Here is a 72,089-nt window from a genome sequence, read left to right as displayed (position 1 = left end):
TTCAGGAATTGTTGCATTTCGGCTTGGACAGCCTGACCGTCCAGAAGAGAATCTAGAGGATTCGAGTTTAAACACCAACAACTGTTGGTGTTTAGGGTTCCAGGAAGAGAACCACCGTTTAGGGTTCCAGGGAGAGAGCCACCGTGTAGGGTTCCAGCGAGGATCAAGTTTACGGTTCCAGAGAGGACCAGAAGTTGGGAAGCCAACGACCAGAAAGGCTACTTCAGGCAGGGCATCGTCGACAGCCTAGAGCAACCAAGCAAGGAATCTTCTAGAATAAACCAACGAGCAGAGCAACCAAGCTCAAGATCAAGTGGAATTGGATATTTGTATTCAAGTTTGTACTATATGTTATCATTGTAAACTATCACAACTTCGAACCAGTATAATAAATCTCATTGATTGTTATATGGTAAGAATACTGTGTGATTGGCTACTTATTTCGAGGCACATTAGTTGCACAAGTCGAAAGAGTTGATTGAATGAATGGTCTGCTAACAATCTGCTGCATTTGAGAGAGAGTCAACCTTTGACTATTTAGAAAAGATCCCAGTCGCAGGGAGGACTTTCGTTCCCCACATTCAGAGGAAAGTCCCCTGTGACACTTATATCACACAAGTCGCAAAAATCATTACACTATTGAGTTTAGTTCTCGCGTAAATTCCCCGTTCGCACAGTATTAGTCGGCTAATTTCAGTTCTAGATTGTGCCTCTTGCGTTCGCCAAGATCTCTCGCGAAGAGTGAGTTGTTTTTTGTTTTTTTTTTAAAGAGTGACGACTTGAAAGTCGGCGTCAATATTGATACTTCTCGATTACTGATTTCGTTCAAATATAAGAGAATACTTTGAAATATGCTTAGAAGTATATCCTGTAATTTTGGTGCGATTTGGTTTAGTGAAATTTGAGATATCTACATGGATAGAACAGTACACAAGCGCCGCCTGCTAGCTAAATTAGGCCTAAGCGTTATCTGCTACTCGATACGAATTAACGCACGCGTATGCGAGCGCTTGTAATCAGTAATAGTGAGAGCACCTGTGACATCATAACATCCGGGCTCGTCAGCTCATTAGCATAATTCTCACCTAAAAAGTTCCATTTTTAACATTAAATTACGGACTTAATCGTTATGAAATTTTGATTCTGTTTGCACCGCTGGGTCTTTTAGAATTAAAAGAACAACATATAAGAAAAAAAAAACGGTACAATGCCCATTTAAGGGATGGCATAGTTTTGGGTGAGATCGGGATTCACACTTCAACTTTTTGCGAGATAATTAGAAATCACGACATATTAAAGAGCATGCAATTCTTTGAGAAAATGAAAGTCTAGTTGCTGAAAATTGGTCTTAAAATGACTAAGATATCCGAAAGCAAAGAGATCCCAATGAGAGGCAGGTCCACTTTTCGTTGGAAAGACTTTGTCACTTCGCCATTTCAAAATAGTTTTCCATTATAGTTACTTTTCATTCCTCAAAAGATTGTATGCTCCATAATATTTTATAATATTATGTGTGGTGTCCAATTATCTTGCCCGAAAAAAAAAGGAGAAAGAAGTTAGCGTATGAATCCGTATCTCAACTAAAACTGCACCATCCCTTCAATGTACTATACCTTCCAAATGGTCTGAACAGAGAAAAAGAAAAGTGAAAAAGAAGTGTAACTATGCTATAACGTAAGATGTGTATTCTATCTTATCCTGTTTCTACAGCGGGAAAAAAAAGTTAAAACGTGAATCCCAATCTCAACGAAAACTATATCATCCATTTTAGAATGCAGTTCAGCAATCACAAAGATTAAATTCGTTTGCAGATGCTAAAAGTCATGTTATGCATACACTGTATTAATGTACAGCTATAACAGTTCTATAACTGCCTTGACACAAACTGACAATACGTTTACTTTATTGTTTATGTATCTCTCATTGACCACCATTGTAGAGTGAGACTGCAGGATCAAAACATTGAGTTTGTGTGTCAATCCATCCGTCGTCAACCGATATGTTATATACTGTATATGTTAAAAAATTGCTATGTTGATTGGAAATTTCGTTCAGCACATGTGTCGGCCATTCGATAAGGGGATTCACAGTTCCACTTTACACATTGGTAGAAAATGTCACTTTGTGGAGAAGATACTTGACTACCAGTGCCAATTGACGGCCAATTCTAGTCAGCTAATCTAAACGCATCAAGTTCATTATTCATTAAAACAAAACATATTATGAGTGGCTCTGAAATCGAATGAAATGCCTAACAGAAAAAAAGAACATTTCATATAATTTGCATACCAATGATGTCATGACCTCAGTGGACGATAAATGACGAGCTCATTTGGGCATGTGGCTATAAGATGAGATAACAAGGCTTGTTATTCCGAAGTTTCATTAATTTGGAAATGTAATAAAGTTTCTAAATTACAAAATTAAAAGAAGATGTGAACGAACGAGCCTTCGGAATAACGAGCCTTCGATATGATTAACGTTCGGAATAACAAACTGAAGCAGATACAATTACCAAAAAATTTTTGTCAAAAAATTAATCATCCTGATCGTTCGACCGTACGCAACCAGCCCCTCTGGGGTCAGATGGACTCCATCTTTGATATACCGTGGGTGGTTTAACCCCCGGTGCTCCCAAAACCACCAGTTATCCCGGATAAATGTTTCGGTCTGAAGTAACCCACTGAGGAATTCAACTCTGGAGTTGAATTCCTCAAGGGTTACATCGGATCCGGGATACACTGATGTTCGTGGGAGAACCGGGAGTATGACCACAGCTGCGGGAGGACAGAGAGAAGATAGTTCCTCGACAAATGACACATATTCATGGAACACAAATTCCGAATCTCTGAAACACAAGTCGTTAGTGCCCATGTCCAAAATAATGATTGAAGGTTTTTTTGGCATGAACAAAGATAAATTAAACACATAATGCGAATTCCGTCCCATTCTTTTGAAAGAAAGACCCCCTTCTCCACAACAGAGCAAATTAACACACTTGTTTTTCAACTGAATCGTTTTAATTTTTTCGTGACAATAACGGCGAACAAAAGAATTGCCAAATACAAGGAACTGTACCATTGTTACGGGATTAAGAGAGGATGTGAGAGAGGGAGGGAGAGAGAGAGGGAGACAGAAATGGAAAGAGTACGGCTTGGATCTGTTTCTTGAGTCGTGAAACCTAATATGAATGTAAACATAAAGAACAGAGAACACATGTAAATTTCAAATAATAAGTGAACTAGATTCGCTTTTCGCGTAGCTATTCACCAGTTTGTTTGTTTGTTTTTGTGTGTGAGTGGGTTTTTTTTTTTTCAGCTCGACGAAACTGCGAAACACTTTGCTTTGACAGAAGCATATCATCTTTACGCTCATTTGTACTCAAAAACAAAACAAAATAGATTCCCAAAAATAAGACAATTTCATTGAAGGTGACTCTTTATGATGAAATAACAGTTGTTCAAAACACCCACAAAATACCAACAAAACTATTGAAAGACCGATAGTGATTTCTGATGATACAGTGCACTCCCGTTATGACGAACAGGGTTATCATGGTTATAACGAAATTTCGGTTATAACGAAATAAAAATCCAGGTCGCAAAATTACCAGCTCTTTGTTTTATAATGTCTATTTGCTCGGTTATAAAGAAGTTTCGATATATATGTATAACGAATGAAAAATGCCGGTCCCGACGACTTCGTTATAACGGAATACACTGTATAGGCAATCCCCCTCCCACCCACCCCCACCCCGAACTCGGGCAGTCAACAGATTTTTGGAGACACCCTTGCCCCTTAAAGGATGGAAATGAACCATAATTTTGACCCTCTATCTCGGGCTCTTGGAAGGGAAGACAGCAAACTTACCCCCGTAAAACAATTTTCCTCCTGACTTGAACCCCTTGAAATAATCCCTTTCAGGAGAAATCGGGAATGCGCATGCAGTACAGATGACCACGGGGGAGCAGGGGTTATGAACACGCGTAATTCGGTGACACATGGCCTAAATAAAGAACTCCTACATGCTACATTTTTCTTTCCTGCTTGAGGAAAAAAACGAGATATTGACAGAGACAACATCTAGAAAGAGGCTAACAGCGCAAGATATATTGTGTTCCAGTGCATGTAGGCGTATACAGAAACTGGATGCCCCAAGACTTTCCGTATACAGCAACTGGCCCCCACAACATACCGAACACTGATGACTATCTCTTCCGAGTCTTAGCATTGGGAAACAAACACATTTTAAGAATACAAACACGGAACTATCAGAAAAAAAAAAATCATCGTTGTGATTTCTTTTCCTATTTTTTTTTTTGGCGTTTTTTTTTTTTTTGGCGTGTTTTGTTTTTTTTGTTTTGTTTTTTGTTTTGTTTGTTTTTTTTAATGGCTGCACCTCCCCACCCTCGTTACAAGCACTAAGTTTGTGCCTTGTCTAATACTCCGACAAAATAACTAATGGGATCAGATTTTTTTTGTTTGTTTTTCGTATTTGTTTTGTTTCTTTGTTTTTGTTTTGTTTTGTTTGTTTGGGTTTTTTTTTGGGGGGGGTTATGTGTTACACATCATGTGAATACATGACGCAAGTTGATATAATTTTGTGCTTTGAGAAACAAGGAAATTTGAAGAAGGCACGGACGGAACTTTTTGAAGATCATGTATGGGTTATGATTTTCTTTTCTTTCTCTTTTTTTTTTTGAACAAAATAATGAGGGGTCGGTTGTGACTCCCCTTACAAGGACCAAGTTTGATGCAGCGTCTAACACACCAACAGAATATGTGGTAATTTTGTTTTAACCACACTTGTGATTCGCAAACATAGATTCCGTGTGCATGCTGGAATAAGTATAATTCTAATTTGTGATTTGAATGTGTTTCGTTACAAGCCAGATAAGGAGATCACGAGTGCAAGGCATATTGTGTTCCAGTGCATGTATACAGAAACTGGACGCCCCAAGTCTTTCCATATACGGCAATTACTGGCGCCCACAACACACCGAACACAAATGATTCCTTTCTAGCCCTGGAGAACAATGAAACACGCGGAGATCCATTATAATCTCCGTTACTTTATGATCAAAAGATGCTTGATATCGTGAACTCGCTCAAAGAGCTCGTGTCGATTATGGAATGTGGCGAAATGCATGCACACAGAATCATATGCCTGGTGGACCGATTTTGACAAAACTGCTGGCATGGAATGACAATTTTTTGGACATCAACTTTGAATTCTTAAACGACAGTTTTGGATATTGATTGCTGCAAAAGAGAAAGAACCATGACAACATTAAGAATCACAAATGCTGCTTTATGATTATAACATAAAGATATGATAATACACTAATTTGCATTGTATTTGTAGCGACTCCTTACATTTTTTCAATTAACTTAACATCTCCATGCCAATAGTCTTCCAGAAGCGGCCCCTCCCAGGTTTCTAACTCATCATCATCACCTTCCCCTTCTAAGTACTCGTACTCTACTTTACATGTTTTTGTTATCCCCTCCCCTTCTTCTGCTTCAATAACATACCCTGAAAACCAGGCATTCTTTCCATCTACATCGAATTTGTGCCTTATTATGAAACCTTTCAAATCACTAGCAGTAATTTCTTTGACGTACAGGTCAGCCTTCTCCATGTCTGTTGTGATTTCTTCTTTGGAGAAGAAATACACAATTTCCAAATCATCTAGATAAACAACATTCATCCCTGAATTTGATTTTGACTTGACAAATGCAGTGTACCAATTGCAGTGTACCTTCCTGAATCAGGTGTGTGATCACTTTACCAACAAGATCAGTGTAAGGCACTTGTCTGCCTATCTTTGCGCGCTTTCTAGCCCTATCTGTTTCTGCCTCTCTTTTTCGCTTCATTGTGTTTTTGCACTCCTCCACTTTTTCCTCGGGCGCACACATTGCTTCCAAAATTTCTCTATCCTCGTTTTCTACTAACCTAGCACGCTCCTTGCTTCTTACAATTAATGACAACAATTGTTCTCGGAGTTCTTCCCAGGTTTTCACCCTCCCCTTCTCAGAGTAGTTGAGAATCCCGTTTTCGTTTTTTTCGCCAAACACAAACTTCCGCGCTTTCAGCTGAACTTTCAACTTTTCTAGTTTGGATTTATCACTGCATTTGTCTAGCCCTTTTGTTACATAGTTTTCAGTCATCCAGATACCCCCACATGACACCCTAGCCTCGTCGTAAACATTCTCTCTGCGAACATTGTCCCTCTCAGTTTTTTTTTTTCAATTTTGTTTTGTTTTCTCTGACGGATTGCTTCCTCCCTTCTTTCCCAAATTTGTTTTGCTCGCAATGCATACTTTTGTTTTTGTACTTGCTTTTGTTTTCGAGCTGCTTCCATGAATTTAGCCTTTTTTTCTTCACTGAGGGAAGAGAGCCATTGACCTGTTTTGTTTTTTGTGTATTTATAATTATCACGCTCTCTAGACGCGGGGTTTTTGCCGAAGGCTTGCACTTCATGGTGCGATCTAGCATGCCAAAGCTTCGCTCCACAGAAACATTTGTTTTGGGGACACTTTTAACTTCGTTTTCCCTACCTTTGTGTCTCCCTTCTAAGTGATCGTGAACTAGCCTACCTGTAACAGTCACAAAGCCACTGAAGATAAGTTCCAAAATTTGTTTCGACAGCTCTGTGTCTTTTTCGTGCTCTATGAGCTTGTCCAGAATGGCGTCGTTTGTGACGTCGACATCATCGAAAATCCTATAATTACCTTTCACAAACTCAGCACAGTCATTGGCAAGCTCCTGAAATTTGTCGAACAACGTTTTGTACCTGTCATCCATTTCATTTATGTTTTCTTGTCTTTCCAGTACTTTCCACAATGGCTTTGTGACAAATTTGTCAATCAATCCAAGAGCTCGACATGCCGGCAGATACTGTGGAACCTGGAGATCTACATTTACCGCTTTCATTAGCAGATTGTGGTCTTTGAAATCATCGAAAAAGTCTTGCAGATCTTGGGCCAAATAGAATACCCCAGCCCCAAGGTGAAACAGAATGTTAAACCTGTTGCCCTTGAATGTTGCCAAGGGAACAAAATTACGTCCCTTCTCCCTTCGGAAAGCCCGGAAGTAAACCGGTTTCCCTGATTTTTCGCAACCCCTGTCCTGAACAGCCTTACAAACGGTCCTAATGAGTCTCTCTGTCCCTCCCTCGTTACCTTTTGATGTCACCCCAACCTTTTTTGCACCCACGCAAGCATCCCCGAAAATCATCTTTTCCCAAGCAGTAATTGTTTGTGCTGCTTGGTCAGCTAATCCAACAAGATAGTGTAAGCCGCAGAAAAAAATTATTCATACTTGCGATTTTCTCTTTTTGGATGTCGCTGAGATCTCCCCATCCTCTTTCAATCTTTGGCAGTAGTTCCCTTCGATATTGCTGCAAAATTTCATGAACTTTTTCTGGCCAACATGTCGATCATTGATTTTGTGGATGATTTTGTTTACGTGTTCTGACCCATCGCCCAAAACACTGCTCATATCGTCAAGTACGTTTTTCATAAGGTCAAGGCTCTCTTCCGCGCTCCCGCCTACACTTTCCTTTACACCCATTACATAACACGCACCATCTTCGGTGTGTATGTCAAATGAGCCGAAATGGTGACCCCCCTTTGTCGTCCCATCGCCCCCAATTGTTAGGTTTGCTTGGGAGTCAATAGGAGGGTATCTAATACTTGAATTTGGCTTAAAACCCTCCCTTCAGAAAACATATCTGCCGCGAAATCCTTCTTCGTAAGTTTGCTTCGGAGTCATATAGGAGGGTGTCTAATACTTGAATTTGGCTTAAAACCCTCCCTTCAGAAAACATTATCTGCCGCGAAATCCTTCTTCGGAAGTTTGCCAGGATCTACCTGAGCAAGACCTTTTACTACAGCCCTAACCACTCCCTCACAATTCCTAACGCTAACCCCATACCTACACACTAATTCCTGGTAGACGCTCCTTACCTCATCGGTGTATCTACCTTTATCAAGTACGTTTAGGACAGGAGATGCGAATTCTTCTGTTTAATCTTACGTGACAATTTCACGATTTTGTTTTTGAGTGCCTTGTTCGCTCGCAATGTTCTACTTAGTGATTCGTTTCGCCTTTGAAGGTAACGCAAACGGTTTTTTCTTTGTCTGAATTTGGTCTGAAATGTCCGCACCTCCTGTTTCTTGAAAGTTTCTTTTTTTTTTTTTAGCACTGCTAACCCACACTCAAGTTTTGAAATTTTTCGTTTTTGTGCTAGCAGCTCCGTTTGCATGTTTTTCAGTGTTTTTTTGTTGTCGAGTGCATTATTTTTTCTTTCTCTTTTCCGTTTTAGATTTTGCACCTGTACGATAGCTTCGGCTAGTTTTAGGCTGCACTCGTTCATTTTTTCCTCTGTGTTTGCAAGTTTAGTCTTTACCTGTTTCAAATTCGAGTTGAGTTGTTTCGTAGATTTTATCTTTTTTGATTTTCGGTTTTGAAACCTATATCTAGGCCTACATCTAGATTTTGCTGAACTCTTGCTCACTCTCTCACCTACCACTTTGGTACAAGCAGCAAAAGACGCACTCTCTCGTTCCTTTTCACTCTTGCTCTCAACCATTTGCGTCTCATCATGAGCCTGCACGCCCTCGTGTTCGTCTTTTTCACTTCTCTGGTCCACTCTTCTAGTAACATTTTCATGCACGCTTTCATCAGACACATTCTCGCGTTCCTTTTCACTTCTCACCCGCACCATCAACAGACATCGCCATCGGTTCAGGCACTCCTTCCCTTTCCTGCTCTCGTCCGCCCCGCGTCTTTCGCCCACCACACGCATAGCCAGGAACCACTGAGAACACATCTCTGAGCAATCTGTCTCTCTCTCTCGGTTCGACTTCGAATTATGTAGCTTCCTCCTCTCATCTCTCACCATCACAATCTTATTGTACAACTTCTTGTCGCTTACACCATCCATGTCAACAGCAAACAACGTGCTCATCAACATTTTCACATGCCCCGTTCGGAGTTTCCGCTGTCTTCCCCATGCATACAACTCATGCACCACGCCATTCGTCATATCCTCCCACCCCACTCTCTCACGGTCATTCACCACACAACACAGCCTGCACATCACCCTCCATTATTCCTAACTCGGAACAATTTGGCCCCACCTCAGCTACCTTCAAAATTGCATTAACATGCTCGTTCCCCCTGCCCCATTTGAGCATGTATTGTTTGCAGTTTGTCTCCTTAGCTTTGAAACGTTATGTCATCAGCGATGGGTCTGATGCAAATTGATTTTGTGTATGCCAAAAGACAGTCCCTTTCAGATAAAACCAAATTTGTTAGGATTCGTTTATGGCTTGCCATGGGGAAAATTCGATAAAGGCAAAATCTCATGTCAAAATCGGCACTTCCGTTGCGCCCTATGGGAGTTGCGTGTTATGAGATACGGCGCACAGGTGCGGCAAGCTTGGCAGCGCACGATCCGACACCCTGTCCCTACTTCTAACGTTAGTCATGGTCTAGAATGTTAAGTCTAACGCTAGCTTCTAACCTAGGGCCTATATCTAGAACTACTAACAATTAGGTCCTAGGCCTATAGGTCAGGTAGACTCAATGCGAGGTAGATTTTTTAGGTCATGATTATTAGAAATGTTAGACACCCTTGCTGGAGTTCTAGTCTAACGTTAATAGGCCTACCGTTAGTCAGTGTCTATCATTGCAAATCAACTTTGGGCAGACCGTAGCATATAGACATCTTAATAGAGGCTTTAGGCCTATATTAGTATATGATAACGTGTTAGGGCCTACCTAGAGCTAACGTTAGGCCTAACGTTAGATTCTAACATTCTTGTCGTTAGGCCCTACACTGCGTCTAAATTTCTAATGTTACAAAGAAAATAGGCAACGTTAGAGTATGATAGAACTTAGAAGTAGGGCCTAGAAAGGCCTAAGAGTAAGGTTAGAAACTCTAGCGGTCTAGACCTACCTAACTATTAACGTTAACACTATAGGACAGTAGGATACCTAGGCCTAAGCCCCAACGTAGCTACGCCAACGGGTACATACGATACACGCACACACGTTTCTTCTGCCACTGGCTAGTACAATGTTCAAAACAGTACAAACAACTTTCCATTTTTCTTAATTTGTCGGAGAAAAAAAATACATTGAAGCACTTCAAATGGAACAATATACTTACAAAACAACATAAATCCACTTAGATTGGTTATTTACTTGCGATTTCCGCTTGAAAACTAGCAAAAAACCGGAGCTTAAATCCGCACATCGCTGCACATGTCGTTGTTTACAGCGCGACACGGTAACATAATTATGGCATGCTTTGGAGCTACTTCCGGGTTGCAGGGGTCAGAGAATTTGGTCGATTTATCGCGGGCATTTTAATCTACGATCGATCGCGAACGATGGCTTCCAACGAAGGTGAGAAATTTCTGAGCTTGTTTCGTCTAAGATGTGAAATTTTTCGTGAATTATTTTTGAAATTGTATGCATTCAAATATGGTGCTTCAAAATGTTACCCCATTTTTGCTTTGAATTCATGAGTGATTTGGTGAAAAATGAGTGATGTTGAACTATACGAGAACCTGTTGTCTGTGTTCAGTAGATAGTGTTGGTCTTAAATACACCGGCATCAGGGGGAATCCCGCTGCCGGGCATTGCCAGGAATGATGAAAATGAGACCTTTTCAAAATTTTCGTCCACCTTTTTTTTTTCTCTTTTTCGCGGAATTGCGCCCTCATTGTTGAGAAAATGCCCAGTCTAGCTGAAAGCCTAAAACAAAAGGCTTGAAAGCCTTGAGAAAATCCCCTCATGCCCCTTTTAAAAGTCACTTTGAGGTTTCTATATTTTATAACTTGTTTTTAGACCTGTTAGTCTGTATTCTGATTAAAGTCTGACCATTGGCATGCATGCCATATGCATAAGTAACGGAGCATGGGGGTACATTGCCCCCTCCCCCATCGCCGCATCGGATTTCTAATTAAAAAAAAAAAAAAAAAAACAGTTTAATGAAGCAGAACTTATCGGGGGGGGGGTCCCTATACAGCCAACCCTGGCATGCCACTGCACTGTCTCTAAACTACGTCTAGATCTACTCTGTTAGTGTTAGTGTTGGGGGTGGGGGGAATCGGGGCGAATTCCCCCCCCCCCAAAAAAAAAAAAAAAAAGTTAAAAATTTTTTTTGAAAAGGTCTCAGTTTCATGATTCCCGGCAAAAAAAAAAAAAAAAAAAAAAGTTATTAAATGAAGAAGGACCCCGGGGGGGGGGGGGTTGCCCTCAACCTGCTTACCCACGTCATTAGGGTCTACCTTAAGTAATGGGGTACATGTGATGTGCCCCCGCCCCCCCCCCCAAAAAAAAAAAACAACAACAACAACAACAACAAAATCTGATCTGACGGAAAAAAATTTTGTTTAGCTCTACATCCAGCGTGAACTGGGACCCAGAACCGGGGGGGGGGGGGAGGGGGTGGGCGCCGCACAATCCACTGACCTTGGCATGCCACTGTCTCTATCTAACTTAACTACGTCTATTCTCCTACTAGACCCAATCGGGGGGGGGGGCTCAAGCATCCCCCCCCCCCCGAAAAAAACATGTGGACAAAAATTGTGTAAAGGTCGAGCATTTTCATGATTCCCGACAAAAAAACATAGTTATTAATGCAGCAGACCCAGTGGGGTGGAGGGGGGGGGGTGCAGCCCCGAATCTGCTTACCCACATTATCCTAATGACTGTATGGGGTACGTGTGATATCCCCCCCCCCAAAAAAAAAAAAATCTGATCTGATTAAAAAAAAAAAAAAACAAAAAAAAAACAAAAAACTTTGTTTACATCCGGCGAGAACTAGGACTTAGGACCGGGGAGGGGGGGGGGGGGGGGTTACGCCTCACTGAATTATAAATTAAATGAAATTACTTTCAGGTCTCGAAGAATGGGGGGTCTGCTTAATACCCACATTACCCTAATGACTCTATGGGGTACGTGTGATATGCCCCCCCCCCCTCCCCGAAAAAAAAAAAAATCTGATCTGATTAAAAAAACAAACAAAAAAAAAATTGTTTACATCCGGCCAGAACTAGCACCCAGGATTGGGGGGGGGGGGGTTACACCTCGCTGAATTATAATTAAAATTAAAATTACTTTCAGGTCTCGAAAAAACTTCAGATTCACTTAACCGTGTTAATACGCTATTTACACACGGTCACTTCAAACACACGTTCAGGAGAAGTGGAAAATAGGGGGAAATATCCCCAAAGTGTTTCCCCCATTTTCCACTTTTCTTGAATGTTTGTTTTAAGTGACCCTGTGTAAATAGCGTAATAGCACAGTTACGTGAATCTATGGGGGGGGGGTTACACCTCACTGAATTATAATTAAAATGAAATTACTTTCAGGTCTCGAAAAAAACTTCAGATTCACGTAACCGTAATAATACGCTATTTACACAGGGTCACTTCAAACACACGTTCAGGAAAAGTGGAAAATAGGGGAAATATCCCCAAAGTGTTTCCCCCATTTTCCACTTTTCTTGAATGTTTGTTTTAAGTGACCCTGTGTAAACAGCGTAATAGCACAGTTACGTGAATCTGAATCTAATGATTGTTTACTGGGATTGATACCCCTTCAAGTTAGAGAACTGTCAATACTGGCCTTAGTCCACAATTTAGACACCATGTACCCATTATTATTCTACTGATTTACAGTTTCTGCTAAGTATTTTTAGGAACTTAAGATTGAATTGGGGTCAAAAGTTTACATACACCTGGTAGATAATGAGTTTTTCTCCAGTTTTTATTACTTTAAGCATACCAGCCAGTTTTGTTTCATTCCTAATTCTATCAAGAGAACTGTATACTTCATGTTCATGGTGTGTATTTCAAATAAAAATACCCATGCACATATATATCATGGTTACTGCCGTGTCCATAAAAGTGTCTAAAACGTGTTTATAAAAGTATAAAGGATAACACCAATTGCAACGTGAGTTGATCAACCAATATGTGGAAGTCAAAGGAGTACTGCAAAGAGAGAGGCTTCAGGAAGCAAGGTATCTCCCTGTACCATCAAGTGAGTCCTCCATTATCATTGACTGAAAGGCTACAGAGCAAGAAAGGAACCCCCAAATCACAAAACCAACTGTAACGCAAGGTGGTGGCAGCATCATGGTGTGGAGGTGCTTTTGCTGTAAGTGGTACTGGCTCACTCCAGAAGATTAATGGCATTATGAAGAAAGAAGACTATCTAGAAATTCTTCAGGAAAACATCAAGCATTCAGTCCAAAACATGAATCTTGGTAGGAATTGGTGTCCCAACATGACAATTACCCTCAAAACTTGTCAGAGGTACATGTAGTATCAGAGTTGCTTAAGAACTTGAGCAAGTGAGGTTGGAGTGGCCATCACAGAATCCAGATCTTAACCCCATCGAGAACCAGTGGATAGAACTGAAGCAGGTTCGCTCCAGGAAGCCAAAGAATGTGACTCAACTCTAATGCCATCCGCCAAGGGGAGTGATCTAAAATCCTGGGTCGGTCTGCAAGAAGCATACAGCTGTCCAAAGTGTCACAAATGTATACACTAGTAGTTATGTGGTATGTATGATGTACTGAATGCATGGTTGTTTTAATGTGTATGTACATAGGGTGACCAGATTAATGGAGAACATTCTATATGATATAGATATAGTACATGCAGGCTGACCAGATCAGTGGAGAATTTTCTAGGTGGTATACAATGTAACTACAGTACATGCATGTGACAGGAAATACATTATAGCTCGCTCAATCTAGAATGATTTCACCCATTCCAGAATGTTCTAGGAAGTGCTAACATACTTGGCTGAGTGAGGCACTGTTCCTGTAGCCCAATGTGATTGGGCTAGTTATTTTTGGTAGGCTGTTATGCACATAGTTAGGCGGTGAGTCAGCTAGGATTTCTGGAACAGTCTTGGACTTGCTTGTATAAACAAGGGTGTGGCCCCAGGTTGGAGAAAATTATAGAATGTACTAGAAAGGGGTGAATGGATATAAAAGCCGGAGAAATTCTGCAGTAGGCAGAGTACCTAACACCACTGCTCTGAGAGTTACGTCACTTCTGGCTCTGAAGTGACTTGTTATAGTCAGTCCTGTGTTACCTGCTAACCTGTTATGTTTGTGGAGATAAGCCTGGGGACATTTTGCCTGCAGAGAATTAATTTGCCTTCATTGGAGATAGACTCCATATTTTAATGTCAACGGACATTGCTATGGCAAAGCTGTGACGGGCTGGATTCCTAGCTGAACATCATTAAGTGAATCAGCATTCAACGCATCAACTGGACGTGGTCGTCATATCGTTTGGATTCTACACGTTTCGCCGTGGACATAATTATATCGTGGATTTTACCCCGGATCTATACCGTGGACTATCGAAACCTGCACCTCTGGATTTACGTCGAAGGTATCATTCATCGGTGCATCGTGGATCATTCATTTGTGCATCGAGCATCGATTTTGGACATTTCCAGGGATATTGCATGTAATACATGTAAGTGGTTCCATTACCGATTTGTAATTGTTTCTATTGATCATCATTGTACTGATGTGAAAACCGATTACGAGTCTGTATCCACAATATCACTGTTAATAAACCGCCTGGACATTAGTTGATTGTTTCTTTTGTGCGATCATTCTCAGAGTGATTTTGGTCTTAACGAAAGTGACTGCGAAACCTGAAGACTGAGGCAGTGCCACAAAGTACTAGAGCTGGTGTATAACAGGTAAACATTTGACTCTCTGATCACCTGGAAATATTATTATTTTTTACTATATGTATGTTTCTGAGTGCTTTCTTTGAAGTATATACCATGAACATTAAGTAGAGATCAAACTTGTATGCTTCCATGCTATATGTTGGCAAGAATGAGAGAAGTTGTGAAATCTTTGAGAAACTATTTTTTGCCAGGTCTATAAACTTTTGGCCCCAACTGTTCCCTGTAATGTCTAATTGTCTTTTTACTTGAATTGTCTAGTATGTAAAAACCTATAAAATAAAAAAGATGAATAATAGGATGATTTCAGATTCCGCTCTTACATGTACCATGGAATTGCCCATTTGGAATAATTAACATATATATGTTTTTTTTTCTATATTTTCTTTTATTGGGTCAATTTCAAATTTAAGGAACTATGACTTCAGCAACTGTAACCAACCGACAGGTTTTCGAGCTTCTTAAAAGTCAAACTCAAACTGCGGTTGCAATCCATCTGAAATCAATCTTTCCAAATAGTCCTCCACATACAACTTTCCTCAAGACCATCCAAGCTCTAAAGAACAAGAGACGACTCCAAAAGGATCATCCTCGACTCCCTCATTTCGAGCTATTTTTGTCAGCCCCATTTGAACCACCATGCAGTAAACCCAACTTGCAAAAGCCCAAAGCTGTATCCGGTATTTGTGATGAACACAAACGATGTCCATTTGAGAATGCCGCCAAGGTTGCTGTGAAAGAATGTAAACAAAAGACAAGTTTTCTGGAAAATCAAGAAAAAAATCATCAGTCATAAGACAAAACAAAATGAAGATTTAAACTATGAAGTGCAGAAAATCAAGCAACAAGTAAAGTACCACAAAAAGCGTAATAGTGAGTTTGACACTAGACATGAAGAAAAACGTGAAAAAAGGATTGTTGAACTTGAGGAGGAGGTAGACAGACTGAAAACGGTCATTGTGGAACTGAGGCATGAAAACAAGGAACTCCGCGATGAGCTAGGACAGAGAAAATCTGGTAAAATAGAGACTTATGATTATGAAAACAATTGTTACAATGATGCTACAAATAAGTGTGTATTTGACCCCTCAGATAACCATGTTGCCACATCCAAAGTTTCCCCTGTCATAAATGCAGTGATTGAAAATCTTACAGAGCAAAAATGCACCCGACTTCCTTCGAAATCAACCATTGAAAACATGAACATCCAGCGACTTGCTATATAGCACAAGAGCAATTATCTTCTACAGTCTCACAACAACCAAATACTACACTGTACTCTGATGAAACTTCGAAGTTTGGCGAGAAAGTTATGGGATACCACATATCGGATGAAGACCAACTGTATTATGTCCTGGGCCTTCGTGATATACCAACAAAATCAGCCAGTGACACCCTCACCACCTTCAAGGAACTGTTGCAGGATCTAGATGAAGCCACATTGCTTAAAATGCAGGTTTAAAAAAAATCCTTGCAAACATACGAAATACTATGTCTGACAGAGCAGCCACCGAGCTAAAATAGCACGAGCTTCTTCAAAAAAAAATACCGTTCTGATGTACTACCAACAATACAGGAAAACTGGCAAAACTTGTCTGATGAGGAGAAGCAGCCCCTGGAAAACATAACATCGTGGCCTGCACTCCCTTGTTCAGTATGCGGAAGTTTGTGAAAAGACGCTGGACTCTGCAAAAACAAGCCTCTTCGATGGAAAAGGAGCAGGAGCACTTGTGAAAGGCTTGGCCTTCAAAACAGAGGGAAATGGTGTACTGCGCCTTGTGAAGAATGCAAGTAAGGCCTTCGCCCGTGGAGGAAATGAACAATCAGGTGTGTATGGACCATTCAAACTCTTCACCAAGGAGTTTCTACAGGAGAACGGATTCAGCAAAGTCCCAATAGTCCCATTCCGAGGGAACCGATTTAATATAATGTTTTTCAATGCAGGCTTCATTTTCTTCTTGCACAAGCAAATGACATCTTTCCTCGACAGCTATAGGGCATCAAACAAGTTGCTGAAATGTGTAGAGGCAGATCTGAAGGAGCCCTTCTACCTCGCTGGGTGCAGAGCCTTAGGACTCATCAGCAAACATGTAACGGCTCCCTTATGGAGGATTCTGGAGGATAAGGCTGTGCACATCCTCGACTTGCCCCAAGTTTATAGTCGCATCCAGGAAACCTTAGGTAAGGGCACCGACAATCCCCAACAGTTCATCGATGGTCAGCTAAGTTCCTTCCAGGTAAGCAGTGATGCCGTTCTGGACAGCCTGACCAACGCTTCCGAGCATGATGGACTCACTTGCTCCATCTTGAAGAACCTCTTGCCTGCTTTGGCACAAGTCATGAAGTCCCATGCAGCCCATCTTGAAGTTGAGACAACAGATGATCAGCGGGCAAGTACGAAGAGTGTCGCCAAACATAACAAGTTTGCAGAAAGGGTATTTGCTTACTGGACCATCTCATGAGAGTAAGACCGAATGCTACTCTCCTTGGATTGGAAGCGACACTTATGTTCTCTCTCAACAAGACCAGTGAGTGGCTGAAGTCCTTGCCTGACCAAGAAGCCAAGAAGCTTATCAGCACAGCCAGAAAGCACTCGCGAAATCTTAAGGCTCAATTCAAGGAGAGAGTTGAATCCATCCGGCAACAAAAAAGAGAGGCAATGAAAGAGAAAGAGAGAGAAAAGCAGAGGAGAGAGGAAAAAAGGCAAGCAGACTTGGAATTCTACACCCAGGAAATCCAATATTATGGCTTGTGGCAATCTGAGCGGGAGGTAGAGGAAATGGTCAACTCTTTTAGGTCTGACAACGACAAGGTGAAAGCTCTCAAATCCCAACTGAGGTTTCGTCAGCATGTATTGAGGCAGACAGCATCCAGGCCAGAAGTATATAACTTCAGCAGCAAAGGCTCGGCACACTCCTGGCAAACTCTGCAACCCAATGTGAAGGAACTCGTACAAGCCTTTACCCTCCCTCCACCATCAGTTGTCGATGAAGGAGTCCCGCTTCTTGTAGGTAGAAGGGTAAGCCTGGTGAAAGTTCCACTCCACTCCATTCCTGAAAAAAAAGAAAGACTGAAAAGGAAATATGTTATTAATAAATGCAATGTACATATTTCATTCATTTATATGACAATATGCATGCAACATGATTGAATGTAATGTCATTGTACAAGTAATATTAAATGCGATATGAATTAACAACCTATTTCATATAGGTAAATTACTTTTTGCAGCTGACCGGCATTTTGTCATTTTCTGTTTCTATGATTTGAGGCATGTACTGTATGCTTTATTTATCTATTAAGTAGTTTGAGATGAATATTTTTTGTGTGATGTGTAGTGTGTAATATTACTTGATTTAGATTATTTTTTCTTGACACTGACACCCTTCCACTCTTTACCCAAGGGTTCACTCGCAACCTACTTTGACCATAGCCGAAATTATGACATGACTCTAAGTTGCATGTATATGTTTTTTTATTGTATCATGTTACTTACTTCAAAATATGTTTTGTTTTTGTTTTTATTTTACTTTGTTTGCATGATCATAACGTAACAGATACCATTTTCAACTTCAATAAACTTTTCTGACTTTCTTGGAAGACTGTTTGTGTTTTATTACATCAATGAAATCAACATATTTACGGGTAATTGTTACAGTGATTGAAAAGACATGAACAACATAGCAAATTCAATAAATACAAATAAATGAAAAAAAAAGATAACAATGAACTTTATTTTGTCAATTTTCTGTTTGTTTAGTTACACATGTATTTTAGTTATGGAATATTGGGCTGTGTGTGTTGGTGTGTATGACTTTTGAGCACAGGTGGTCCTTTATAGAAGTTCTTGTCTTCCTTTTTCTAATTATCCACACATGTCATCTCATGCAATGATACCATCTGCATTCAGTGACTCTTCGACTAAAACTTGTCCTCAATTAATTGGTACTAATTTTTACAATACATGGCTGCCTGAAATGAAATTTATATCGGTGTATATGTGCACAGGCAAATAGACAAAATGTCTAAAGCTATACTAGGTGAAATTATTTCCATGTCTTGTCATGCCTCATAATATCATTTTGACCATTTATGATTTATGACTTAGCATTTGGTTTGTTTTTAGTTACCTTTACTTTATATTTGTTTTTATCATAATTTGCCTGGTATCAGCATAATAAATATATGTAGTGTGGAATAAGCATATTTAGCCAGTGAGCCAATTTAATTTTTTGTATCCAGTATCTCATTTTATCCGGTTGGGAAAAAAAATAAAGAAAAACAAAAAACTACAAACAACAATTTTCTACATTTTGTAACAATCTTTTATATCCAATTTAATAGTACAATTCAATATAATAGTACAATCAATGGCCCACTGTATTTGAATGCAAAAAATATAATATATCTCATAAGAACAGAAGACTCAGCATTGTTCTCTGTTAAAATTCTGTCAATAACAGATTAACCACAAGTTCCAGGAAGGTGACTACAATGGCAAGGTGTTGAGCTGTGTGCCAGGGTACCCAGAATGGTTCAACATAAAGTATGACAACGATGACGCCATCTACTCCAGTAAACTAAATGAGGACTACAAGAACGGAGACATCAAAATTTTGTGCTAGTCTTTGGACTTTGTAAAGCTAAAGGATTCTCAGCGAGAACTACCTACACAAAAAGTAGGTCATTTCATACATGAATCATTCATTCCATATAAGTTTTGAGCAAATTTTCATGATAATATGCCTATGATTCAATAATGATGCATTTTTAGAACTTTGCAACAAACATGATACAATATATATATTTTCTCGTTAGTATGGGGGGGGGGAAGGAGGTTGAATTCACTGCCAGCGATATGCCGATTTAAGCTCCGTTTTTTTTTGCTAGTTTTCAAGCAGAAATCGCAAGTAAATAACCAATTTAAGTGGATTTATGTTGTTCTGTAAGTATATTGTTCCATTTGAAGTGTTTCAAAGTAATTTTTTTCTCCGACAAATTAAGAAAAATGAAAATTTTATTTGTACTGTTTTGAACATTGTAGCCATTGGAAAAAACGTGTGTGCGTGTATCGTATGTACCCGTTGGCGTAGCTAACTGATGTCTACACTTCATTGATTTTGTTATCATGTCTTGTGCATGTAATTTGATTACTTCCATACTTTGTAGTTTTAATTAATATGCATATATATGCATATTCACATAAATAAGGGGTAAAAACTTTACATTCACCAGGAAAGATTGTTTGGTAATGTTGTACTTTAAGTTCATTTACAATGATTAACGCAGCTACACGAAGCTTTGCTGTGTTCATTCGATTTGTCAAATCCAGTCCATGAATATGAAGGCTCAATATGTATTGAAATTTATGCATATTCACATAAATAAGTGGTAAAAAAGCTTTACATACACCTGACAAGATTATAAGGTAACTTTGTTACCATAAGTGAAATTCACAATTATTTGGCAAGCTTTGCTGTGGTCGTTTGATTTTTTTGTCTAATCTTGCCATGAATATTGATAAGGCTCATTATTCATGGAAATTTATGCGCATTTGTACTCATTAAAATATTGTTGACAATCTTAATGTGATTGAAATGACAAAACATAGCTTGTTTGATGTAAATTAAAAGTAATTGACAATTGTTTTCAACACTTTAGAGATTATGGTTGATCCTAGATCCAAGATCATGAAGATGAGATGTCCTCTTTCCAAATGTCTAAGCCAACTTCCTTGGTAACACTTGACTCGCCCTCAGTAAGCTCTTCCTCTGTCTACTCAGCCCCCTCTGGCAGGCCAGTCAGGCAGAGATTGTCCCTCCTTAGCTCATGTTGGACCTCATCCTGCTGGAACTGAATCCTCAAGAGATGACATGTGGATTCTCATACAAGCTTCTTTCGCTCCTTGTATCACATGCGGTAGTGCAGCTTTAATGACTGTAACTACAGCTTGGACAATTATTTGGGAGAGGCTGTCTCCTGCCTCTCTCTAACATTATAGCACCCCACGGCCACACAGTTCATGTACACTGAAACTTCTGGACGGTTTGTCCTTGCCTCCTTCATCTACCATTCCCCTTTTCTTCTCCACTGCCTGATCAACTCACATGATAATCAAGCTTTTGACATTATAGGATAACATTAACAGAGAAGTTTTTTATGAACTATTACAGTTTTTGCATTCTTTTCCCTACTACTTGGAATAAAAATCACTGGACCTGCTTGAACATCCCTTGCTCTTGCTAATCTAATTAAGATATATGCATATTAACTGATCTTGTTTTATGCAATGCCAGAATATGACATGAACCTCCTGCAAAAGCCCAAATGTCATTCATATTGCAATAGTCTTTGTTAAGCACTTAACAGTAGTGCAAGATTATTCTTATTAATGCACTGGCTGTCAACACCATTCAATTTTATTTCATCCAAGTTCATGGTAACTCTGATTGCTGCTTTGTAGAATAGCATGATGATTATTACAGCATTATAATTCTAATGCTTGGCCTTACAAGTTTGGCTCTACTCATCCACAATTACTTGCCCGTCTTGGTAGTAAATACCGTTGTCAGAATCAGTCCCTCATTCAAAATGTGCAGTATTTTCTACAATACCCTCCAAACAACTTTAAAACAGCCCCCCCCCCCCACAGTTAGTAATCCTGGTTGCAATCAAGTACAATATAAGTACATAAGCTAGCATCTGAATATGAGCTGATACTTGTCAGCATTTTTCTTTATCAGCCTTGATTGTGTTAATATTTCTAAAGGGTACCGTATATTTGTACTTATCATTCAAAATACTCCCCCTGTGTCATACATTTTGCTCCACAGAGGAAAAAGAGACGCTTGCATTCAGCATGCTGCCGCTAGTTTGCCGAGGCTGGACTGCCAGGGTGTGGGGCAAGTGCTCCTTTCAGGAGTCGTTGGAGTTATTCTACGACTATCAACCTGTAAGTACCTAACTGTTCGGAGGCTAATCTTCTAAAACAAGTGATGTGTTGCCCTCTTATCAAAATGATGAGATGGACTTTGACATTGCAATACAAAATATAAAAATCATCAAGCTGTGGTCCATAGTTACAGAAATTCCAAGTTTATGCTGTTTCATTTGTTAGTTTAGTCCATGGATTCTACATATTTATGCAAATTTACTATGTTGCTAATGTATGCTGTCAATCACAATAATTTTTTTTAATAAAAAAAAATCTTATACATGTATTACATAGTCGACATATTATTTACTTTATTTTGTGCCTGACTGCTCAATCACACACTTGTCCAATATTAATATGTCCTTTTCATTTTGATAAAAAAGGGAAAAAATCGCATGAAATGCAAAATTGGTCCCAAATGTCGCCAATAAGGAATATTCCATTCATCAATAAATATTGCACTTGACCTATGGTATCATTATATTCAGCAAGATGCTGGAAATATATCACATACCACTCACATACATCCAATGTGATACAGGGTGTCTCTCCCCCCCCCCCCCCCATACCAAAAAGAAAAAAGACCTCGCATACTCCTTAATGTTCCTACAGTGTAAGTGGACAAAATTGTTATACTACTAGTATTGGAAAGAGTGACTTACCCAAAATAATGAAATGCAATTCAGAAGTAGTTTTTGTTTGATAATACTTTTTGCCTGGGCTTGCCAGCAATAAAATTAATTGCCTTTCAGAAGTTCCCATAGGCCACACAGTTGAAAATTCATTCAGCCAGGTCATGGTTAGCCCTTGCGAGAATAGAAAATCTAATACATGGATGGATATACTACATAAAATACCCAATTTAGAGTATATGTTTGCAAATGAAATGTTGCAGAATTTGGCCAGGCACTTTATTATGAACTCTACCTTGAACATTAGAGGGGTGTGGGGAATATATCTGCTCTGATGGCCTTCATTATACCAATGCCTCAACCCAACACTTCTGCGTAGATTATTTCTAGATTTTATCTAGATGTATATGCATGTTTCTTTTCCACTTCCATTTCATTTTACAGGAGGGCACAGACCTGGCTTTCTACATTGGACAAATTGACAGGAAGCAGAGACCACAGCCCTTCATCTTGCTGATGGGAGGATCCTGGAAGAAGCCACTGCAAACCTTTGTCATTAGGAAGTTTTCGCTGCACGACGCGAAGACCGAGAATACGAGGAAGCGATCACTTGTGACAGTCCCCGTACTCTGACTCCCGTCCCCATATCTATGCAGTTTCGCTTTCCTGTACAGGACGGAGGCGTGGGGACAAGATCGCTGATTGGTTGGCTGACTGGCTGGCTCACTCCTGCCCAGCATCGGGACCAAACGCTATTTTGGTCAAGTACCGTACTCGTTTTCCCCCGGACGGGACGATCCTCGGATTTGATCATGTACAGAAGCAAATTTCGCACACGACGCGCTTAACTCCCGGCCGCGTTGTGCTTGCGAAAACTCCCTATTTTAGAGAGACAGGGATTCTTGTTTAAAACTTTGACAAAGGCTGTGGACTGTGCATTCAAAGTGCATTATGTCCTAGATGTAGAGTACCAGGCTCAAAGTTTTGCTGCCTGGCAGTTCTTGGAGACAGTTGTGTACAAAATGCCTGGTAAAGTGACGTCCACTTCTGTGAGAGAGATCAGGACATACCTGAACTCTTCAAATCAGGAAGATTAGATGCGTAGAATGAGATTTTCATGGTCATCAGAAGTTTAATTGACAAAGTTGATTTTTAGGTCATTCGTCAAAGCAAAGGTTTGGTATCTATGTTTTATTTGTTTATAACTCAATAAGTAATGGATACATGTCACATGGAAAGATCAAAGGTCATGAGAAGATTGTTCTATTAGTGGGTAATGTTGGCCCTTGAAAACTTGTGATAAGGATGGGCTAGAAATTAATTAAAAAGGGTATTTTGCATAGAAGTGACTTAATGAAATATTGGGCAAGATCTTCACAGGTTTATACTGAAGCATGACAGTCAATTTTCAGAAATATAGCAATTGTGAAATTAAAACCTCATATCTGTTGAGCATAATGGAGGTGACACTCTGTACTGAATGTGGCCTTCATAAAATTCAAGATGAACTGTTTCGTAGAATGTATATTTCCATCATGAATTTATTTCATTGTATATAGAGTAATCTTCATTACTGCCATCTCTATCAAAGGAGTAACAGAGATGATCTTTGCTGGACAGATGTGCTGTACTTGGCACATCTCAGTTATGAAAAAAAAAAAGAACTGTATGTGTTGGTAGCAGGTATGACTTCTCAAATTACACCAGTAAACAGGAGTAAGTTTCATTATGATTACAATGTATATGTTACTTGGTCTGTTCAGATATGCTGAATATAGGTATGGAGTAGAATTTTCACACGAGATAAAACTTATTTCTTAATGTGAATGGTTTCTCCATCTGCAGTATAGATCTACAGTCATCATTGTACTGTCAAGGAAATATAATCTAATAACCCCTGACTTACTATTGCAGATGTTCCCCAAAAGCATTGCAACTGAAATGATTCAAAATGTTGTTCCATCAAATTGAACATTGTTAAAATGATCTAGTTAATAAAGAAGCTGTGTAGTGCAATACCTTCAGTAATATTTTCTTAGTGGGGCAACGAAGTACAGTATTGGGACAGAAAAGCAAATCCTTAGAGGGCCATTCCCTTATGCTTCGCTTATGAGATTTCCAAGCGCATGTAATAGTGGTAAACACTTCAAGAACAAAGTCAGTGGTTCTAAGAAAATCAGATAATTATTCCAGGAAATAAGACTCTTTCAGGATTTATCTTGTCTTGTCAGGGTATGATCACTATAAAATTGGATAATGTGTCTGTAAGGTGTGCATGGGACTGTAAAAGCATTCTGAAAAATTACATTCTCTGTGTACTGGTCATTCAGTTAGCCCTTTTAGACCCATCTGAGGGCAACTGATGGTACCCATGCACCCACACAATATGAGAAATGAAGCAACAAAACATCCAATGTGGCACATAGCAGGTATAGATAATCTCAAGCTGAACACATCCATGTTATGCATAATAATTAATTCTTTAGTTATTGCATGTTTCAAATTCAATTTGCCATTGCAGTTTATAGTTGAAATATTGTGAAATGTGATTTTTACGGCGTTAAGCGCCCCATTTGTATGTAAGTGGAATCAAAATGTACATTTGACAATACACCATAAGCTTTAGATGAGTCGAGGTCAATTCAGCTGGAAATCACTTAACTCAAGCATAACAAAAGCTCGTGATTTTTCTTCTGCAGTCAAACTGCATATTTTTACTAAATCCGCGCAAGTCGACACATTTATCTCGGTTCCCGAGAACTTCGACTTATCAAAGGTTAACTGTATAAGAAGAATTGTTACTCTGTGTATATTCTGAAAATGGATGAGACAATTCTTGATTGGCTCAATTTGTTATTTGTAATAGGTTTGCACATCGATGGACAGATTGACCGATTGTAGGTTTTCTAATGATACGCTGTCAGTGATATAGACAGTGAAAATGTGCTGAAATATATAATTGGCCAAAAAAATAAACATTTGTGTTATTGTGCTTTTATACCAGAGAGTTGTACAGTAATATCGGATTAAGAACTGTTTAAATTCTAAACATGAATATTTAATATTTGCTTTAAACAACCCAGTTGTATAAAATTACTTTTAAACAACTCAGTTGTATAAAATTACATTTAAACAACAGTTGTTTAGACTTTTAAACAACTTTTTTTTAAACAACCCAGTTGTATAAAATGACTTTTAAACAACAGTTGTTTAAATTTTTAAACACCTTTTTTTAAACAACCCAGTTCTTTAAATTTCTTTTAAACAACAGTTGTTTAGAATTTTTAAACAACAAAGGGTTAAAAGTTTAAACAACTACGTGTTGTTTAATTTTTAAACAACAGTTGAGCGATTCACCGGTTAACTTGTGGTTGTTTAAAATTTTAAACAACCTTGTTGATTTTTTTCTAACAGTGAAACGGTTATATCCAAATGAAAGAGTTCATGGGTTTTACGTAAAGAGTTTTCTGTGCATGAAGGAGTGATAACTGAGGGAAATGGACATGGTTAGAGCTGTGATGGAAGGAGTAAGTCTTTGGAATAACCCAAAGAGCAAGTATTTAGAGTTGATCACGCAACGTTCGGTTGAAGATGAAGATCGCGAAATTAGTGAACTACTCTACTATGCACAGGGATACAATTCGAATGAATACAGCTAAACTATGAACAACGAAAGGAAATTTGAGACGATCACAGCTGCAAAGCGGGTCGAATAAGTACACAGGTTCATTCAATACGTCGATTAAGTCGGCAAAATGGTAGAATATTGATAAAGGAGGAAGAAGGAGAATCCTGGTATGTTGCTTCTGTCAGTTCGAAAGCAAGCCAGCAATTCAAGCTCGTATATTGTAAATTCGATACTGACAATGTGTACTTCTCTTCAAAAGAATGAACTCATGACAGCCATGCATCTCTATCTGAAAGAAATGAAGGCTACTACCACAGTAGGATGCAACACACAGCAAAAGCTCGATCTAGAGGGGAGAATGTCTAGTTCAAAGGGTGTGTAATCAACGATTGGGAAGTTGATTCTGTGAACACCGGGGGTTAAGCCACCCTTGTTTTATTTTGGACGGTGTCTATTTGACCACAGAGGGTATGGGTGTATGCAATCGCACAAGAAATGACACTGTTAAATATTTCGAGAAAAACACGCACAATTTTCAAAGACCTGAGATTTATACGTGACGATGCGACGCAGCATAGGGAAATAGACGGCGAACTGGTTTACGACGGAAAGAGGATTAGATAAAAGGTGTGCTTAAAACAAACACCTCTGTTGTACGAGATTTTGGAATGATCGAGCGGCTGATGCAATGCAAACCCAGGGCAAACTGAAACTGCTGAGAGGGCATGATTTTATAGACAAGGAAAGAGCAAGATCAGGAACGAAGAAAAAGACAACGTTCGCAAAGTGCACAGTACAAATGTGTATATAACCATTGATAACGAAGTTGAAGAAACTGCGGAGGCGTTTGAATGAATGAAAGTGACGTCACATTTGGTAGATAAGACAAATAGAAATAAATTCGAAATGCTGAAAATACAACTGAAAGCTCAAAATTTTTTATTCAATTAAAGAGTAGAATGCATGATATAATAAATGCTTTAGAAAAGGGTAGGTGCAAGTCTTTGGAAGATCTCAAAGATCAGGTACTATATGGTTTATCACTCAAAGTGAAACGGGCACTTTTGGTTGAAGGCGAAGATCGCGAAATCACTGAAGCACTGTATGCACCGGACGAAAAAATGTTACAAATTAATGAATTCTGAAAAGGACACGGAAAATAGAGGCGGTCAGAACTGCAAAGCTGTCCAAATAGCTAGACAGGTTCAATACGTGGAATAAATCGGTGAAATGAGAAAAAAAAAACAGTTAAATGAGGAAGATGGGAAGTCCTGGTATACTGCTTTTGTCAATAAAACAAAAAGAAAAAAAAAGGCATTCTTTTCAACTAATGTTAATATCGTCTTATTTTAACAAGATGACATGACAGGCACGCAGGCTAATATTAAAGAAATGACGGCTCCTGACTTCCCTTAGAACTCAAAATAAGGCACACATTTGACGTACAGGGGGAAACGTTTAGTTGACAGGGGGTGTAATCCGCGCTTAGGAAGTAATTCTGAGAACTCCAGGGGTTATGGAAAAAGCTACTCTCGTTTCAACTTTGACGGTGTCTATCAGACCACAGAGGGTATACTTTTTAAAATACTTCTTAAAGGGACCGTACAGTTTTGGTTGAGACCTAATTTCAGGTTTCTAACATTTTTTGGTGAGATAATGAGAAACCTCTTATGAAATATGAAAGAGCATGTAATTCTATGAGGAATTCAACGTTTATTTGATGAAAATTGGTTTTGAAATGGCTGAGATATCCAAAAAAGAGCGATTCTAATAAAGTGTGGGACCCACACTTTATTACGATCGCTTTGCTTTACTTTGTTTTTGGATGTTTCAATCATTCCAAAACCGATTTTCATTAAATAAACTTTGAATTCCTCTTAAAATGGTATGCTCTGTACTATATCATAAGTGTTTTCTTGGTATCTCGCAAAAAGTTAAAAGCCCAATTCTCATCTCCACCAATACTGTACCATCCCTTTAATAGTCCATGGGCCAACACCCGAAAAATGGGTTGTTGGTACCACCTGAGGTGGCACAACCTTTTTGGTGTCAGTTTGTTTGTCGGGCATAGATATGCTTATCAAGCTATGATAGCATTTCCAAATGAGTAGCTTAGTCATAATAAATGATTTTTTAACCAATTTGGTCTCGTTTTTATATCCCTATACTTCTGAATCGAAACTAACCGCTATACAAAGAAGAGCACTGTCTTCCGTATGTCCACAGGTGTTCTGTTGTTAACGCGGTGCGCTTAGTCTTTATTCAAGGCAGCGAAGGGAATATCCAAAGGGTTATGATGTCCACAGCTGTCACGCGGTGCGCTTAGTCTTTATCTAGACCAATGTACCGTTATCATATCAAAAGTTCCTCATAAAAGGGATTATCTATACTGTTTTTGTACTACCCTATCAACAAATACATCAGTTTTAAACAAAAATCACTCTGTTCAATTACAATATTATTCATTATAATGTATTGTAGTGTACCGGTACATTGTTTTTGCATTATCTTATATTATTGGATGGAAATAAAGCGACATTGGCGTGGTATTAGCGTTTTCACAGTAGCGTTTTCGCCGGAAAATGATAAATAATTGAAAAATACGGTAAAATTCACGAGGAATTGCTTTGTTGTTGTTGTTGTTGTTTTTAGATAAAAGGATATACACTGTATCATACGCTATGGATATTCCCTTCACCGTCTAGAATAAAGACTAAGCGCTGTGGACATCATAACCTTTGGATATTCCCTTCGCTGCCTTGAATAAAGACTAAGCGCACCGCGTTTACAACAGAACACCTGTGAACATACCATAGAGCTGCATTTTACAGCTCTATGGAACATACAGAAGACAGTGCTCTTCTTTGCATAGCGGTTAGTTTCGATTCAGAAGTATAGGGATATAACAACGAGACCAAATTGGTTAAAAATTCATTTATTAAGACTAAGCTACTCATTTAGAAATGCTATCATAGCTTGATAAGCATATCTATGCCCGACAAACGAAATGACACTAAGAAGGTTTTGCCACCTTAGATGGTACCAGTATCTGGCCTGGCCCATGGACTATAATGACTGATCTTACTCTTCACCTCATCTTTGGTGGTATTTCAGTAAACACTTTTGAGAAACTTTATAGTACTAGTCAATGATGGAAATTGACATAATGATTCTAGAATATTATGTTGCTCTTATGTTTTTACTAGGTTTATTTCGAAAACAAGTTAACTTGGCAGTGGAAGGATTTTACAGTTCTGAAATATTATGTTCTTGTTATATGTGATGTATATTTCTATCAAGTATTTTTTTTACGTGATTACAGTTCAGTTATTATATTCCATATCATGTGTTCTGCAATGGTGTTTTCCAATGATTGAAGTTTTAATTAATTCCTCAGATAAAGATTTCATGAGGCTGGTCCAAAGAGCAGACATTTCGCAAATTCTATGACAAGCCTCTGCAAGACGAGGGAAAGTGTCTGTCGCAGCTGATTATGAGGAAATGATGGCCTCAAACCCAGGTAATTTTAGCCTACATTTTGCTTGCCATTGTGCATGCCTAAGATTGTTCAGTTGGAACAGTGGAACAAATGTGACTTCTGTGCTACAAAATCTCACTGTGAGTTCTTGCGTAAACTCACGAAATGAAATAGACAGATTAAACGAGAACTTACCAGTTTGAAGTTTGATCTTTATTTTATGAGGGAGTTGGAGAAAGAATTCACAGTCCCTCCTCTCCCTACTTTTCCTAAATATTATCCCAAAATGTATAGATCAACTTCAAGTAAGTTCTCAATCTTTCCACTCTTGCAGAAGTCACATCTTGTTGGTACGAAGTATGACTGCGCGCGCGAAATTTCCGGAATTATTGAAAGGATTCTTTTTGTGATGATCTATCAACTGTGCAATGGAAAGTAATTTATGAATGTACTGATCCTGATGAAGCTTATTAATTATTTTATACTATATTCAACAGTTCAACAGATATCTTTTAATTCAAAGAAAAGGTCAAATCCATGGATAACAAAATCTATTAAAAATCCATACAAAAAAAAAACATGTTTTATATTAAAAAAACAAGTCTGGGTTTGATGCAGCACATGTTGACAAATTTAAAAAATATAGAAACACATCGACGTCAGTAATTACAACAGCTAAAAAGCTCTACTATGGAAAATTATTTCAAAAAGAAAAAAAACGGCAAAAAAAAAACTGGAACCTTATAAATGAACTTCTGAAAAAGACACCTTCGCAAAATAACACAAGAATTGATGAATTTGTCAGGAAAGAAAATGATGGGTCAGATGTAAAAGTTACTTCATCGACAGATATAGCAAGCACTTTCAACGATTTTTTTGTAAACGTAGGTGAAAATTTAGCAAGTAAAATTCAGATTAATAATGACACCTTTGCAAATTATCTCGGTCCACATCAACAAGAAACATTCTTCTTCTTGCCAGTTGTAAGTTCACATGTAAACGAAATTATTTGTACTATTGATCAGTCTAAAGCAAGCGGGTATGATGACTTACCTGCTAGAATGTTCGTGGATGCGAAGGAATTCGTCAGTGAACCTTTAGCATTTATTCTAAATTTATCATTTTCGAGAGGTATTTTCCGAATAAGCTCAAAATAGCTACGGTAGTGCCAATTTTTAAGAAAGGAGATAAAAGTAATCCAGGTAATTATAGACCAATTTCGATTTTACCGATAATAAGTAAATTATTTGAAAAGTTAATCAATAGACGTGTTGTAGATTTTTTGGAAAAATATGAAATTTTATGTAAACATCAATACGGATTCAGACATGGATGCAGTACCAAACTTTCACTTATAAATCTAATTAAGCTAATTACAAATAGTACTGATGAAGGGCGGTCAACGAGCGTAGTTTTTATTGATTTTGCAAAAGCTTTTGATACGATAAATCATACAATTCTTCTTAAAGAGCTTGAACATATACGCAATCCGAGGTTTAGCTTAACAATTATTTAGGAATTATTTAAAAGACAGGCAACAATTTGTATGTTATAATGACTGCATATCTTCAAATAAATTGATCTCGTGTGGTCTTCTTCAAGGATCTGTTTTGGGTCCGACACTTTTTTTCATCTATATCAATAAATTGCCCAATTCAACTTCATATTTTAATTTTTGATTATTTGCCGATGTTTCTAATCTCTTTCATACTTTTAATACAAATGAATATAATATACACTTAGCAGATGTTTGTAATAGTATAAAAGATGTGATTGCATGGTGTAATTCAAACAAGCTTACAGTTAATATTAATAAATCTAAGTATCATGATTTTTCAAAGCTGGCGTAGAAAGATTGAAATATTTGGTCAATTGTCAATTAAAGCATCCGTTTTAGAGTCAGATGATTCAATATCTTTTCTCGGAATCTGTATTGATGAAAAATTTAATTTTAAAGAAACACATCATTAATGTATGCACTGTTTTAAGCCAAAAAATAGGACTTTCGCACAGAATACGACACTTCGTCTCTAAACAAATACTGCTACTGTTATACAATGCTTTTATTCTACCTCACATAACCTACGGTTTGGAGGTCTGCAAAAGATCTGCAAAAGGTCTGAAAAAAAAAATCTACAAAACAGAATGTCGAGAGTGATAACATTCCAAAGTTTCAGGCATCACTCAGCACCTTTATTGTATGAACTAAAATTATTGGATGTATTTAAGGAATATAGATACCTAATTGAAATATCTATCAATGATCTATTGAATATGTTGGGATATGAATCAGTATGATGTGTCCTTAGTACATGTATACATACTTATTTATTTATTTATGTGTTTTATTTTCACAGGGCGGCTCGGTCAGTGGGTCAAACACTGTTGTTCTTGGAGGCTCTGCATATTAACAATGAATACATGTCTTTGACATGTGTAGGCCTAGAGGATGTATGTTTTATTTCATGTCCTGTTTTTTTTTTTTTGTTTTTTTTTTTTTGCCAGGTTCCTCTGTCACAAAGGAACCAGACTTCAGAACCACTGATATGTCAGGATGTCATGCATGGTGGCTTTCATCTACACCTAACAATTTCCTGTCCACAAGGATCATCCTGATGAAGAATTGATAAACATTGCATCTATTGTGTACTCTTGACAGGTGGGGTGTGAATTTGTTGCTTATTTTTTATCAATTTTCTTTCTTTAAAGTGGTTAACTGATCAAAAATTATTCACAGCTTGTGGGCTGAATTGCAGATTTTTTGCAAAATGACATAATCACAACAGACACAATAAGATAGATCCCTACTGCCCTGATAGCAAGGACTGGTAAAAATCACGCCAAATTTATTTATTTATTTTTTTTTTTGTATGTCACTACGGATGTCATATTCACGTCATAATAGTCGACAGTTTGCACCAGCACAAGACGTGAAATAAGACGTCATATTTGGACGTCTTTATGATGTCTTCATGGACGTCATATTCACGTAATAAATTTACGTCTTATAGTCTACAGTACATGGACGCAAAGATGGGTGCGCCAAAGAAACTTTCTGAGGATCTGGAGAGAGATTTCAAATGTAATCGTCTACATGGCTGCGAAAGCAATCACAATGACAATCAATCAGGTCCTGATGTATACATGGGTACTCGACCAGAAGTGTGGAGAGTAGAAGTTCGGCCCGAAAGGACCAAGTTATCATTGGTGGGTCCGTTTCAGTACATCATACCCAGAGACCGCGCTGAACTCAGAAAACCTGTTCGTCTGGATAGGACGAGGATTGTCTGTTCCACTTACAGCTGTTAATAACATTCGGGAATACTTCAAACTGCTGAAAGGTTTGATGGAGCCGTATGGACTGATGACCACACCGGAACGCATCTTTAACTGCGACGAGCCTGAGAAAATGATTGATTTGAAAGTCGACGAAGAAAGTGGTGATACTTGTGCGACAGCGTCATGCACACTCCTCGACAGTGGCTGGAAGTCAACATGTTTCCATAATGTGTTGTGTTTCGGCTGCTGGGTTGGTTATGCCACCCAACATCATTTTCAAGGATGCTTTTCCCGGAGGGGACTACATTCGAGATGGGCCACACGGCTGTCTTTACTCAAAGTCGGGGACCAGCTTCATCGATGGTGAGCTCATGAGAGGTTGGTTCCAGAAAGTCTTCTTGACATACTGCCCACAAGACAGGAGTAGAAAAGACCCAGTCCTGCTCTTTCAAGATGGACACGCATCGCACCATGACCCACTCCTCGTTCTGAAGGCAATTGAAGAGCATGATCTTCCTGGAACTGCGGTACTACACACAACGCATCTGTGGCAACCTCTAGATGTCTTTGTGTACAAATCCCTCAAGAGCCACATCGGGCGTTTCATCAAGCTCGGCCTGACGCTTCGTGGGTCTCTCTGGATTCCCACGAAGGAGTTAGAAGTGTGGGATCTACCTTTATAATCCTAATGCAATTGGGAACTTGTGCGATCGCGACTGATTCCTCCCACAGATGCTGACATTCCTGCTCCTCCTGGGTACAGGTAGGGCCTATGCCGATGCTGCAACCCAAGTGGCGGATGCCACAGTGCCGGAAGAACGAGATCACGGAGCTGCAGAGTTGTGGCAGCAGAAGTGCAGAATCGATTGAAGATATCCCGTTAGATGAAGCTACCCAACCTGCGGCCGGACAGGAGCCACACAGACAGGACCGTCAAATGGTTATGGATAAACCCCTCGTGAAGGTCGGTTTGGTGTCACCCGAAGTTGCAGAAGCCTTCTTCCCAGAATTCATGCCACCTGGCAGGAAATTACCTGTTTGAGGGAGAAGTACGGCCAGAATCCTTACAACACAAGAAGCCAAGAATGACTACCTCAAACCGAAAGAAAGATTGAAGAGGCAGAAAAAAAGAAGGAAAAGAAGAAAGGAAAGGCACAAAAAAAAAGCCACCAAAAAAAAAAAAAAAAGCAGAGAAGAAAACGCAAAGTAAGAAGAAGGGGATAAGTCCGCCAGCAATCCAGACTGAAGAGACCCAGCATGAAGATACCATTGCAGAAATAAAGGCATGGATGTGGATCTGACAGTCGAGGAAGACGTTTATCAGCCCGAGGAGAAGAGGAGCGAAGAAGATGGTGCACGTTACGCCAATGGGTGATACGCCTGGTAAAAATTTCCTGATAAAATTTGGAGTGGTTTACACTGAATATTTTTACCAAGCATATCCTCCATTGGCACTGGCGTAACGTAGATCCCCTACACCATTTAAAACTACCAGTCAACAGGGTAACACCAGATTTCAAACAATTGCAGTAACTGAAGTTTGAAAGTGCACGATAAATCGAGGAAAACTCGAGAAAGCCGTAAGTTTAAGGACTAAATAGTGGTTGGGGAGGAAGAAATTACTATAATGATGTATTTTACAAGGGCAATGATTATTATACTTTGGTAAAAATGATAATCACACATAATCTAACGGCATCGGTGCGTACTACGTCTACGTTACGCCACTGCGCCGATGAGCGTCTTTTAAGAACTTTGCTCCAATCAGATTCTGTTTACTTAACGGCACAATAGACTATCAGCAAAAAGTAGATTATCCGCAGTTTTTAGAAAAGAAGGACCTTATTATACATGTATTTCACCTTTTATTTTTTCTTCCAATGGTGAGCGCAACTTGTTTTTCTTTCATGTCAAACGTAAGCATATTGGCCACTGATATAACTTAACTACCGGACACTATTTGCAACATGATTTCAAACATCTGCTTCATGAATTCATGTGAAACAATATATTTTTTTTTAGTATGGATTATATCAAACACATTAATATAAAAAAGGAACAATACCATCGTGATAAAATCGGCAGTTGAAGTGAACCCTTAAACATTTTCGTTAATCTCGCGGCGATGAATTTAATCGTCTTGTATTACCGGACGAGTGTTCAGTCTGCAAAACAAATCGCTACGGAAAAGACAGCAAACTTTGAAGACAAAACACCGCTTATTTCTTGTCAACTGGCACTAAGAAAATGGATTATTTGATAAAACATGAATGTTTTTGTCATCGTCAAAGATTTCTATAGTATCGATATTTGGGGGGATGCATAAATTACTCTTTCATTCCATTCAACCGCGAGTATACGCGTAGTATCGCTCGTACAGCATTCGTCAGGCAATACGATGACTAATAAGAGTAAAAATCGTCACTAGAAGACAGTCAGTGCTGTACAACTTTTACAGTCAAGTGCACACTAAAAGCAATAACATATAAATGAAGGGAAACTTACTTTGGGTGGTAATGTGAAGTGTTTATTCAGGACTACAGTTTAAGTTTCAATTTTAAAATAAACAAATAATGGGTTAAGGACGGATTTCTTGTATTGAATGTCTGAATAACCCGTCTTTCACGTGCTAATCACGGACGACATTAGAGTGTGGACCCTGGTAAAATTATTCAAATCTACAGTGTTTTGGTTTTGCTTTTGTGGTTAAATATGCATCAGACATCAAACCAAGTTGTCAGACAAATCAAAGTGTTACTACAAACCACAATCAATAATTCTAATCAAAATTGGGAGTATCCGTTTCAGTTCAAGAGATGTATGAAGAGTGTGTGCACCCCTGTTTTAAGAATTGATCTTGCAGTTTTCTTTTCCTCTTCATACTAATTTTAACAGAATTTTCATTATTTGAGAAAGGCATATCACTATGTGAGCATTAACTGTTCATACCCATTAACAAAATGATGTTGAGCTATATACTAGGCCTATGGTCCCTATGGCACACTTACTGTTTTCATAATTGTATTACACATGATGATTGCAATATGAATGTGGAAAATTAAAACTACGTCATAAGAGAAACAAAAATAATGACAACGGCATGTTGAATGCACTCTTTACACAAATTGATAACATTAACATGATACGAAAATAACAAACAAACAGCGCTCTCCTGTTCCCGAACACATTCTAACAGTTCAGATATCCTATACCCAGGGTGGATTTTTTTTTTTTCGTGAGGGGGGGGGGGGAGGGTTCCTATAATTTTGTTACAGCCCAGCCTCATTATAATTAAGGTTTAGCTTACAATTTTCCAGATATTCTTCTCTGCTTCAATAATCTTATGCATTCATAGCAACCTACATGTAATGAAAATTACACATTATTCCCATTATTTGACAGTATGGATTGCATCCAACATCCAAAACAGCAGCGGAGGAGGAGGAAATGCCCCCGCTGCAAGAAGTACGTACAACAACTGCCCCGGCATCTACGTGAGGTCCATTACATGGGGCACGAAGATGCCACCACTATGTCTCGCTGCCTTAGTCGTGAAGACGGGGTGGTCACCCTAAACCCAATTTACCAACTTGCCCATTTCCTTCCTGCGAAGCAGCAATGGTCGATTTAAATCGCCACCTGAAGAAAGTTCACAAAAGACACCCAATTGGTAAGTAATAACCAATGATTTGTGATTTGATACACCAGTTCAAAAGATTTTTTTTTTTTTTTTGGGGGGGGAGGTGTTATCTTTGCAATATAAAGACGACCTTCTTGGCAGCAATACCTATATTAAAACTTATAACATTTATAACGTGATATGTTTCCAAAGTGGCACAGAATAACACAGGTAACTATTACTGACTTTTGTATAGGCAAGTTCAATGACTCATAACTGGATTCATAACGTATTTCAGATACAAGAATAAATGTTTAAGTACCTTGTATTGAGTTGTGACAAGGTTGTACTACTCCATTACTGTATACAAAAATGTACATGAACAGACCTTTTACAATATGTCATTAATTTTTGGTTTCTTTTTACAGTGGCCAGGAAGATTGTGCACATGCGAAAGTATAAGGAAGAAATTCCAGAAGAAAAATCACAAGAAATCATATAACAAGAATTTCATGGTGGCTGTCATGAGCATGTTATAAACATATGTCGGATGAATGATGTCATGCATGAGCGTATTTTGTTGAAAACACAATACGCCGTGTGTACACATTGCAATGACACAGAAAAAACGTTTGATGTCATTATATTAATTGAACAAAGAAATTTGTATTCTTTTAAAGACTTTTTAATTTGCACGCTGTCGAAAGGGTACATTAAAGAAATAAGCTAAAAATAATTTTAATGTGAACATTAATGTAATTCTTTACCTCCCACCAAGTTCTAGAAAAGGAGACTGCATTTCATTAGAAATATTGATCGTCAAAATACAAGTTATTAAATCATGTTCTTTTTTATAGTTTAAGTGGAATAGCCGTTATTATTGCACATATTTCATGTTTTACACAGACAAGAGTTTTGTTGGGTGCAGACAACTTCATCAGATGAGATTTGTTGATTAGAATGCAATTTAAATTTGACACTGATGACCTACGAGGAGTTATATATCATTTTCGATTTTCATGAGATTAAATGGACCCCATTAATTGGGAAATAAATATAATTGCTCGCAATAGTTTGTAACAGTTAGTTGGATGAGCATGAAATCAACTGTAGTTATGTTGTAAGTTCCTTGCTACCTTTTGACACCCGACCTAATGTTCTCCTCACTTTTGCAAATCAAGAACACTGCCTTTAAACAACTTAATATCATGTATTGTAAAAGACACATTCAAACAGAGGTGGTCAACCATGATGCCACTTATCTGGGTCTATAAGTATCAACGGTGACCTCCACCAGTACCTGTTGGTGTTCCACAGGTGTTTATTCATGTATGGAGTGTCCAATAATGTGTAAGTCTGAGACTTTTCCTACAATTTGGAGAGAGAGCATATATATGTCAGGTATTTTTGTATGACAATATGATTACGAAAATATGACGCTATCCGTAAAGTTTTTTGTCTTAATTCAATTTACATAAAAGGACTGGAGGGATCTTTGTGAATGTATGTTCGCACGGTGCCCCAACACGAGGTGATCCCACCGGAAGTTCAAATGGCGACAGATGAGGATGAAGAAAGTGATCAGGACAATGAGACATCATACCAGGACAACAGCAGAGAGACCCACAAAATGGACCTGCAAAATGAAATCTTCCCTCTCACAGACAAATCTAGTAAGACAAGCACATCAATACACAAAAAACGGCATTTCAAGTTTTCATGAAAATTTGGTAGAAATGCAATTCCACGTAATGCAATTTATATATAAATATAAACTCTACACGTGCCATTAGGGTAAGTTCTTTTGTTCACTTATATTATACTTCTCTACTTTAGCACCATCTCAGTTTGCCCCAATGCTCGGTTTTTATTACGACGAAATAAACTGCATTATTGTGCTTTGCACTAGTTAGGCTTCCAGTAAAACATATACATATATATATATATATATATATATATAATTGTGTATTCTTATTTCTTTCTCTCTTTTATGTTATACTCCCTCTATATATATATATATATATATATGTATATGTAAAGTTTAGCACTTTGCAGAACAAGGTCTGACTGATTGAAATAAGTACAGCCAAGAAAAAAACAAAACAAAACCCAAAAACCCTGCAAGAATAGCAACCTCATCAGTTCTCATATGATTTTAAAATAAGTGATGTAATGCTCAATATAAACAGCACATACACTTTGTTTACCTTAGAAGATCTGTATCAATTTATCCAAACTATCTAAATTAACCACTGGGTGTGGGTGCAAAATGGCACATCAATTTTGTTAAGTTCTTACAAGATTATATTAATCTGTGTAATGCTCCAGAGAAGGATATTTTTTCCCGTTATTCCTCAGAACACTACATAGAGATATTCAAGAAATTCCTGTCTTCTCGACTGGGCTCCATGAAGAGCCATAAAAACACCCAACAACATGGAGCCCAAGTTACAAAGATACTGATGTCTGGACTCTGCAAGGGGGAGAGCGACAGCCTCCTGGACTATGAAAGGGCGTCGACGTTCTGGGTGGATTCTGAGAAGAGGTCGAAGGCTGAGGGCACTCTGGCAAGTTATTTATTTATTTATTTATATGTTTTGTTTTCACAGGTTGGCTTCGTCAGTGGGTTAAATACTGACATTGTTCTTGGAGGCCCTACATGAACACATACATACAAATACACACATAATAGCAATACAATACCAACATCAAGTTTGCAGTATCAAATCTGTATATAACTTAACATACTATATACTAATATATATTTGTCAGACAGAGAGGGAAGAGAGAGGGTTACGTAAGTCATCTCTCCATAAAGAAAGTACATGTGATTATACCTTTTCTAATACATAGCACACCTAATAACTTTGTAATTATTCATTTTCCATCAATAACATTCTTTTGTCTACTTGTTATCCCTATATTCAAATGTGGTGGGGGTTTCAGTAGCCTTACCATACCAGGTTGCATACTGGTAAAACCACAAATAGGATATGGGCCTTTGTAAGATGTCTCAGAAAGTAGCGTCCCTGAACTAGTTTTTCACATTTCTTAAAAATTGTGTTCGAGGCCTCACAGTCTAGAAACTGTGTTTAAGGGTAAGCAAGGGCATGGTCCCCATAGAAAACCAAGGTCCAATAAATCCTCCTGACAGCTTGCTGTAAGAGTGAGATAATCCGGTCACCTCTGATATCGGGGACAAACCCAGATTAAAACTGGATTACTACACACCTAATGTTCTAATATAGACTGCTTAAAGGTTGGATGGAGCCGTATGGACTGATGACCACACCGGAACGCATCTTTAATTGCGACGAGAAAATGATTGATTTGAAAGTCGACGCAGAAAGTGGTGATAATTGTGCGACAGCATCATGCACACTCCTCGACAGTGGCTGGAAGTCAACATGTTTCCATAATGTGTTGTGTTTCGGCTGCTGGGTTGGTAATGCCACCCAACATCATTTTCAAGGATGCTTTTCCCGGAGGGAACCACACTCGAGATGGGCCACACGGCTGTGCTTACTCAAAGTCGGAGACCGGCTTCATCGATGGTAAGCTCATGAGAGGTTGGTTCCAGAAAGTCTTCTTGACATACTGCCCACAAGACAGGAGTAGAAAAGACCCAGTCCTGCTCTTTCAAGATGGACACGCATCGCACCATGACCCACTCCTCGTTCTGAAGGCAATTGAAGAGCATGATCTTTCTGGAACTGCGGTACTACACACAACGCATGTGCCAACCTCTAGATGTCTTTGTGTATAAATCCCTCAAGAGTCACATCGGGCGTTTCATCAAACTTCATGGGTGATTCTGGATTCCGAAGAAGGAGTTTCCGAGGATCCTCAAGACGCAATTTGAGCAATTCATGACCCTTCCTATCATCAAGAGAGGATTCAAGAAGTGTGGGATCTACCTTTACAATCCCAATGCAATTGGGAACAACTTGTAAGATCACGACTGATTCCTTCAACAGATGTTGACATTGCTGCTCCTCCTGCGTACATGATGCAACCCAAGTGGCGGATGCCACAGTACCGGAAGAACGAGACGGTGAAGCCACAGCGCTGATGTGTCAGCAGAAGTACATCGAGAACAAGACCGTGAAAAACACGGCGCTCGCAGAGTTGTGGCAGCAGAAGTGCATCGAGATGCCATCGATCCCCGATGATGAATCGATTGAAGATGGCCCGTTACATGAAGCTATTGGACCTGCGGCAGGACAGGAGCCACACAGAAAGCACCGTCAAATGGTTATGGATAAACACCTCGTGAGGTTCGGTGAGGTGTCACCCGTGAAGTTACAGAGGCATTCTTCCCACAAGAAGAATTCATACCACCTGGCAGGAAATTACCTATTGAGGGAGAAGTACGACCAGAATCATAACAACACAAGATCAAGAATGACTACCTCGAACAAATGAGAAAGATTCGACCTGGCAAGGTGCCCGCGTTGCCGAGCCCTAGCTGGTAAGTCGTTTCCCTTGGATGAGAGGCCATAATAATGGTTGACCCCCAGCTATGCAAGAACGTACCTTCCCGACAAGAAAGTGAAAATAGACATTTTCAGATTATTTTTTTAAGTGAAAATTGTACACTGAAAAATTACCGTGGTAAATTCCGCCAAGACCGAAGTTGCGTAGAGATCAACACAACTGGTGTTAATCTAACCCGTTGCCTGGTTAATGGTGCACGTTACGCCGATGGGTGGTACGCCTGGCTAAAAAAAAATAATAAAAAATAAAAAAAATAAAAAAAAATCCTGGTAAAATTTACACGGAATATTTTACTAGCCATATCACCCATTGGCGTAACGTACACCATTTAGAAACTACCAGTCAACGGGGTAAAAGTAAAACCAGCTGTATTGATCTCCATGCAACTGCGGTCTTGGTAAAATTGACCACAGTTTTTATTCAATGTACGTTAGGTTTCCTATGTCCTATTTTTTTTTTTTTTGATAATCGTTTAGGCAGCAAACGGGTTTGATAGATTTTCTGGGATAAAGGTATGACTGATGTTTTATGTCACAAACACATAATGCTACACACAGTATGACTACATGGAAATATATCAGATGGCATATTCTTAATTGGTCTCGTCTTTTTCGTTTCTTTTTGTAGGTGATCCACCTTGCTACTGATATGGCCGATAAGCTCGGACGAAGATCAGCCGATGTGAAGGGCAAACTACTGTCCGACATTTGATGCAGCCTTTTCATGCGCAGGTGGCTGACTGGTGGCAAAATATTCATGATTTTCCTCATCTCCCATAGACATAATGACCAGACCAGACATCTTTGAAGAAAAAATGATCACTGGATTTTTTATTGTATGGAATAGAATGTATACCATTCAAAAGATAATGAAATAAACTTTCAGAAAACGCATGCCTTTTTGGAAAATATCCACGCAATGGGGAGATATGAATAAATCAATACAAAGATGTACCTGATTCTACTTGCATTTCCTGTGTAATAGCGAGTGTGTGAGTACACACACAATGCTAATGGCTGCGCGGAAGTTGTCATTATGCTTTCATGATCTTTAGAATTTGTTTCCAAGGCAACTTACATGCTCAGTGGGTACCTTAACGTTAGCGTACATTAGGCCTTAGAGGCTGCCTTAAAAGAGTGAAGATGAAATGAATTGCCTTAACTAAGTGGTCGAGTCATGGGTATGTTACGCTAATCAATGTGCTGCTCTCTCGATCGGGCTGAGTTCCCATGTTCCTTCGCACAGGGTCGACATTTATGAATTTTAAATATAAATGTGTTGATAGATGTGAGCTGATTAATTCACTGCTTCCGTTTGTGATTGTTTTTATTGTCTGCTTTGTTTTGTCTTTTCCTCGTTACAGGATAATAATGCCAAAATCGTGTATTGCCTTCGGCTGCCGGAACCGTTTCACAAAGGGAAATGGCATAATCTTTCACAAGTTCCTTGAAATAGATCTAGATACCTCACTGTCAGAATGTTGTACACAGTTCAAGTTGGCTGCCATTTTTTTTTTTTTATTTCAACCATGAGGCTGCTGAACATTAAGCATGATTTCTATTTAATTTCAGTCATGCTTACCTTCTGATCGCTACCAGTCCAGAGCATGGCACTTTTCCTTATTCACTCTCGGACCCAGAAATCACCTTCCACAGACTAGTAACAGAGTGGTAACAGAGGTATAAGTACGTAAATGTAAAACCCTGTTTTATAATATGGTAATTTCATTGGTCCTAATCTGTTGTGTATTAGTACATGTACACTAAACTTCTACACTTAATTTAAGATTTTGTGTGTCGTATTTTCTTAATTCATGCAAAATTAATATTTCAAAAAATCACAAAATTTAAAATTGCGTGAATTTTGATGGTGGATATCATAACATCACATCATTGATGTGCTGGTTAAAAATCAGATTGGTATTTCTTGACCTAAAAACTATCCAAATTTTAACTAGCAGGAAAAAGGAGTCTAAAACAAATTTCTTTATCTCTAGCAGGTAGATCTGCTACATTAAATTATTCCATAACTTTTCCTCTGAGGATTGTTTCCCCTGTTTTCTTCCTCTTAGATTCTACCTGTTCATATTTGTATTTTTTTATTTGTTACTTCTTGCTTTCTTCAGATTAGTTTTCTGTTATCAAATTTGAATATTTCAGTGATTTGAGAGAAAATTGTATTGCTAGTATTTCATTTACTTTTGCAGAAATTAAATTTCATGTTTGCTGTTGCAGGGCATAGAAGAAATATATCCTGTCTGGGAGCATTAACTCTGTTACTTAAAATTTTCAGTGAGATTTGTGACGGAAGTGTGCATTGCGAGTGTCTTAGCGCCAGAGGCGAAGTCCTGGCAGGGGTTTAAAGGGGTATAATATTGCCCACAGAAGCTCCTAGATTTTAGGCCTTTGAGAATAAGAAATCATCATTCTGAGGCTTATTATCTGTAGAATTTTGTAATTATTTTTTGAATTATTATTTTCAGATTTTTTTAGGAGACTTAATTTGTTTTCTGGGAACGACGTACCTGTGGATTTCTAGGCCCTGTTAAGTCGTTTATAAGCAATATTTCAAGTGTCCTTTTTGCTTCTCTTTCATACTATGCAGGAAGGCCTTGGTAAGCCATGGACCTTTGAAAACATTAAAAACAAGAATTATTGATGAGGTCCAAGGAGAGGTTATGTCTTCAGTTAGAGACCAGGTGTTTATGGACCTTGCAGACCATTTCTTTGAGCAGAACCTGGAAAGTGAAGACGATCACGGAAATCAACTTGTCAAGAATATTTCTGGACTTTTCATCAAAACTCTCCTGTATCACCATGGTCGGCTTTTCACCGACCGCTTTGTAAAGCACAACGAAGCCTCTTCACGACACTTGCTCACCAAGAAAGTGCTGTTTCTGGGTGAATAGGCTAATGTGGCGATGGCATAAAAAGCTGACTTGGGACTACCAACTTATTTAGTACCCAACCCAAAAAATCTTTATGAAGTTTCATTAAACCATGCATTCACGTAAACTTTCTTTTGCTGTTAACAACACTTTCTCGGTAAGCAAGTGTCGTGAAGAGGTTGTTTAACCCTAATATAACCGGGCTATTTATGATTTCTGGTCTAGTAAAAACGGGGGGGGGGGCATTATGGCCCCTTTCAGATCTTGACTGCAGATCACGGAATCGTTGCAAAAACTTGCATGCTCATAGAGCTTTATACTACAAGTTTGTATTGTTATGTCTTTGAAAAATATATATATTTTTTTCTATTTTTAAATGATTATGCATATTTATTCATAAAATCATTTTCTTTGTGTATAACTCACATAAGATAGCTCGCAGAATGTTAATCTATATGGTGCAAAGAATTTGTTGGGACATTTCTAACAATTATCTACCAAAAAAAAAAAGTGCCATAACAGAATTAACTTCTTATGTACTTTATCATTTCGTGAATTTCTTTGGTATTCGTTTGTTTTTTTACCTGTTATTTTTTTTTTCAATGAAATTTATTGAGGACGTTTTTGCAATCAGAAACAGCATAAAATTAGTTATTTTTAACCAGTAAAAGTTAAAATAATCACAAAGTTATGAATTGTGGTTGAAAACACAATTTGTATTGAAAGTGTACATGAAACCACGAATTTGAGCGATCTTTGGTGTGACATGCAAGTACAAAATGTTGCATGCATGTAACTTCAGAACCGCATGCCAGAGGTCACAAATATGGTCTTAAAAGATGTGGGAGACTTGAAAGTAAATAGTCAGTGAGTGACACGGTCAAAAACTTTCGTGCAGCGGAATGGTTGTATATTAGGGTTAAAAAGAAAACTGTATGGAAGCTATGGTGCATAGTTTTATCACGAATCAAGTTTTGGGTGCTGAATTTATCGTAACCAGGCTCCATGTCATTGATGCACTTCATCCACCCAAAGTGAAGTTTCTGGAATTAATATATTGGCATAAACTTGACACACAGAACATGTATACATATGGTATTAGCTGATTGCCCTGCGGGACACTCCAGTAATGTTGTCACTGATAGAGGGCCAAATACACAAACAGGCCGTCGGATTCGTCTATTGACTGCAGAAATCTTCCAGCAATCAGTGACAGATTTGCAAGTAGTGGAGGGTCAGCTTACAGCCTAAAAAATTGTTCGGTTGTCCAATGAATGCCATTTTCCAAAAATAGGGTCGGTCAGTTTTTTTTTTTTTTTTATTAATTGGTTTCTTTGACTTTGTGTACGTATTTTTAGAGGGTCCCATACCCTACAAGCTTTGCTTTTTAAGTGGGACCCTCCATTTCCATTCTAATCTTTGTATTAGGTATATACCTTAGAAACGAAATTCTGTTGTTACTCGTGACCACTTGTACGTTTTCTTTGAAATTGTTATAAATTTGTTCTGTAAATGTATTGTATATATTTTTTCTGTATATTCAATGGAAATGGAAATAAAATTGAATTTCATTTCATTTCATTTCATTTTTTAAGACCCGAGCTGTAAAATCTTCAGCTTTTCAATGTAACTGTGCCATGTTTTTAGTTGTGAAAAAGAACATCTGATTCAGGCCCTCCACATATGGTCAGTCGTTCGATGACAACCGAACAATTGTTTTTAGGCATGATGGCTGTCCCAAGTTGACTTTTTATGCCTCCACAACGACGTTGCCAGAGGCATTTGTTTTCAGGTTGTCTGTCCTTCCATTCCTTACCAGTTCTCGTTACTGCGATAACTTGAGAACAGCCGGTCAATTTTTTATGTAACTATGATCAAGTATGTACTATGAGGCACCAATGAACTGATTAGATTTTGGAATTGAAAGGTCAAAGGTCATAGGGCCTAAACAGGTCTGATTTGGGCTCGTTACCACAATGTATTAAGAGCAGCTGGTCGAATTTTGATGTAACTTCGGTGAGGTATGTATATGATTGCATTTTTGTATGTTCATTTTATTGTTATGCTAAGCAGGGCTCTGTTGCAAAGCAGTTTTTATAATTGAAGAGACTAATGTATACGCTGAATATTTCGCGATGGTTTTATTTTCGCGAATTTTGTGACTTAACGTACGCGAAAATTTTCCTTTCCTGACATTTCTGTGCACAGTGAATGCAAATGCAATACAATTGCGAAAATGAACTCTCGCGAATTCCCCATCTTGAAGCAAAATCGCAAAATATTATGTACGTGAAATATATGGCACATACAGTACCATGTGTAAAGAAAATGGTAATAATAATGAGGCACCAATAAACTGATTAGATTTTGGAATTGAAAGGTCAAGGTCAAAGATCAGGAAGCCTCATATATATCTGATTTGAGATTGTTACTGCTATAACTGGAAAATGGATTATCGGATTTTGATGTAACTTGGTTCAGTTAGACTATATAAAGTATGAGACACGGATGACCCAATTGGATTTTGGAGGTCAAAGGTCATGATAATACAAGAATGGTGCACTAGATTTTAATACAAATTTAGTCGAGTATGTAGTATCAGGCAGTTTCTATTTCTGTTACACTTCTGAACTTTCCCTTTAATATCTGAGGGACTTGGACTGATTTTGATTGTTTTGCATAAAGTTATTGTCATGTATGCCTAGATGAGTTAATTTCATATAATAATTGCATGATTTATTGTGATCTAGTCTACAAAAACTTCTACAAAATGTATTATTGCCCACTGGCATAGGAATTCTATAGTTTTACAGTGCAAAAAGTAAAGGTATTGATTGTACTGTACTAATGTTTGAATTTAAATGTTGACAAAAAAGGATAGCATCCATGATATGAAAGTACATTGAATATCATATCAAACAAGTACATTGTGTATGCTTCAGACTGTTCTAGCATTTTCTCATTCTGTCTGGAAGGCAGATTATCTCTGGAAGTGGTGCAATTTATGTGAAATACATTTTGTTTTGATATTACATTACGGCTGTGTGAAACCAGACTCGACATCGCACATAACACAACAAAAAGACAGGCAACACAGGTTTTCAAGTTGCACTTTTCTGATTGGATAACAGAGTGCGCAAAAACTTTTGACTTTTGAGCATGTCATTTCATGTTGAATGTTGTGTCATGTCTGCTGTGACATGGCCCTTAGAATCTAAGGGATGAAAATAAGAAGTAAAATGCATTGCATTGGTGTCATAATTGGATAGGGGGCGGACTGGGTCCCATAAAATTTAATCATAGTGTGTTATGTTCATTTCAAAACCCCCTCCCCCCCCAAAAAAAAAAAAATAATAATAATTCGGCTCATTACACTACTGATGCTCATACTGATTGCAGTAGGACATCATTAAAACCTTGATTTAAAGGAGTAAGATGTGTTTTTTTTTCCAGTGGGTTTAATGTTTTTTGTGATGTTTGGAGACGCAATGGAATACTTTCTGAAAGACTGATGAAAAATTTTTCTGATCGACCAAAACTCTGCTTGGGCTTTAAATAATTCTGTATTTTGTATTACAGATTTGTATGATGTATATATGTCGAATAATTTGAGAATTGTTATCCCATGACAAGATTAAATGCATAGAATATAATGCTAGTACATGTATTCATTTGTGTGATATGTTCAGGACTTTGTGTGAGAGAGACAGAGTGTTTATGTGTGTGAGTGTGTTTGTGTGTGCAGGCATATTTACTATGTCCCATTCAAATTATTGTATTCTAAATTAAGGTTGAGGTGGGGGCCTTCAGTAAGTGTGTGTGTGTGTGTGTTGGCCTACTTGTGTATGTTATGGATGTGTATGTGTGTGTGCAAGTACTGTCAATACAGGACTTGTAATGGCAGTGTCCCCAGGGCTGTAGGTATGGGGGACCTCCCCCCCCCCCCCCAAAAAAAGAAAATAAATAAATAAATAATAATAATAATAATAATAATAATAAAATAAAACAGATAAATAAATAAATAAATAAAATGTATGCCACCATGTGCCTCCCACCCCCACCCCCTGAAAAAAAAAATATGGGTGGTGCTGAATAAAAAATAATCACAGTAGCAGTTCAGGGTGCCCCCTACAAAATTGCGAGGCCCCCAGTGCCCCCTACTGGAAAAATCCTAGCTATGCCACTGATTCCCGCCCCCGGGGTTACAAATTATCTCAAGTCGCGTTCACCACTCGATAAATCAGAGCTAATTTGCTGCGTAGCTGCACTTGAATGTCTGCGATGAACAATCTACGGAAGCTTTAAAGTACCATTCGACTTGGAGACTTGGCGAGATAATTTATCTTGTCAAGTCAACATAATAGCTCTATCATGTCGACCTATCAACTTTATAAGTTGACATGGAGACAAAAATTATCATGTCAAGTCGATTTCTAAAGATTTAAATGTCGTCATGTCAACATAACATATCTTGCCAAGTCGACATCTAAAAGGTTACATGTCATCATGGTGAGATAAGGTATCTTGCCAGGTCAACATCGAAAAAAGTTACATGTCGTCATGGTGACATAACGTATCTTGCCAAGTCGACATCTAAAAAGTTACATGTCATCATGGTGCATAAGGTATCTTGCCAAGTCGACATCCGAAAAAGTTACATGTCGTCATTGTGAGATAAGGTATCTTGCCAAGTCAACATCGAAAAAAAGTTACATGTCGTCATGGTGACATAATATCTTGCCAAGTCGACATCTAAAAAGTTACATGTCATCATGGTGCATAAGGTATCTTGCCAAGTCGACATCTGAAAAAGTTACATGTCGTCATGCCTATATAATGTATATCTTGCCAAGTCGACATCTGAAAAGTTACATGTCATCATGGTGACATAAGTTATCTATCCAAGCTGATATCTAAAAAGTTACATGTCGTCAAGGTGACATAAGGTATCTTGCCAAGTCGACATCTAAAAAGTTGTCGTCATGGTGACATAAGGTATCTTGCCAAGTTGACTTATAGAAAATTACATGTCGTCATGGCGACATAACTTATCTCGCCAAGTCGACTTAAATGATTGTTTTTATTTTGTCAACACCATGCGCACACGTGGTCGAGATCTCATGAAGATGGTGACCTATTACAATACATGTACTAACAAAGTCTATTAACTTGTCAGCCGGCTTGTCAGTCTAACAAGTTAGTCTCTTTACCAACTTAGTCTTAGTAACAGCTAAATCATGGATTCCGAAAAGGAGGCCGAGGACAGCATGATTCCCATACTCTTCAAATATGGAATTCACGCGAAAAAAAAAAAGATGATGCCGAAAGGCATTGTTATACGGCAATAAAAAAATTTCTTACCCACAAACGGAGACAAAATCCATGATTTACGCCTACAGTGATGTGGAGATCAAGCTTAGCACCGAAACGTTGACTGTATACCGTTGAAAAAGCTCCTAACCATAAGTCAGACCACATGTACGGAATGATGAAAACGAATCTCACAAAGAAAGTCAACTTCGATATCTTCTGATGACATGCAACTTTTGATATGTCTACTTAGCAAGATATCAAGTACATGTCGTCATGACGACATGTAACTTTTTAGATGTCGACTTGGCAAGATACCTTATGTCACCATGACGACATGTAACTTTTTAGATATCAGCTTGGATCGTTTAGATAACTTATGTCGCCATGATGACATGTAACTTTTCAGATGTCGACTTGGCAAGATAAGTTATGTAGGCATGACGACATGTAACTTTTCCAGATGTCGACTTGGCAAGATACCTTATGCACCATGATGACATGTAACTTTTTAGATGTCGACTTGGCAAGATACATTATGTCACCATGACGACATGTAACTTTTTTTGATGTTGACTTGGCAAGATACCATGACGACGTAACTTTTTAGATGTCGACTTGACATAATTTTTGTCTCCATGTCAACTTATAAAGTTGATAAAATGACATGATAGAGCTATTATGTTGACTTGACAAGATAAATTATCTCGCCAAGTCTCCAAGTCGAATGGCACTTTAAAGCTTCCGTAACAATCAGCGCTCAGCGTATGAAAATTAATACACTACTGAGGAGATGATTACTTAGCTTTAATTTTCATTTAAAATAGCAATTATATTGCGTTACGCGTGGTTTTGAGAATGAGATTATCAAATTATCACCCAAATCGTTGATATCGTGTACGTCTTGCAAAGGAGCAAAACCGGCGTTGTCAACCCCGGTTGTCAACGCAACGGTACATTGCAAATACACAAGCATTTCGCACTGTACATGTACTAAAGTTTTGCCACTCTCAGTAATGACGGATCGTGCTCCAAAAAACAAAAAAAACAAAAAAACACCAATTTATTTTTCTTCACAGGAACAAAACAAAAAACAAAAAACACCAATTTTTTTTTTCTTCACAGGATTTGGGTGTCTCTGAAGAAAGAGTCAGTGATGCAATAAGGGTTGTTTCTGAGACCCTGCACGGTAGGGATATCGGGTGTCTGCCTTCTAGGGCTACCCTGGGTAGATCAGCAGGAGATATGAAATCTCTCAACCGTGAACAGGTAAGAGAGGGGGTTGAAGGTGAGGGCTCGTTAACAGTAAAATATGATGGGATTACAAAAGGACAACTTGGCCACCTAACGGAGGTTGAAATAGCTGCACCATCACGTAATCCAGCAGGTTGGAGGGACATCTAAGGAATATGTGGATTCGATCAAGTCATCATGTAGTGCCATTCGTGAAGACCTCATGCAGTCTGTTGAAAACACAATGACTGACAGATGTGCAACCAATGCTGCTGTGGATAAGATACTGGAAGAGTCAACATCAAAAATATCAACTCTTTCCGTTGCAGAATGCATCCCAAAGACACCTTTGCGAAGGAGGCCTGCGCTGCTCTCAAAAAACTTGGTGAGCATTAGGAAACAAACACGCCAATGCCATTTAATCGGAGGAATGAGTACAATGCCCAAGCACTTAAATACGCTCAGCATCCAAGTTGTTCCACGATAAGGGCTGTGGTGAGGGAACCACTCAGCGCTCTTTCTGCCATGACAAAGGCCTGCCATCCTCACTTCCACGATTTGTTGTTAACCGTTTTAATATTCAAATTCATGAATTTCTTCCGTCGAGATGTTTTCATTGCAACTGATTGACAAATTGCCCTACATCGACGTAAATAAGCACTGAATTGATCAGTGTTTTTTTTAGTAGTAGCCATGATAAAAAAAATCATGGGCGTACATACTCGAGCAGGATTCGAACCTACGACCTCCTGATCACCGGACAGGCGTCATCTCCACTAGACCACCGAGCTTTCGCCCGACAGCAAGTGTTGGTTCTAATCCTTATAGCATGCAGCGGGTACTGCTTTGTTATTCAAATTCATGAATTTCTTCCGTCGAGATGTTTTCATTGCAACTGATTGACAAATTGCCCTACATCGACGTAAATAAGCACTGAATTGATCAGTGTTTTTTTTAGTAGTAGCCATGATAAAAAATCATGGGCGTACATACTCGAGCAGGATTCGAACCTACGACCTCCTGATCACCGGACAGGCGTCATCTCCACTAGACCACCGAGCTTTCGCCCGACAGCAAGTGTTGGTTCTAATCCTTATAGCATGCAGCGGGTACTGCTTTGTTATTCAAATTCATGAATTTCTTCCGTCGAGATGTTTTCATTGCAACTGATTGACAAATTGCCCTACATCGACGTAAATAAGCACTGAATTGATCAGTGTTTTTTTTTAGTAGTAGCCATGATAAAAAATCATGGGCCTACATACTCGAGCAGGATTCGAACCTACGACCTCCTGATCACCGGACAGGCGTCATCTCCACTAGACCACCGAGCTTTCGCCCGACAGCAAGTGTTGGTTCTAATCCTTATATTGTTTTTCATAGTGCTAGCATTCTTTTTTTCATTGGTGGATGCACCGTTCAATATTTCAAGAAAGTCAAAAAACCTTCCAGTGATCTGCACAGGGCCTTCGTCAATGCCCGGAATTTGCAAAATCAATTGAAGACCTGAATATAAGAACGACCCAAGTCCAATTTTTGGCCAAATTCAGTTTGACGTGGGAAATTGTAGCTTATGCATGGACTCATCTTGTGTATAAATGATAAATCCTAATTACCCCCAGTCAGTCCGCAGCACCCGATAATTCGCTCGTATTTATTCAACTCGTATGCAAGCCCGCTTTAGGCTTGCATACGTAATGAGCTGCGTAAGGGGATTTTGTCCTTGGGCTTTCGGCAACAAAAATACACCTTATGTTCACAAATTTGGTATCAGATTCAAGGAAAATATGTAAACTATCGTCACATGTTACTCAAATTATTGTAAATGAAAAATATCATAGCGTAATTTGAGCTTGAAAAATGATGAAAAAAGTAATTCGTGCAGTACACATTCAAGACGTCAAAAAATACCAAATTCATCTTGCGTCTCAATGAAAATGCTTTATTTGGTAGTCCATCTCCTAATCTTTGTATCCATGTAAATATCTTGACAATTTGTTACTTAATCCGGTCAGGAACCAGTAAAATATACATCGATGTCAGTGCTGATCAGCTTGAAACCGTGCAATCTCAAGAGTAAGCTCTCTCATTGGACAGCGCCTGCACTCAGCGCTTGCATTACGTCATTACGCTGCTACAATAACGGTTTCAAGCTTATGCCACTTGCGGTTTCTTGGCACGCGTGTAGTTCAAGCGCTGAACGCACGCACTGTCCAATGAGAGAGCTCTTTCGCGCCACTGTACACTTTGTGCGGAGCATACTTCCGGCTTAGGAGTGAATTTTACAGACATTTCAAAACGGAAAAACTAGTATAAATCATGCTTGCGTCTCCTTGACTCCAATATATATCAAAGTCTGGAAAACAATTTACCGTGACTTGTAGCCATGACGAATGTATGTACAAGTCGCTACACTGTGAAAACCATAGCCCTATCAAAGTCTCGCAAAATCTCGCATGACGAGACACCTTTCGAACGCAAAGATTGTCAACGAGAGTGCTGAATAAATCTTGCCGGATCGGCTCATTAGCATACGTGCTGCGGACTGACTGCCCAGAAGTGCCTGAAATGAATGAGTTAAATCTTATATTAATGTGAGAATGAAGGACTTGGGTCATTCTTACATTCATGTTATAGCGCCCTCTCTCATCCTTCTCTCATCTCTATAGCAGAATATCATGTACATGTATATGAATCAAAGAACGACCCAAGTCCACCACAAAAAAATTGCCTCTCCACAATTAATGTAAATATTAATTGTCATATGTTCTAATTTGTATATATAATGTTGCCTTCCCATTACAGTTAAACATAACATTATTGGACAAATAAAAAAGATAATGAAGTTGTTTTTTTTTTTTTTTTTTTAGTTTACTCGAAATGGTCTTCCATGGACTTGGGTCGTTCTTATATTCATATACTCAATTACATCTGCGATGTCTAGGGATCATAGGCAAGATTGTTGCACGTCCTTGGCTAAATCTTGTCAATAAAAACATGAATATTCTTGAAATGAACTCCAGTATGCAACGGCAAAGCAGTGTCTACAAAAATGGGTAAAGGACCCTCAAGGAATACTTCAAGAAGAGAAGACCATCTTCGAAGATACCATTCATCCAATGTCGAAAGCTGTCTTTGGTGTTCCTCCGGAAGAGAAAGAACAAGTTCTTGCAATACTTCAAGTTCTCACCAGATCCATTTTAGATGTTATCAACAGGCAACTGTCCAGTCAACTTCCTGGAGGAGAATTCTGGGACCCCTCTCCAAAACTTCAAGAAGCGTCATCTTCATGCGTCACACACATTATCGATGAACGCAATTTTTGAATGGGAGATTCACAATTGCTCAAAGCCCCAATCATTTCAGTAGGTAAAGTAGAGTCAAGCCCCAATCATTTCAGTAGGTAAAGTAGAGTCAAAGGTAATTTTCAAAGCAAATAAAACCAAAAAAAATGGCTGGAGAGTAAAACTCAAAATGAGAAAAGAAAAATGATAGAGAGGGACATCACTGAGGGAGCAAAGGAAAGAGAACGAGACAACAGATAAAAACTTTGTTACCAAGAAAATCTGAAAAAGAGAGTATACGAGAAAAGCAACAAAAAATCTCAGAGAAAGAAGGTAAATAGCGGCACAGGATAGAAGGAATTATCGAAACTGTCACAGAACATGGCCTGTGGGAGATCAAGGAGGCTGCTTTTGGAGCACTTGAAGAAATGTCGAAAACAAACGCATGAAATGTTCTGCGTAAGCAGTATCAGTTCCGCACTCGAATCCTAGGATATGATTTGGGAAAGCATGCCATCTCAAAGGCGAACCAAGATGACATCACTCAAATACTCTTCCCAAACGAATCTGCCATAGACATTGAGGAGGCAAATACAGTAGGCCCTATACTCTCCGCATAATCGGGTAGGCTTGGGCAGAGCGTTTCTTACCCGATTAACAGTGTTTAACAAACGCGATATACACACACAACAGAAAGGTAACTCCCCTAAAATAATGTCACTTTTTTACAAAAAATCAAGCAAAATAATTTCGCAAAGGTATGTTCCACGATAAGGGCTGTGGTGAGTGAACCACTCTGTGCTCTTTCCGCCATGACAAAGGCCTGCCATCCTCACTTCCACGATTTGTGACCTAACATCCAAGACAATGGTCACTTTTCAAAAGTTACAAAAGTTACTTTGTGGGGTATGTGAAACATTCTACTTCTGGAGGATGTTTCAGTGATGTCGTTATTTTTTTTATATATTTCATTGTGCCACCCCTCCCTTAGGCCTATATATACGATATAACGATTTGCGAGTAAAATAAGGGCAAAAATGTGCAAAAAAAAATAAGCACAAGGAAAGTGAAAAAGTCGATCCCGACTAACACGATTAAGAAGCATGATAAGTTAAGATTTGCTGCGTTTTGATACGATCTAAGACAATATGATGCGATTCGTGTTAATCGTAGCAATTTTTTGAACCGTCCAAAAATTTTCTATTATGATTAACGCGATTGTCACGATTGCCCTTAAGATCTGATACGACTTGATACGATCTAATAAGATCACCACGATTGCTTCACAATTAAGACCACGATTTCAATCGTGGCGCAAATCGTGATAGTGGGAACCTCGCTTAAGAGAAAGAAGATGAAGAAAAACAAGAAAGGAAGAAGAAAAGAAAGACTGTTTGGGTCAGAGAGTGGTTGTTGCAAAGGACAGACATACTAGTAGGTCATGAAGAGCTTTTGCAACAATTACATGATGGAGATGTCAAGAGCTTCAAGAACTTTCTTAGAGTGGAACCTTGCCTGTTTCAGAAGCTTTTATATAGGAACCATATAATGGTTACTTGTTCGCTAGCAGTGGCGAATCGAATAAAAATGTTAGCGACAACGTATTACGACCGTTTGCGAATTCTTACGAGTGTTTCGCGAATGTTTGCAACTGTACCGTGTAAGCAAAAATATAAATTCGCAAGGAAATTTTGAACATGCATGCTCAAAATTTCTTTGCGACAAGAAAAACTGCTTGCGAAAATAAAAACTGTTTGCGAACTGTCTTGCAAGTGTTTACGAACCTTTTTAGAGTTTTGCAACCCTTTACGAACCCTGGCGAAATCCCAAATTCGCTACGTTCGCAAATGTTCACCGCTCAGTGAGATACCCACTAGCGCGCGCTATCGACTGTAGCTGGCGACATACCGATACTTGTAATATTACGTAACGACGTCTTTTAATAGTACTACTGTACGTACTGTACTGTAGTCGGCCGATAGTATAGGCTACGGCTTATTTACCGTCAAAACAACGACAAAAATGTGTTCTAGAAACATCTGTAACGGATTTTCAAGAAAGGTAAATATGGGTTTTAATGTTAAGGATGGTATTTTTGAAGAAAACTAATGGGAAGAGTTCCTTTTGTTCCTCCTCATGACATTATTCTTGGCTTGGTCAAGTGAGGCATATTCGATTTCTACGACTACGCGTATGCGCTTAGTCCCATGCGTACAATTGTATGGTTGGTCCTACTACTCCTCGACCGCCTAATTTTTATTTGCTTGATAAGAATATTTAACACTGAAATTCACGTCAAAACTTGACCTATGTGATTGAGAAAATCCAGCACTATCAAATGATGTTGTTCCCTTTTCAATTCGAAGTTTCAGTGCAATAATATCGCCGTCGAACTTGAGTGGCCTCTTATCAGCTCCCCACACCGCGGTGCCGCTCCTATTTTAGATCGACCGCTGTTAAATTGTATTGAAAATGCTCATAAACCCAGTTGTATTGAACACCGTGTTGTAACATTGTACGATGCTTTTTAGAAACTTCCATAGAAATTACATTGAGATTCGGTTAAGTATTCATTCTAAATTTTGTCCTTGATCATGTTGATTCATACCATTTATGAACAGTCAGTGAATTTTCGCGTTTTTCCACACATCCTCATCAACAGTCAAAGACAAAAGCAAATCCATTTTTATGTGCTCTGTAGCTGCGCGCAGTGCAGTGCGAACCGGTATGGCCTAACAAAGCGTTCTGTGTGCCAATACTACGCGGTCGGTTTAAAAAAGGGTGGTCGATATGTAGTGGAGCTACCATAATTATAAACTAGTAAAGTTTTATACCATTCAGTACGAGTACTAGACTAGTAGGACTAGATTCTAGTACAGTAGTTGATTCTTCTATTTCTGCTGGTTAGGCCTAGCCCTACAATGTTACACTCCTCAGGCCTCAGCGTTCGCATGCATGGTTTTCATACCCGTAAGTAAACTACACTGATGGGTCCCTGTACTCACGCGGCCTTTTCCGAGCTCCTGCATAAAAATCTGACAGAAGACTAGATAGGTCCTACAGTAACTTTATGTTATCCAGCTTCCTGTCGCTTGTGTTTTAATTTGATATTTCCGATATTAAACTTAGTGTAGGCTCATAAAGGGTTAGCCTATGCCTGTATCTTCTTCTTTTTTTTTTTTTTGATTGGAAGAGTTAGTCTAAACGATAGTACTGAAATCCGTTCTGAATCAAAAACATCCATTGACATGCACTGCAAAGACTAATGCAAGGTAACTGGGTAATTCCATACATTTGGGACCAATTTCTTGACATGTGTTTATGCCACATGTGAACCCCATATGTGCTTGATGATTTTTGGTGAAGATGCAAATACACGTAGTGGAGTTTATTTCTACGTGTTCCCTATTAGCATAGGATACAATACCATGCTTATAATCACCCTTCAGATGTTGTCCAGTAAACATGCCAGACATTGATAGAAACACCCAGAATAGTTCCCGCCCAAAAAAAATAATGATAATAATAAAAAATAAATAAATAAATAATAATACATGTAATAATAATAATAAGAAAGTGGTACGTTTAGAATCTTACAAAGTGACAACCAAATTAAATGCTGGAAATTATTGTCCTTATCATGTGTTTACACGGATATCCAGAAAGTCTTGATGAGCAGATGGTCTTCCTAAGAATGTGCAACTCTGCAAGATCACTCTGTTCCACTCCTCCTGCCGCCACTGACCACTTTAGCTCGTGATTGAGAAGAGCATGTACAACTGTGTGCAGAAAGGGCCTATTGACATGCACTGAAAAGACTTATGCAAGGTAACTGGGTAATTCTTTGCAGTTGGGACCGATTTCTTGACATTTTTGGTGTTCATGCCACATGTGAACCCTGTATATTTTTTACGGTTATTGGTGAAGATGTAAGAAGTGCAGTGTTGTTTCAAAATGATACTTAGCATAAGGAAACAATACCACGCTTAAAGTCACCTTTCAAATTATTCTACTCCAGTGTTTGTGTCTTTTTGTCGGGCCGAAAAGGCAGTGTTGGTTTCACCTGTGAAATGGACACATATTAAAGAAAATGGCACAAAATTGGTCTCAAATTCATGAAATGTCCAAACTACTTTAATTAACTTATTTGTACTTGGAACGGTTGTACAGTTAAACTCGCATAAGTCGATCTTCTCGGGACTGAGCAAAACACATCGACTTAGGCGATTTTCGACTTGTGCGTAAGTCGAAAAAAATCGACTTACAGTTACACCACACGTACATAATGTATGATGTACATGTATGTTGTCTACTCTGAAGCCGAGAGTTGGAGCGGTGCAGTGCCGCAGCACGGGTCGCCCGGCAGGGCCCCGGCTAACTTTGTATGGACAGTGCATTAGTATTGGCACAGGTCCGATTACTTTACACCCTTGTTAAACCTTGGGGAAGTGAATATGAACGACATTTGAGTAGTGATTGATTCCAGTTTACCATACCGTGGCTTGAAATGCGTGTAGAGGTGCAATTCTGATTTACCCGTGCCCGTAACTTTCCCCCTACTTTCCGCTTTGAAAACTCAGCAGCTTCATCCATACCACTCCACTGCACAGCGCTGCAAATGCCAAGCTACACTGCAAAGCTCAATACAATTGTACCATACTGTACATGTAAATGAACGCATGTGTACTGTACGAACGCCTTACTGCGAGTGGAGCAATACACAGCCCAGTCGCTGTACGTACGTACGTAGCGCGACAGCTGACAGGGCTGTACCAGCGGACCTCCAAACACGAAGAGAGTTCAACGATCGCATGCGGTGTGATCGCTTTGAATTTTGATACTTCAGATTTTTTTGTCACCTCAAACTCATCTGACAAACAAAATAATAATGAGTAATAAATAATGAATAATAAATGACAGTGATTTATTACACGATAAATTCTTATTCGACTTAGGCACAGTGAATTCAATGGTTTTTCCGTGAAAGTGTTCTTGGAATTTCATCGACTTAGGCGAGTATTCGACTTACAAAATTCGACTTGTGAGTGAATTAATACACGTAAGTCAATGGGGAAAAATCGGGACTTTTTAAAATCATCGACTTATGCGATTATTCGACATATGCGACGTCGACTTAGGCGAGTTTAACTGTAAGTGTAAATATATTTTCTCAGCTTGGCAAATGAACCTAACATTAATTGACCCCATTTTCTACCAGTAAGCAATAACTTCAGGTGAAAGCAAGATTGGCAAATATCAGCAAAACTAAATTTCATATTCATTATAAAGCTCTCTCATTGACCTTCTACACAAATTCTTAGATAATGTATATAAGATATATGCCAAACCTTGATAGAAAAGTCTAAAAGTTGATCCAAAAATGAAAAAAAAAAAATAAAATAAAATAAAAAAGATAATACAATCAAACAGATATTAAGATATATGTAAGAAAAAATAATAAAATGTTGGAAATTATTGGCTTTATTATGTGTTTACACAGATATCAAGCAAATCTTGATGAGCAGATCATCTTCCTTAGGATCCATGTGCAAGATCACTCTCTTACTCTCTTGCTGCTGCCACTGACCACTTAGTGAGAAGAGTGTGTACAACTGTGTGCAGTAAGGTTCTATTTGCACTTCAAAAGCTACTGCAAGGTAAATACTTATTTCCTATTTCATTTATCTGTAACAGTTACAAATGTGATTTTCTCTCCGCATGTTGTCAAGTTAACGTGGTTACTAATCACAACACTAACTTACACTAACATTTAATTCAAGGTGAAAGCAGGGTTAGCACATCTCCTCAAAATAAAATTTCCTAGTCATTATAAAGCTTTCTCTTTGACTTTACACAGAAATTCTTTGAAGCATTTCGGACATGTCGGATATGTCTACTAAAAATGCCAAACCTTGACAGAAGCACCCAGAAGTTTATCGAAAAATTCTTTTAAAAAATTCTAAAACAAAAACAAGTGCAAAAAAAAAGAATAATGATAAAAAGCAGTGCAATTTAGAATTTCAGATCTTATAAAATGACAACCAATTGTAATGCTGGAATTAATTGGCTTTATTGTGTCTTTACACAGATATTCAGCAAGTCTTGATGAGCAGATGGTTTTCCTAAGGATTCGAAAGATCACTCTCTTCCTCTCTTGCTGTCGCCACTGACCACTTTAGCTTGTGAGAAGAGTGTGTACAACTGTGTGCAGTTGGGCTTTATTTGCACTTCAAAGGCTACTGCAAGGTATAATTAGCTCCCATTGTATTTGTAAAGTTTAATATTGTAAATGTCTCTTTCCTCAGCAGAGCTTGTCATGTCTAGTTGGTTAATGACCAAAATACATTACATTACGTTTTAACTAAACTTGGTTTTAAATCTATTTAAAAAAAAAAGAAAAATATGAGCATATCATATGTTTAGAAGGAATGCCAAACCTTGATAGAAGCGGCTAAAAGTTTATTATAGAATGTAAAACGGGGGGGGGGGGGGGGATTAAGTTAATTTTATAAAGAAAGATATAATGAAATGATAAATATGATGCTGATAAATTAATGTCTTTATATGTTTACACAGATATCCAGCAAGTCTTGATGAGCAGATTGTCGTTCTAAGGATGTGCAAGATTTCTCTCTTCCTGGTGTCACTGACTACTTTGTGAGAAAAGTGTGTACAACTGTGTGCAGTCAAGGTTGTATTGGCACCGTCAAAGGCTATAGCAAGGTAAAAGAACTGCTTAATTTCTTTTTGTTGTTTGTAAAGGTTGCAACTATATGTATATGAATTTGACAGTGCTTCTAAATAGAAGTTGAGCTTTATGGATTAGGATGAAATGAATTTAGTTTAGACCTTTTATAAAGTAACATTTGGACCTGGTTGCATAAAAATTGTCCTTTTTATTTCTGTCTTAACTAAAACAGAATACAGTATGGCATCAGCCAATTAGCATGAAGGATTTCTGTTATTTAACGCAGATAGTAAGATGACGTACAGTTGGGTCATTCAGTGAGAATAAACTGGTGACTATGATTGGAAGATGACAAAGTGCATGTTGGTTGACTGAAATACCAGAAATGGGCTGAAACGTACCCTTACGGGCCTAAAAACAGCAAAATTTGAGAAATTCTATGTTTTCTAAAGTAAATTAGGGTTTTCTCACGTTTCAATCAGTTTCTTGATCTCAAAAATATATATTTGGACAATTAAATTATCTTTATACTTATTTGGCTACTGATTTTATGATCTTTTTGATATATTTCAACCAGCCCGCGACAGTAATTTTGGGCCCCACCCTGAAAATCATTTTTTTTTCTTTTTTTTTCTTTTTTTTGCTGACTTCATCTCATTTTTCGACCTACATTCTGTATCTTGTTATGAAAGGTGTCAAAATGCTCAGTAGGATAAGCTGCTTCAAATAAGCAGGGACCCCTAAGTACTTCCAAACATGACCCTTTTTACCCCTTGTATAGCCCATCACTGCTACAACTGCAAAGTAGTAAGTTCACTGTCTTAAGAAATAATGGTATAGCATACTTTTCTATAGATCTGTTTTGATATTAATACAAGGGTAGATAGGAAGACAATTTACATTGATGCATTTTTTATCTTGGAACTTCTAGATCAGTCATGAAACTATGGAAGTGCGCAGCAAGTGGATGCCAGCAGCAGAAGTTGCGACATGTGAATTCAACTGTATCGTTCTTCAGGTTCCCTAAACAAACTTCCAGGTATTTTTAAGGATCTAACCCATTTTCAATTTATTTTTTTTAGGAAAAAAAATTAATATGTTAAAGATACTCGGTAAGAGTGGAGAATGCAAAAGTGTCAAGTTGTGAGGTGAAATGATAAAACAATATAGAAGGTATGGCAGAAGCCTAAGCAAAAGCTTCGAAAAAATATTAAATGGAATAAATATGTATGAGAATAGTAAGAGAAGCCGACAGCATTACTGTAACATTTTGCTTTTTATGCCTCCGCCACGAAGTGGTGCCGGAGGCATTATGTTTTCGGGTTGTCCGTCCGTCCGTACGTACGTCCGTACGTACGTCCGTACGTCCGTACGTCCGTACGTCCGTCCGCTTTCGTTTACGCGATAACTTGAGTAATATTTACTGGAATTTTACCAAACTTGGTCCAAGTATGAAGTATGATGGGGCAACGATTTGATAAGATTTTGGGTGAAATCGGCTAGAGGTCAAAGGTCAAAGGTCAAGGTCAAATCATGAAATTGTATCCGTTTACGCGATAACTCAAGACTGTATGGAGCAAATTTCACCAAACTTTGTTGGAGGATGATGTATGATGGGACAATTACTTGATTAGTTTTTCAGTGAAATCGGACAGAGGTCAAAGGTCAAAGATCAAGGTCAAATCCTAAAATTTATTTGTTTATGTGATAACTCAAAACTGGATGAAGCAGCTTTCACCAAACTTGGTCCAAGGATGATGTATGATGGGACAATTAGTTGAGTAGATTCTAGTGACATTGACAAGAGGTCAAAGGTCAAAAGGTCAAGGTCAAATGCTAAAAATGTTGCTATTTCCCCCATATCTATGCAATGCCCGCAGTTATTTTCTTGAAACTTAGTGTAGACATGTACTACTGCATAAGGATTCTCCAGAGAGAGTTTCATGTCATAAGGTCAAAGGTCAAAAGGTCAAAGGTCAAAAGGTCAAAGGTTAGGTGAAAATGTTGCAATATCACTTTTCTCGCAAATGGTTCAATGTATCTTCATGGAACATGGTACATATGCATGTACTGACTGGCAGGGATTATCTAGGGAATTTAGGGGTCGTGGGTCAATAGTCAGGGGTTCAAAGGAAAGTGAACATTCAAGATATTTCTGACAAACCTGTTATTTCGATATTTTGCCAGTGAACATTCAAGATATTTCTGACAAACCTGTTATTTCGATATTTTGCCAGTTATGTGAAACTGTCATCACACAATGTCAAGACATTGTACTATACACCTATTGGGAGAATCATGCATTATGGCGGAGGCATCAGTCGCCGTAGCGACATTTCTAGTCTTTCATTTTCTTTGTTTATACTTTCATTCATGATCTGGGATAAATGCGCGTTGGATTAGGTAGAAATTTATGCACTACAGATAATTCTCCATGCATTTATAAACAAAACTACACACAATTCTTTCACTTATAGTTTTGCACAAGCCGGAACTCTTTCACAGTACCTTTAAACACAAATCATTCGAAAATGAAATGATCCTTTCCTTTTTCTTTATCAGAATTCCTGTTTAAAAACAGTTATTTGTATTCACTTTTTATCTACGCTCTAAATACATCCATTCTTGTGAAACTTTCAAGATTTTATTTTTCATCTTGAAGGTGCATGGAGTGGGCAGAAAACATTGGTCGTCCAGACTTACAAGACATAGATACAGAGTACCTGCATGAGAAATACAGGGTTTGTGAGCAACACTTTGCGGTATCTGATTTTACCAACCCAAAATTGAGGAACAGACTAACAAGACGAGCCTCTCCGATAGTGCCAACTTCATCTGATTATTTAATTGGTAAGTTTGGAAGGTGATATACAGATATGTCAGTATGATTAGTCTAAGTGGTTTGCCTGTGATTAGATCATTGTGCAAATTAATTGTCTCTCTTGAAGGCATTGGTTAAAATTGTGTTCAGTTTTTGATAAAAATTCAGCTGCATGTCCTTGTATGCTAACATAATATTTGATGGGATATAAAAATGGAGGAATTATTGTCTTAAAGGGGAAGTTCAGTCATGGGGTAGAGGGCGTTATCCAGCATGAAAATTGATTTGCAATTTTAAATGAAAAAAATATCAGAAATTAACCTTTTTATTCATCTTTGGATGTTTTTAACGTTTGTAATGATAGAATTGATGTAAAAACAGCGAAATATTTAAAAAAAAAGACTTTGAATTCTGTGATTGGGCGTCATACTTTATGAATCATGAAATAACTGTTAAATACACGTTTTGAAGGAAGTATCCTTTCCATGATGCCTACAATAATATGCAAGTCTTGTGTCCCTGCTATAAAAGCAGTGTTGCAATGACAGATGTAGATTTTCCATGAATTGATTATGAAATTATCGATTAAACACTTCTTTCATCATTTTTTACTATTTTGCTATTTATCAAAACATTTTTGTCAAATAGGTTTTAGATTTCCTTTATTGTGTTTTATTTCGAATATACATAGTTACCTACTGGTTTGAAAATGATCTTAAATTTGGTTCCACTACTGAATTATCCCTTTAAGCGATAATAAAATGCAATTTTCATAAATATCTTTATAGTGAATGTGTGACTTTCATTATTTTAGCATTCTTTTCTTTTCCCCATCCATCTGAACATAATTAGACAGGCCAGTCCACTCAGTTTCAGAATTTTTTCATATCGGTTAAGCTCTCCTGAGCCAAAGTTTCCAAGTGAGCTATTGAGACCGCTTTTTACATTTGTATCTTCTCCAGACCCGAAAGCAGTGCAATCAAGATATGTGGAATGTAGACACCTTTTATATATGAAGAATTTAGTTTGTTCATGGCAATTGGCCTATAACACTTGAACCTTACATCTTGATTTTTACTTGTTTCATAAAAATAAGATGAAATGAATCCACTAGCATGTAAACCTTGAAATTGTCAATGAAAGTCCACTAATTCTTGTTTTACAAATTGAATTTCCTACCCTTAGCAATAGTCCCGTCTGGCTATATGCAGACATTGGTCGAGCATTCCTATTTAATACAGTGGAACCTTGTAACAAGTGCGGAAATAACAAAATCCTGTTATAACAAAGTAATTTTATTGTTCCCTGCTATTAATAAACCTCTATTTTTTTTACCCTTATATAACAAGAAACCTCTTATAACAAAGTAATTTTCATGGTCTCAAGGACCTTGTTATAACAAGGTTCCACTGTAATTCATTAAATTGTGTGCTTTATATTCTAGATCAGAATTGTCCCTGAATAAGTGATATTCTTCATCAAATGTTCATCAGTTATGCATACAAAAATTACTTATAATACTACCTCTGGTTTAGGAGATGTGTGAGGTTCCCCCTATTTGACCCTATTTTGACTGTACATGCACACATGAACTTTATCTCACAAATGAGGCAAACAAAGAAAACTGCATTCTAGTTCAAGGCTGTGTTGCCTGAATACACTGTTCTTAGGTCTGAATTTAATCCAATATGCTTTTTTCTTTTTTATAGAAATGAAAATTTAAAGGGAGAGAAAGTAATGATTTTTACGTGAAGACGACAAAGAAAGTAGGGTGAAATGATTCATAAAACAGACATGCTTCATCGGCATTTTGCTTCATTGAGGATTTTTTTTTTTCAATTGGAAATGAATTGTCAAAAAAATGTTTCAAATACAACACGCATTTCTTCCAGAATAATCTTTAAAGATTTCTATAATTCCGTTAACTAATGTTTTCATCTTTCATATACACGTATTACATTAAAAGATTTGATATGCATCAGTATTTTCATATGATTGTTACTGAGTGTAGTACTGTATACTCTTACGGCAATAAAAAAAAAAAAAGACTTAAAAGAATTTATTCACTTATTTCTTACAGATCATAACTATGCCCAAAAAACACCTAATAGCTACTTCTCTGAAGAGCCGAAAGTGCGTTCCTGTGAAGAGGGTGTCACATTCTGCAATGAACCTAATTCAGCTGGTGACACAGATGATGAAGTTATGCATTCATCTGAAGCTGGTGACACGTTGTGTAACATCCACAAACCTAATTCACGTGGTGACTCATGTGATGAAGTTCTGCCTTTATCAGCAGCTGATGTCACGTCCTGTAACATCCATGAACCTCATTCGCGTGGTGACTCAGTTGATGAGGTTATCATGGGTTCTGGAGAAAAAAGTTCTGAGCATGATCAAAGTGACTGCAATAGCTCATCTGATATGAAAAACTTTGAAGAAAATGTAAAAAGAGAAGTTGACAAAAAATGTAGAAAAATAAGGATGTGGGCATCGCGTCAAGTAAGAAATGCCAATAAGAAATTGAAACGAAGGGATCTCAAGATAAAAGTTCTCAATAAGAAGCTAGAAGATCTTACAAAAAAGAAAGAACCATCCACAATGAAAGACATCATACATTTGGCTAGCAAATTCATGAATGACAGAGTATTGTCTCTGTTTTCCACACAGCTACAGTTAGGTTGCCATCCAAGGCATGCTAGATATGGACGTGTCAAGGTAAATCATTTGCAATAGCCCTCGCAGGTCCGAAGGTATACAAGTTCATGAGAAAAGTGCTTGCTCTCCCATCCAAACGATCCATCCAGACTTGGTTACATAAGATATGTTTTCAGCCAGGGTTTTCCTCTCTGTGATTGAAGCACTTCAGAAGAAGGTTCAATCAATGTCAGAGAGAGATAGATATTGCTCTGTAGTCTTTGATGAAATGAGTGTGAAGACATGCTTGAATTACGATAAATCCAGGGATGAAGTCATAGAAACCGAGGATTTTGACTCTCAAGGGAAGTCTAGCAGACCTGCGAAGCAAGCTCTCATGTTTATGGTGAGAGGCTTACCTACTCAGTGGAAACAACCATTGGGTTATTTTTTATGTCTGCTGAGAATCTGCAAAGGCTCCAGGTGGAATGTTTAGATCATTTGACAAAAATAGGCCTTCACCCTGTAGCATTGGTTTGTGAACAGGGGGTTAACATGCTTTGTTTTCCAATTTTGGAGTGACAGACATGAGGCCATTCTTCCTGTAGAACTGTAGAGAAGTATTTTGTCTCTGTAATATCCCTCACCTCTTAAAAAGTACCAGAAATAACCTAGAAAAATACAATATTATGTATGGTGCTGAGAAGAAAGCTGACTGGAACCACATTGTATCATTTCATAGTGCAGATAGCAGACAGTCAGACTTGCCCCAAAGTCAACATACAAGCATTTCTCTCTGATTTCAACCAAAATTGCCAAGGATCATCTTTATGGGAAGGACCAACAGTTCTTTGTATGTTCGAGGGGGGGGGGGGGATGCTCCTCCTAGCAAAAGGGAGAAGGGTCTTTAATTTACATGGAATTTGCATGAAGTGTATTGACTGCGATACTCGGGCGAGTGGCTAGCCCCCTGGAGCTCTTGTTTTTCTCAAAATGCGTAAAAGGAATGTTGATCACAGGAGAAATTAACTTCTCCCCCAACCCAGGCAAGAGGGAGAATTGGGCCTGTATAGTCAAACTGTGTTAAACATGTAATGATTCGGATTTATATTCAGGTGGGTGAATATACCCCTCTGGGGGCATTTGTTTGAGGTATACCAGCACATTTGTGATACTTCATGTTTCCATAGCTAGGACATACTTCATGCATTTCTGTATTTTATTAGCTTCTCCCCCACCCCCAGCAAGAGAGAGAATGGGGCATTTATGTATGTGTAGTCAAACTTGTGTTCAGTGTGGTAATGATTCAGATATTCAGGTTGGTGAATATACCCCTCAGGGGCTCTTGTTTGAGGTATACAGTGCACTCCCGTTATAACGAACACGGTTATAACAAAATCTGGTTACAACGAAGTAAAAATTCAAGCCCCAACATTATCCACTCTATGTATTCTTATTGTTTATTTGTTCGGTTATAACGAAATTTCAAAATACGGAAGGAATGGTCCCGAGGACTTCGTTGTAATGGGAGTCCACTGTACCAGCACAGTTGTGATACTTCTGTTTCCATAGCTAAAATGTACAGCATGATATGCATGGTTATACTGTATCTTATTGAGCTTGGTTTTTTTTTTTTTGAAAAGCACAAAAATTTTATGTAGAATTCTAATTTCTCTCAGACTTCCTGAGGAATTATGTTGATATAATAAAGACACTTTCTACACTGCAGTAACATCAAACGTGTGTGTATGTGTGCAATAATACACTAACATGTTATTTGTGAATATACATGTATTGCCTTGATTTAATTCAAGTGCTTGTGCATAAAGTAATGATATTAATGAGAACTTTTTAAAGGTAATGGGGAAGAGTGAAGGAGGACAGAATCAAAAAGTCGAGTAAATGAAGTTAAATGGTAATAGATATGTCAGAAGGTATCACATTAAATATCGCGAAAGGTTTTGGGAAAATTTCAAAGGGAAAAAAATATATGTTGTATGGTAATAGTGTAACATATAGGGTTTCATATCCTCCAATTAGAAAGGATGAAGGCTGTAACTGTAGATGTTCCTTGTTGATGACACATGACCAATAAAACTCTGAGTCAGCAATTGTCACTTCCTGACGAAAAAAAAAAAGCGTATAAAACAAAAAGAGAAACATTGAAGACGTCTTGAACCACAAATGGTTTTGTTACTCTGTGGAGTTTTTTCCCCTATCATTAATTCTGTAATAACTCTACTATTACTTGATGGACTCTCAAAGATGGTCACATTTTAAAGCTAAAGGTTATTTTACAAATAAAAAGGGAAGACATGGCATGTGGGGGTAGTATAGGTCTGTATCAAAAGGAAGCTACAGATCACATCACATCACATCTCTAGCCCAAGTGATGTTATTTTTCGTTTTGATATCTAGCTTAATTTAAGACAAAGTCATGTTGCAAATAGATGTCACTCTGCCAATTAATGAAGTCATATCTCTCAGGTCTTAATAAAAAAATGTTGGGCAATGGTGATAACTTTAAAGTTAAATATTACACTACAGTATTCACATTTTGGGTCTCCATACTGATACTTGCATTGGTTATTTGACTTAAAATCAACTTTGGTGTTAACAGAGCTTTCTGTTCGTTCAGGGTTTTGGATTCATATGAGATACAATGTATCTCATGCCATTTTATTGATCTTGATTTGCCAATGCTGTGACGTCACATATTATCAACTAAAAGTCTGGGACGATCCTTTACAGAGAAGAAAGAGAAGAATTTATATTTCCTCTGAGGGAGACCGATTTAAAGGTATTAGCCCACATTTGTAAACCTGCAGCAATTGGTCTCATAGTTAGCATGGAGTTTGGGTATGATTGCAGTAACACCTGTGCAAAATTTCATTCCAATTAGTCCATTACTTTCATAAAAATAAATGAAAATGCACCGTAATCTGTATGCATGCGTATAACGCTCGCTAGCTCCGGTCCACGTACGTGTTACATGTACAATGTACGTAGCTATAGCCCGCGCTCGTAATTCGATTTTGGGTCGGGTTGACCCGGTTTGAAAATTGATTTTAAAACGATGATTTTCTCTCTTTTATCGAATGGTATAGACAAAGAGCGACAGGTGAGGTATGTTACTGTTATAACTTGTACTTGAAGTCATATTGGACCTGTTTTATGCAGTTTTGATTTTCGTGGGTTTGCAAATGTGGGCTAGTACCTTTAAACACTAGAAAACAATTTGAATTTAAGAAAATTTCACACTTGTTATCAGGAAAATATGCATTCAATGTACATGGTGTCATCATAAGGATAAAAATGTACATAGTTATAGTGATTTAACCACCACATCTCCATTAGATGATTTTTCCCCTTCCACAATAGCATGATCGAGTTCTAAAACTGGGTATAGATAATACAAAGAAAAACCTTTTGAATAATGAACTTTCAGAAAATTTTAAGAATTGAAACTTACAGCTTTCCAGTCAATCAATGAGCTCAAAGCCTGGTCAGGAATTCATGTCTCTCATAGGGTTGCACAGTCCTCTTGTCCACTGAGTAGAAGAGTGCATCACATTCAGAGCCAGTCCCTGCTGATAACAAAATAAAGCAGATTACAAAGTGTAACTAAAGAAGTCTGTAGTTCTTTTCTCAAATTTGTCTGTCATTACTCAACCTAGGGGGAAAAGGAAGTGTCTCCAACATGCATTTGTACATTGTACTTTCATACCCATGTAGAGATATTTTTATTTCCACTGTAATACCAAACTGCATGAAAATAGCAGGAAATACTACCAGCTTTTTTTCCCAATCACTCACATAAGTTGGAACCAACTTGGTAAAGGAAATTTTTGATATTGACATTGACTTGAAATATGGTTACTGTAAACACCTTGCTCTTCACAGCATACGCTGCGGTGCTGTCTACGCTATCTTACATGAAATAACTTACACATGGAGGGATGCATAATTTATATAGAGATTGAAAATAGGCTATAACTTTGGTGCAGTCTGGTACAATAATGTTGTAACCCTCCACCCCCACCCCCCCCCCTCAAAAAAAAAAAAAAAATGCACAACAGTTCAACCTCTCGTGTCGAAATATGACCACATGTAAAAGCATGCAATTAGGTCTTTACACATACCTGGTTGTCAAATTTACTAGTGTTATACATGTAGTTGAATTATGGATGGCTTTTTACTACTTAACAGTAGAACTAGTGGAACTTGAGATAGTGTCCGTACTATAGGGTCAAGTAAACAACCACGGATACCGAGTACTTTATACTAGTCTATAGCACCGAAGACAAAATCAGATAAAGATATAGAGGTCTAGGCCTATACACACTGTAGTCTGTAATGGAATCAGCATGCTACGTTGCCATACTGTAAATGTACTAGTAGTTCTCGACTAATGTAGATATAGATTCTACTGACGTTACTAGGCCATTAAGTACGGAAGCTACTACACTGAAACTCGTTAGACTGCACTTGAATTGAACAGTACAGAGTCTCCAGGTCTAGACAAGAGACTCACTTGTGATTGTGATGGAGAGTAGACAGAAAAAGTCTGTCTGTCCGGAGGCAGCTCAAATTGGAATTTTAAATAGATAGACATCCTACGCAACCGCCTAGTGGCATCTGCGAAATTGCTGACATTTTAGTATTTTTACACATTATTCGAAGCTCACTTAATCGAAATCTTATCAGTGTCCTGTCAGTGACAAGTTCTATCTAATCTACAAATGAAGAGCTTGCAACCAAAACTTAAAAGGTGCCAAATCCATTTCACCATTGGAAAATGATGGATTTAGTGCCTTTTGGAAGCAAGCTCTTCAAATGTATTCTACAACTAGGTCTAGGGCTAACCCCGGGACGCTCCGTGTCACAGTTACACACTGTGGGAGCGTCCTGAGTCAATAGAGTGCTATATCGGTAAGCTTGAAAAACATACACAGTCTGTCACAGATTTTCGCGCCTCCGCAAGTTTCGAATTTCACTAGAAAAAAACTTACTTTTATAGTATACATAAGATTCTTATCTAATTCCTACCATACGTTCACCTTGTTCTTGTTCACACTGGTCCAATGATCTTGAAAAAAACGTTTTTTTTACAGGTCCATCTCCTAGCTCCCCATCCCATTCACCATTTTCGAAATCAGTATGCAGTACACTGCGCACGTAAATATTCATGTGCTGGGCGGAGTCGCAATGCTTTTAGCCTTCTGACAAGGCCTGCGCGCGCGTACCCATCCAGAAAGCAACGCAATATACAGCGAGAGGGTTTGCCACAACAGTATGATACGGCCTTGCCATAAAGCTACAGCTGTACAGATGAATTGACGGCCAGCGCATGCGCACAAGTTTCAAATCCATTGACTGTATAAGATGTCGTTCTCCCAAGTTCCTTTCGACCGAGTCGTATTTAACTGATCAATTCGAGCAGAAATGGAATATTTGCAGGACCAAAAGTTGAACGCAGTCAGTCTTCAACATTATAACTTCACCTGTAAGTCTTCATATTACAGAATTTTAGCCATTTCATATTGATATTCAGGCGCTATACTTCGCCTGTCATGATCATATCTGCTACAATGCGCAGCCCCAACACTGCGTGTTGGGGCTGGTCGCAGTTAGTCTAGGGCCTACAGTGGTACTGGTAGGCATAAATCTGCGAGCACGAAGCAAGGACGTAGTCGTACTCGTAGCTAGATGTGGATTACCGTATCTACTGAAGGCCTACTGTTTAACTACTAGTCTAGAACTACTAACTAGTTAGTACTAGATGTAGGGTCCGTCTATTTGTTAGTCAATAGTAGTAACGTTAGTAGGATCTAGTACTATCAGTAGTAGATGTAGGCCTAGACCGATCTACGTGTGCGTAATTATACACACATGATGGGACTAAGCAAAACATGATTGTTGCGATCCCCTATATATCGAATGTCGAGCAAAGTATAGGAAACGTTGGGCACTGCTTCCTTATGACTGCCGCTAGTGCCAGAACAGACTTGGAATGGCATTAGTCATGGAAATAACAATTAACCTGTTATTCTAAGATGACATTTTTGCACTGAAAATAACATTTGACCACGAAATATTAATTTCAATGTTTCCTTACCGTAGGCCTACCTTCTGTTTGGTTGTCGCTGCCATTTTTCGCTCGTTCAGCGCCGCCGGCATATATACGGCACTCACTCTGATCACAGCCGACCTAGCGCCGCACCTCAGATCTCGAACTCGTGGTTTTATTCCCCCAAGTAAAGATCAAGTTAATGAAACGGGTCACAAAAGAGTCCATTTCATATTTGCTTGCAATTTTCGAAATAGTCTACAAAGAAACTTACCTAGCTGACGCTATTTGTCGGGATGATGAGTTGTTTCAGAGTATTTTGAGATTAAAAAATGGATCCAGGTTA

The 72,089-nt window shown here is 38.3% G+C and overlaps 2 long non-coding RNA genes and 1 pseudogene across 2 annotated transcripts; all 3 read left to right on the top strand.

Annotated features, from left to right (window-relative positions):
* The first annotated feature begins 16,058 nt into the window (after nucleotides 1–16,058).
* LOC140232348 (uncharacterized) lies at nucleotides 16,059–19,419 on the top strand (annotated as a pseudogene).
* A 21,179-nt stretch (nucleotides 19,420–40,598) lies between these two features.
* Nucleotides 40,599–43,070, top strand: LOC140231819 (uncharacterized). The gene is made up of 3 exons (XR_011901456.1): nucleotides 40,599–40,787; nucleotides 41,441–41,544; nucleotides 42,385–43,070. It is a non-coding gene; the product is annotated as an uncharacterized lncRNA (long non-coding RNA).
* A 15,914-nt stretch (nucleotides 43,071–58,984) lies between these two features.
* On the top strand, nucleotides 58,985–60,233 carry LOC140231542 (uncharacterized). The gene is made up of 3 exons (XR_011901443.1): nucleotides 58,985–59,184; nucleotides 59,616–59,718; nucleotides 60,104–60,233. It is a non-coding gene; the product is annotated as an uncharacterized lncRNA (long non-coding RNA).
* The last annotated feature ends 11,856 nt before the right edge of the window (nucleotides 60,234–72,089 follow it).

Source organism: Diadema setosum, chromosome 8 (assembly GCF_964275005.1).
Source record: "Diadema setosum chromosome 8, eeDiaSeto1, whole genome shotgun sequence".
Lineage (NCBI taxonomy): Eukaryota > Metazoa > Echinodermata > Echinoidea > Diadematoida > Diadematidae > Diadema > Diadema setosum.
This window is presented reverse-complemented; position numbering and strand designations above follow the sequence as displayed.